Source organism: Carassius auratus, unplaced genomic scaffold (assembly GCF_003368295.1).
Source record: "Carassius auratus strain Wakin unplaced genomic scaffold, ASM336829v1 scaf_tig00019316, whole genome shotgun sequence".
In the NCBI taxonomy this organism is placed as follows: domain Eukaryota; kingdom Metazoa; phylum Chordata; class Actinopteri; order Cypriniformes; family Cyprinidae; genus Carassius; species Carassius auratus.
Genome location: NW_020524947.1, coordinates 1859 through 73947, shown reverse-complemented (window position 1 = coordinate 73947; position 72089 = coordinate 1859). Strand labels below are relative to the sequence as shown.

At 36.6% G+C, this 72089-nt stretch overlaps 2 protein-coding genes and 1 long non-coding RNA gene across 4 annotated transcripts in view; all 3 read left to right on the top strand.

The window, feature by feature from the left end:
* The window catches only part of LOC113076221 (uncharacterized), a 3338-nt gene extending 2710 nt beyond the window's left edge, over positions 1 to 628 (top strand). Inside the window, exon 3 of the long non-coding RNA XR_003281143.1 lies at positions 1 to 628. This exon is cut by the window's left edge and continues 1007 nt beyond it. This is a non-coding gene — a long non-coding RNA (uncharacterized LOC113076221).
* A 17394-nt stretch (positions 629 to 18022) lies between these two features.
* Positions 18023 to 38941, top strand: LOC113076210 (zinc finger protein 664-like). Its single transcript, XM_026248870.1, has 3 exons — positions 18023 to 18845; positions 22422 to 23898; positions 38344 to 38941. The coding sequence occupies exons 1-3, from the start codon at positions 18839 to 18841 to the stop codon at positions 38366 to 38368; spliced, it is 1509 nt and encodes a 502-aa protein (XP_026104655.1). The 5' UTR covers positions 18023 to 18838; the 3' UTR covers positions 38369 to 38941.
* A 23166-nt stretch (positions 38942 to 62107) lies between these two features.
* LOC113076207 (uncharacterized) lies at positions 62108 to 71231 on the top strand. 2 transcript variants are annotated; one of them, XM_026248868.1, is made up of 19 exons: positions 62108 to 62603; positions 63187 to 63554; positions 63905 to 64022; positions 64300 to 64392; positions 64532 to 64742; positions 65031 to 65200; positions 65296 to 65394; positions 65802 to 66034; positions 66129 to 66307; positions 66395 to 66488; positions 66646 to 66990; positions 67209 to 67326; positions 67404 to 67495; positions 67603 to 67720; positions 67992 to 68108; positions 68711 to 68902; positions 69125 to 69277; positions 69994 to 70190; positions 70357 to 71231. In XM_026248868.1, exons 2-18 carry the CDS (start codon positions 63453 to 63455, stop codon positions 70188 to 70190), a joined length of 2631 nt encoding a protein of 876 aa, XP_026104653.1. In that variant the 5' UTR covers positions 62108 to 62603; positions 63187 to 63452; the 3' UTR covers positions 70357 to 71231. The 2 variants fall into 2 exon arrangements, with proteins under 2 accessions (XP_026104653.1, XP_026104652.1); XM_026248867.1 differs by having other exon boundaries at positions 69988 to 70190.
* The last annotated feature ends 858 nt before the right edge of the window (positions 71232 to 72089 follow it).

Sequence of the window (72089 nt, the reverse complement as noted above, 5' to 3'; positions counted from 1 at the left end):
AAGAATTTTGTGCTAATTGCAGTTTAAATAAAAATGAAAAAGCTTAAAAAGTGAAGCTCCAACAGGTGAACATAATGTGTGGACCCAACTAAACTAAATTTTTGTTGTTATTTGTTATCCACTGTATAATGAGTGAAATGTATTTTATTTTTATGTGTTTTTTTGTTTTGTTTTTGTTTTTGTGTATGTGTGAACACACTGTTTCTTTAAGTTTATTTACAAGTAGAAAGATAAATTGCATGGAAATAAACATGAGATTTAATTGAATTCAGCCTAAGAGTGTTTATTTTGTCTAGAAATCTGAACTCAATTTTAACCTCCTAGAGACATCCTGTGTACATCGATATTGGACGTCCAAAAGACGTCGAAAAAAGACGTTATAAAAACTTTCATTTTGGCTCTTCGGGGGACGTCATTTCAACGTCCGTCAAAGACGTCGAAAAGACGTCGTTTCGACGTACTTTTGCTCAGTGGGAGCCTGACAGAGAAATCTCACAAGCACATATAAACACTCATTTTCATGTGTATAGTATATTCTTCTAATTGTTTTGTGCCGTTTCGCTGCAGTGTTTTCATGTGAAGGCTGTAAATGTGGACTTAAGAGATGTGGACTTAAGAGTGTTAAGAGAAATACATCGCGAACTCGCGAACAGTTGGCTGCCGCGAATATATCATGTTATTACTTTAAACAGTTCAGAAACATCTGAATTTAGCTCTTGGTGTGTTCTAACGGGTAGATTGCATGCAATTTTGTTTTTAAAAGGTCTTAAAGAAGAATACATTTGCTCGTTGTGAGCTCCGTGGACACAATGCCTGCTCTTCTCTCGTCTTTCTGACTGCTCTCTGTCCAGGAATAAATTATTAATGAGCCCTGACCCCTGTAATAATCAGATATGTTGGTTTAACTTGTCAGTTTGAAGGAAATTGTATTATTTACTTGTATTTTTAACCAATGTAAAAGTGAAAGTAAACAAAACTCCGGGTATTGCAACCAGTAGGGGCGCGATTTTTCTCAGACAATGGAAGTCTATGGGAATTGATATTTAAAAATTAATAAAACAAAAACTTTAAGTCTGATCAGTCTGAAAAGATATAGCATAAAGCAGCCCCATATGCTGCAGGTGTCTGCCGAGTTTGGGGCTTGTAGCTTTAAAGCCCTAGGAGGAGTAGCGTTTAGTCTCAGAAAAATAATAATAATAAAAAGAAGAAGTTTAAATAGCATAACAGTATGTTGGCTTGTTGCCAAGCCAACATAATAATCCTGAGAAAAACAAGAAAATCCCGCACACTATCAACTTGCAAAACAAAAAATACTTTAATGGCAACGTTTCGATTGTTTGATCTTCATCAGGACTATATCAGTCTTTTTGACTAAGCATCTATCTATGACCTACAGGTGTGTGATGCTGATTGATCAATTACAATAATCCTAAAATTGCTGTTATCGCTTATTAATGCATTTGGTATGATGCTCCATGCCATGCTTAGCTCCTCAATTTGCCGGTGGAGTGCTTGGCCGTGAAATTGCTGCTTGCAGCTATATTCCCTTGTCAAAAAATCCTATTGGAATTTCACTTTGTCCTATTGGATCCTACTGGATTCTTAGAATCCTATTGGACATTCTGATTAATTTTAATGGAATTTCACTTTGTCCTGTAAGATTTTACTGGATTCTTAGAATCCTATTGGACATTCTGATTGATTTTAATGGAATTTCACTTTGTCCTATTGGATCCTACTGGATTCTTAGAATCCTATTGGACATTCTGATTGATTTTAATGGAATTTCACTTTGTCCTGTAAGATTTTACTGGATTCTTAGAATCCTATTGGACATTCTGGTTGATTTTAATGGAATTTCACTTTGTCCTATTGGATCTTACTGGACTCTTGGAATCCTATTGGACATTCTGATTGATTTTAATGGAATTTCACTTTGTCCTGTAGGATTTTATTTGATGTTTAGAATCTTATTGGACATTGTGTTTAATTGAATGGGATTTAATTTTTTCATGTAATCTTTTATTGATTTGTATTGGACATTGTGATTTTTTTTATGGAAATTCACTTTGTCCTGTAGGATCTTATTTGATTCTGTTAATTACTTTTTTAAGAGTAACTTTACTTGTTTAGATTAGCACTGTGTGTGTGTGTGTGTGTGTGTGTGTGTGTGTGTACTTGTAACCCATAAAAATGCAGCCTACATATACACAAATATATATTTTTTTTAGTTCATAATACAGTAAGGCAAATATTTTAAATGATATAATATCCGAATAAGTTAAAATGTATTACATTTGACTAAGAATTCATAGAAACAGAAACATCTACAATGGTTGTGTCGTGACGCTTCCCCTTTAAGAAATCCGAATGTAGTGCGCGTGACACTGTAGGGTGCATAATTTGAACGGTAACGGTCAGACGAGGAAGCTGAGAAATCGAGTGATTAACGTTGTTTAACTTGTTAAAAGTTTATTGAAAGACGCGTAAAAGGAAGAAATAATGATACTTATATGAGCTGCATCCCAAACGAACCATTTTGGGTGAAGTAATTATATCTGTTGGTGAGTTGTTGATCTAACGTTAGTTACTGTATCTGCTGATTAGTACAGGAGTCTGCCATTAACGTTACATAGCAAAAGCTAATTTAACAACTGATATTAATGAAATATTAATGTATGCCATTTATAATAAAATGTAATTGTATAAAACACTGAAGTAGCGAGTACAGCTGTTCTGCCACCATTTTGAGCGTTTTGAATTGTGCTTTACAGTTTTGTGTAGCGCTTTATTTGTATTGATGGATTAATATGTTCTGTTGTGCAGGTCAGGTTTTATGTTCCAGTTAAAAAGTTTGACATGAGACCATTCTCCCGTGATATGAGTGTGAACATGAAGACACGCATGACAATAGATGGCGAGCCTTTGTCAGCTGAAGGACCTGTTACATTGCCTAGTAACCAGTTGACCATATGCATGGTAATTCCGCGTAAAGATAAGCCAATACTCGTAAACTTCCGGTAAAACTGATTTAATGTTGTGGTTTATACAGGTACAGAAACATCTCCTGCCTAATTCTTGTCAGAAAAAAAAACTTCCATCTTCATAATTAATGATAGCATAACAATAATGATAGATGATGGCATTCACATAAAGTTTTATGTTATTTAACAACACATAATTGTATATGCCAAGCCTAGTATTCCCAGGCAATTACCTAGACACGTAACTACATTGAAATGCTGAAAACTAAACACTATAGTAACTGTTTATAGGCCAGTGGTTCTCAAAATGTTATACCAATTATATGCATTAAAATTCAGTAGCGTAGTAGGCCTAACTATTATTATATTTACTGTTGTCAGCCACTTTAACATTGTTAATATACATTTTGAACATTAACATTTACACTACACTGTGCTTACAAAAAGGTAAATAAAAAAAAAACTGAAATAATGATTCAATTAAAATGTGTTGTACCTAAAAGTTAAATAAAAACTGTGTTGGACTTAATCTTCATTTGAGTTTAGTTATTTTTGCATTTAAGTTCAAAAGTATTGTGCTTTAACATTAATTTATAATTAAATTAGTGATTCAGCTAGAGGGTCTTGTAGCACACTTTGAGAACCACTGGTTTAGGTGTAGGCTAACATTAGTGATGCTATCTCCCAAATTACATCACAATGCTCTGATTACCTTCTTACTTAGTCATGAACATTTTTTAAACCCTAATAATATTTACCCGCTCAACTCTGTAGCTGTGCAGTAAAATTCACTTTAAAGATTTTGACTCCAAATTTGTGTACTTTTTTTTTGTACTGAAGTATAAATTATAGCAAGTGCAGGAATCAAAAAGTCTCATATCATTTAATAAAAATAAAAGAAATGTCCCAACGCTAACAGTGTATAAGGGAGAATTATTTAAATAATTAACTACAAATTAAATAAGTTAAATATTAATGGTATAACAATTAAATAATGCATTAAATATTTTTTTATATTTTCAGATTTAATTTAGTAAATACATTTTTTTTATTTTATCTTTAAATGTAAAAGCTGCTAAATATATTCAGTTAACAAAGACTTGTTACTGTTTTAGTTTTGTTAATCTGAATTTAGTTCAAATCACATAATGAATTTGAATTTGGCTTGTCTTCCGTTATTACTGTCAATCGAAGCAATGAGTCCAGAACAATTTAGCAGATTTACCTGCGTAATATTTAACACTAAAAACATATAATGGTAAATGTGGACATTTCATCCTCTTAGATAAACAAAGATTTTCTTCAAATTGTGAATAGATTTTATTAGAGAAGCTGAGAAAAGGGCTCCCCCTTAAAGCACAGTACAACTGACTGTAAATGACTGAGCTGGCTTATCTAAAACCAGGAAGTAATCGTGCATATGTTCAATTGACAGAGCATTAGTGATTGCTTTGGAATATATTTGATACAATATTTTTATTTTGGTTTTTTTTTTTCTCTGTTTTTACATTTCACAGAAATAGTACTTTATTACATTAAATGAACAGTTTAAATTCCCTTTGAGGTGTATTATAATGATTTACAATATCAAATTCTACATATTTTTTAATGTTTTATTGTTCTGTGTTGTGATGTGATTGTATTTGCTATTATTGTTATTGTTACAGTAAAGTGTTATTTTTATATTCAACTTCTGGTCTCTTGTATACACTTTATATGTTCTTCCTCACTCTAGATATGTTCCTCCCTTTGGGTCTAGAACTGGTTTAGTGTATATTTACATTGGAAGCACAAGTGCTACATATTGTGTGTGTGTGTGATCAATCCATTATCAGGGCCTTAGAATTTTTTCGTACTAATGCTGTATGCTGCACAAATCACCGCTCATGTTTTTTACAATGTTACTTAAGGTCATGCAACATACAATAAACAATGTCTACATCAGGGTGAGTTTAGGCAAACTGCAAGTACTATTTGTTCATAAAACAAATACAATGGAAAAGTGTACCTTTTTAGAATTAAAAAAAAAAATCCCATATAAACAGTCACCCAACTGGATCCCATTAAAATCCTATAGGACTGATCCAACAGGATATTTATGTCTTGTCCTACAAGACTATTCCTATCAGAATCCTATAGGAACGGTTCCAAAATATGATAGAAAATCCAATTAGAATCCTGTACAGTTTTCTTATTGGAATCCTTTAGGATTTTTTGACAAGGGTTTGTTATTACTATTTGTACTTACAATGCACAAACCAGAAGTAATGATATATATGCAGAGAGGGGTTTGCCTTTCTATAAAAATATAAATTTTATTCCAATTTTCGTTTAGACAAAGACAAAGTGTTAAGACATTTCTTCGTTCCAGACCATTCTTAAAGAGGAATTTATGCAAATGCGTATAAAATGCTTTTAAAAAAATTGAACAGAGATGTCTTGAGGGTATTTAATAGGTCAGGCCCCACAAAATTTTTTTCTAGTTACTAGTTGTTCATTTGTCATTATTCAACTAATCGCAGGTTTATATTAAATTTCCATCTACAATTCATAATGTGTTTCAATATATTCTGCGCTCAAGCACATGCATTAAGTTTGCCGCAAAGCACAGGCAGAAGTAGCTTAATAATTGTGAAAAAGGAGACCTTTCAATTATTTATTAATAAACAAATGTTTTCTTGTCGGCTTCAAGATGAAATTCTCAGTGCTGTCTCTCTCCACATGGACGCGTCTTTAGAGAGAAATGCAACCTTCACAGATTACATTATGCTTTCGTTTTGAATTGATTCGTTAATAAGACATTTCAAGCTTTCTGTAGATATATTTCTCATGTATGTGAGACACCCCAATTTTCACTGAATTATCAGGAAATATTTCAAGTGATCGAGAGGGCACCTCCCTGTCATGCATGTGCATTAATAATTTGAATATGAATAATTATTCACATTTTGCACATGCATTACAAAGTAAATAATATTTTATATGCAATTATCCAACATTAATAAATAATAATAATAAATAAGTAAACAAATAAGAATAATTGCTGTGCGTCGCACTCAGCATCGGGCACACAGCAAGGAATATGATACAAACCCGCATTTAAAAGCAGCTGAATTATTATTTTTTTTACTTGAATTATATGAAAGCAATTAAAGAAGGCTCCCTTTAAAATCACTGAAGTTGTCAATTAATGAAGCTTTTTTAAAATGTTGTGCATTTTGTTGATTATAATAAGAGAACTTGAGTTTAAATGTGAGGACGTTTTATTAATCAGTCCATTCTTTAGACTTTCAAGGATTTAGTTAAATCGTGCAGGTTTAATTTATTAGTTTCTTGTTTTAATTAGGCCAAAATAATGGGAGCGAAATTATACAGTGCCTCACGTTTTACTAAAATAAAGTAAATAATTTATAAAACACACAACAATTTCTTAATCAGTGCACAGACAAATATCTTTTTCCCAAAAAATTAAAATATAGGCAGCTAACTAAAATAGACTACCACTTTTAATGCTCTGATGCCACAATTTATTTAGAATAATATTCTTATTTTATAAATAATACTGCACACCTAGTAAATGTGTCAAATCTAAAATATGGTGTAATTCTGTGTACCTTAGAGAAAATATAAGCACATGCTCATTGGCTTAACATTTATCCTCCTTGAATTCGTTCTAAGAAACACACAGAAATTCATAAGTAATAAACTTTCATCTGTGAATATTACATATTTTTAACAACAGTTTTTTTAGTTAATTTTTCTCGACCACAACCGAACACATTTCTAACGTCTATCCTGCTCCTGCTCCACTCCATGCTCACTGATATCAGAAACACCGCTCCATGTCTGAAGTATTTCAGTATGTTTGAAATAGCACAGTTCTGCTCATAAAATATATTAAAAAATAAAATAAGAGGAGAGTTTCAAACTCTAGTGTGCAACCTTTTTTTCTACCACATGACAATCCAATAACGTGTTTGTCAGTATTGAAATGTATAATTGCTGCTTTTTGGGGTGCAAATTTTGTTTGAGATGAAAATAACTACGTTTTCATCAGTTATTTTACCTACAGATCAATGCATTTCTTACAGATTTCTGCTCATTCAAAATCAGATACAGATGAAGTAGCGCTGTATTACATTTGTTTGCATGCATTATTGAGAGAGTGATTGCATGTGAATAAGTGTTGTAGTACTTGTTTAAAGGTGACATAGAATGAAAAACTGTATTTACCTTCACATAGATGAATAATAACGGTTCTGTACATGGAAGTGACATTATATGAGGCTCAAACACCATTGTTTTCTCCTTGTGTGAATCTTGTGCATGCAAAAGAACACTGAAAAATAGTTGAATCAGAATATGACACCGACTGTGATGTTACAGTCTGGATCACTAATAGTTACACCCCCAACATTTGCTTTTGTCAGCCGCCAGCTGAACCTGCACAGCCGAATCATCAGAAGTTCTGCAGGTATTGTGAAGAAACAAGCGTGGATAATCATGGAAATAAATGTTATATTCCAGGCTGTGCAGGGGATGTGATGTTGCTTGGATGTGTTGGAGTCTATTCAGAAAGGAATAGAAAACAAATAATTCATTCAAATAAAATAACGAAAGCCACTAAAGGGACATGGTTAGCCGCTTGCTAGCAGTAGCCCCTTACAGTACAGTAAGATTTTACTTGTCATATAAACGGTAAGGAGAGATGACTGAGGATGCTGACGAATGATTAATAAGTCCTGAGCACCATCGATGCTGGTACCACATCGCACTAGATTTTATCTCCGTTTGAGTGTAGTGTAGGTTACCAGCCACCTATTTTTCCCAGTCTGGAATCCGAAGTCGCGGTCCCCTCCGTTCACGCATTCGTCCAGAGGTGTCACCGCACTTGGACTAGAGCCCGCGAGACTCTACTCCAAGTGGGGGCGCGCACCAAGGCTAAAGCCAATCACCACCGGTCTAGGCCTCCCGTATAAGTCGTGGGTTAAAAAGTGTGGCTTTCTACTAAGAACATTCCTCTCCGTTCCGTCTCTAATAAGTTGGCTCCCAAATTTATTGGCCCGTTCACTGTCACCAAGATCATTAGTCCGGTGGCAGTCCGCCTCAAACTTCCTCTAGTGTACAGGAGAATTCATCCCGCCTTTCATGTATCTAAAATAAAGCCTGTATTTCATTCTCCTATTAATCCGCCTAAATTTAATCCACTTTACAGTTTACTTGGTCTTACAATTCTGGTTCACTTAGATCTAGAATTTTTGGTTAATATCGGACTCTTTATCCAATTTTGTCAATAAAGTTGAAATCTTGCCTTCTCCTTTGTCTGACCATAAATCTATCATTCTATCTTTCGATAGCCCTTCTAATTACTCAAGAATGTATAATTCATATTAGAAACTTAACTCTACTTTATTAGAAGATGCGGAAATTTGTCGGTCTGTCATATCTAGGATTACTTTTTTCTTAACACAGCTCAAGCCGAAGAAAATTTTGGTTCTAATTGGGAGCTGCTAAAATATAATATTAGATTAATTTATCTATAAAAGAATCCACACATGATAAAATTTTGACATCCCAGTCAAATCTGAAGTTAAATATCTAGGTATAATTATATGTAAAGATCAGAAAAAGAGATCAAAGCTTAATTTTGAACCTCTTATTCTCTCTATCTGTCGCAAATTAAATTCACAGCGTGATCTGTCAATAACAGATACTTTCTAAGTGTTACTTTCTAAGGCAGATGGGTTATCTCGGGTTATCTATCCTGCAATGGTACTGGATGTTTCTGTGGAAATCTGTAGAATGCTGGACAAAATTATAGTCGACTTTGTTTGGAATTTTAAAACTCACTTAATTAAAAAAGTGTTATGTTAGCTGATCGGGCTATTGGGGGGTTTGAGTTAGTGGATTTTTCTACCCTTAATAATTCATTTAAATTTTAGTGGATAAAAACATTTTCAAACAACCCCCACATCCTGTTGGAATTTTATTCCAAATCATATATTTAATTCTGCTGGAGGTTTACATTTTCTATTGCGCTGCAACTTTGACATCTCTAAAATACCTTTATCTTGTTTTCATAAATAGGCTTTAATAAGTTGGTCACTTATATATAATTTTAATTTTTCTCCACATAGCTACTTTATTTGGAATAATAAAAATATTAGATATAAAAATAAATCTCTTTTTTTTCCACAATTGGTTTGATAAAAATATACTTTTAGTTAGCCAACTTTTAGATGATCGTGGTGTTCTGTTTACTTATGAACATTTATGCAAGAATTATCTTTTCCAGTCCCCCCAAGAGAATATGTCTTTGTGTTTGGTGCAATTCCTGATTGTATTATACCATGAATAAAATCTGGCCCTAAAGGCTCATTAGACTCTCCTCTTTTTGACAACACTAACTTATTTGTTGACCAAAGTCTTTTCAATACCATGTCAAACAAAGACATTCGTTCAATTATTAATAGATCTCAGATTTCTTTACCTGCTTGTGTGAGGTTTTTGGAATAATATATTTAGTGATATAAAATGGGAAGATTTTTGGCTTCTTTGACCAAAATTCCTCTTACCTAATAAAGTTGTTGAAGTCTCTATTAAAATTATCCATAATTGTTATCCAATAAATTATACACTTGCTAAATTTAACAATAGTATTTCACCCAATTGCTCCTTTTGTCTTCAGTATGAAGAAACGGTCAACCATTTGTTTTGGGACTGTACTTCCTGTAAAGTCTTCTGGTTTAATTTTCCAATTTTGTTAAAAAATATTTATATTCAAACTTTTGTTTAACCCCTAAAATTGTGTTTTTTGGTTATTCTTTGAATTTAGACCATTCTCACTGTAAATTTATTATTAATTTATTGTTTTATCTTGCTAAATTTTACGTTCATAAGTGTACATTTTCAAAGAAAAATCCCTACTTTTTTATTTTCAGGAAAGATTTTGATCTGTATGTAAACTCTATTTACATACAAAAATAATTCTTGCATGTAAGACTCTTCATGGTAGCCTATAAGTTTTGTAAGCTAACATAGCTTGCTTTTGGGATATTGTTTGTGACCCTCATTGTCTTTTTTTCTTACTTTATCTTTGTAATTGTATTTGTTGTTTTTCTATTGCATAATAATAATAATAATAATAATAATAAAAACTTCTTGGCAACTTTCTGGTCTTTCTTCCTCTCGTCGCTTCGCTCCAGTCCAGCGGGAGGCGCTAAACACATACGATTGTTTGACAAACACAATTAAACCTCAGAGGAAGAAGTTCAGTTTCACCACGCTCTCTGTTGTTGTTATGTCGGTGTGCTGCCTTAATACAAACGGTTAGACAAGTTTCTAAGAGAAAAATACAGTTTTTGAATCAGTTCAGTAAATATATTATCATCCTCATATTCGTGACTGAGTTTTGAAGCGAGCAAGGATATCTCGAGGAGTTCATCATCTGAACTGAGATCTGCTGCTGTGAAGATGGAGTTTGTGAAAGAGGAGAGAGAAGAGAACACGAGTGAACCAGAAACCAGCACAATAAAACACGAGGAAACAGAAATAAAACAAGAGGAACCAGAAACCTGGAGAATAAAACACGAGGAAACAGAAATAAAACACGAGGAACCAGAAACCTGGACAATAAAACACGAGGAACCAGAAATAAAACACGAGGAACCAGAAACTTTGAAAATAAAACAAGAGGAACAAGGAGGTTGGTGTTAATTCTTCATTCACCTTTAATGACTTTGTGGTAATATTAGGCTTAAAAAAAGCTTCTTCTTTTTTTTTTTTTTTTTGCCCTGGAGAATTTCTGTGTAGACGCGCCCACGTGTGTGTGTGTGTGTGTGTGTGTGTGTGTGTGTTTAAGCAACTTAAGTCTGATAACACTGTAATCGGCACAGTCTCTGCAACAATAATATGCTGTGCAGCATGGATGTTGCCTGTTACATGTTTGTGTTTTTGAAAAAAAAAAACCTTTATTTATGGTTAGTGAAATTTTTAAGTCACTGAAATAAGGCCATGATACACATACAGACAGGGCTGGACTGGGACAAAAAATCAGCCCTGGACTTCATCCAGACTGGCCCACTATGCATGTAAACATGCGCGCGCACTACATGTCTATACATACATTAATCTGCATGTAAAATTACTGATTAGAATGTATTAGTATCAAAACCAAGAAAAAAATATTAAAATAATAAACAAAGAAAATGCAAATGATTGTATCAGGCTTTATTTTAAATATCTAAAGGTCTTAATTGATGTGCTTCTTATTAATCTAATAGTGCAGCAACATAACACTTGTTTTTTTTTTTTATATTAATTTACACGTTACCTCTGACCTGTTGGCTGCTTATAGTAGGCTAGTGTTAAGACCATGATCTACAGTAAATGTGATTTATAAAGACCACTGATCTACAATAAAATAAGAGTAATTAAGACAAAGAACGTTGTGTAGTGATTTATTTTAAATTTTTCTTAACATAATCAAAGGCCTTTAAAAATCCTTGAAGTGGACTGGCTTATATATTCAAATGCAGAGCTCGATGCAAGGGTTCAAAACTGTACTTGCCCTGCCAAAAATAAATACATAAAAATATAATTGCTATTGCTTTCTTTGTAAATAAGCTGCAATCTCATTTCACAATTCAAATTTCAATACCACAATAAACACTAACTATTAAGTTCAAACATTAATGAAGACAAGTGAACAGTCAGTAATAAAATAAGAAAAAAAGATCATAAATAGCACAATTTTCAGGTACAGATATTGCATGATCATATGTAAAATACTTCACTTAACACACACACATATACATATACATATACATACATATATATCCTTGTTGAAGCTGTTATTCAAGAGCAGTGAGTTATTTCTCTTTGTCTTTTGTTCACATTAATGACACAGACCGACAGTAGGTATAAGGCTTCTGCCTGGCACTTTAAGAGATTTTTTTCTCAATTGATTACAAATTGAAAAAATATATCTCACATAAATGCTGTAAATATACAGAGACGTAGAGCATCAGCTGGTATTATTAAATGTTAAAAATAATTAAATGTAATGCAGTTTTCATTATAATAACAATTATTTAATGACAGGTGAAAATATAATAAATATAGTGCGCACATTTAGCAAAATACTCCTTTCTTATGGCTATTTTTCAATCTCAACTAACCTTGCTATGGTCTTTAAATGGCTTTCTTGAGGTAAATGTAACGTTCTGTGACATAATTGTTCTCCTGCTGTTTTGACTGATGACTGATTGATCGATATTATTTATGAGGCATAAATACATTTCGGTAAGTTATACTTTATCTTTAAACAGAAAGTAACAGATGATCGGTTTACTTGAACTGAGGCGCTAAAGCGATCTGTCACGTCACATTTTCTGATGCCAAAACGGTATTGTCTGAATTTTGTAATAAAATGGACAGAACCTGAGAGCTGAGAATTTTAAATGTAATTTATATAGATCAGTGAGTGGTGGCACATTACAGCTGGAACATCGTAACTTTTTGAAACAAAACAATGCAGTAGCCTACGTGTATCATTACATTTCTGTCTCACCTCAGCAGTCAAGTCCCGCCCTGCTGACGTCTTCACTTAAGTCTTTTGCCTTCCAGCAAATAATTTATATATCTTGACACATTTGGTGGCATCTGCTTCAAGTGCTTGTCGTTTTCTCTCTCTTAACGTAAGGCCGGAATTGTACCATACAACAATATAATTACGAATATATTTCCGATTATTAATGATGATTTAAAAACAAAATACATAACGCACCGGCCCAACCAGACCGCGGCCCACCGGGAATCTCCCGGTAGTCCCGATGGCCAGTACATGCCTGCATACAGAACATTTGTTCACAAAACATAATAATATTCTGATCTCATGATAAATGTTATTTTGAATAATGTGTATTACCAGACAGTTGAACAGTATTTTTTCTACTATCAAATGTGCACCAGCTACTGTTTGGTTACCCACATTCTTCAAAATATCTTTTTTCTTTTGTGTTCACCGCAAGAAAGATATTAAAGGTTTAGTTCACCCAAAATGAAAATGAGGCCATGTTTTACTCACTCTCAAGAACTCTTTAGGTGTATATGACTGATTTATTTCAGATTGATCCAATCTGACTTAAATAAATAATTATCCTGGCTCTTCCAAGCGTTAGAATTGGAGTAGTTTTTGTTCAATAGAGCTTGGGAAACTACGTCACTGCGCATTGCATTCTGGGTAGTCGCGGCCATTTTTGGGGACACGCTTATCAGTAAAAGTGAAAGTGAAAGTGACATGACATACAGATCAAGTGTAAGATTACATATAAAGAAAAACTCAACAAGGAAGCAAAGATGCGGTATTTAGAAAAAAATCAAGACAATCAACGAACTCAATCTGCACGAACACAAAGAGTGGTCAGATGATCTTAAAGAGCTGCCGCTCGTAACCTTCCCCAATGTCTTTTCTTACCTTGTTTGTAGTGTCAGAGCGTACACCTCTGATCAGTTTAAAAATGATAAATCTCTCGAGTCTCACCTGCAATTTACAAATGGATGGGTGCAGAACCTTCAAATTTTCCGCGTCAACGAGCGAGTTACACTGCCCCAGCGGGAAAGCTGAAAAATCGCACTCCATTCAAATTATTTTTCCATGCCAGTCATGAGTACGAGTATGGCAGTTAATTACACAACAAGCTTTTACCATTGTAACTTATTTTTTAGCTGTAGAGAGCAAACAAAACAGTCTATTATCAATCCAATACAATACATACAGCAGCGTCCGTGTCCCAAAGTCCCAGAATGCATTGCGTTGCGGACGTCATGTTCCCAGACTCTATAGTCCAAAAGAAGTCAAATAAAGTAGGGATGAACCGAAATGAAAATTCTTGGCCGAAACCGAAAAAGAGAAAACCAAGGCCGAAAACCGAAACACCGAAAGAAATTATGCCAATTATTAGTGCCATTGCATTTATTGCTATGACCGTGTACTAACTTTACTAAAATTAAGACATTGCAATTGCATAAATTAATATTAAAGTTTCAAATAGGGCTGGGCGATATATCTATATCGCAGATGAATCACCTTCGATAATGAACGCGATATGGCGTAGCTTGTCAGCGATCTACGGCTCTGACTATTAAATGCCACTCCAATTATAAGCAGGTGATGGCAATTTTAGCGGTGGTCACAGAAGCAGCTTTACTGATTAGATGCGCATGATCATATCGTTAGATATATCGCCCAGCCCTAGTCTTAAAGATAATTACAATTACATGAATTATAAAAAACATAAAAATACATAATTACAAACTATGCAAATATTTATTAAGCACATTGCAACAATGCACAGTATAAAATAAGATTCAAAATAAACATTTATCCCACTCATGTGAATATTAATATTAAATAAGAATGTACAGGCTTACTGGCCTACAGAAAGGTTTTAAATGAACCATCTAGCTGTTGAGCAGTTGAGCTTGTCATCTGCCTGACATTTGAGAGCTACAATCTGATATTATGCATGTATATATATATATATATATGTGTGTGTGTGTATGTATATATATATATATATATATATATATATATATATATATATATATATATATATATATTCAACGTATTATTATTATTTGAGGCACTTTCTTGCAGAATTCCACTGAACGTATCAGACAACGAGGGTGCATGCCTTTCATCTGGTGCAGAGACGAGTCTTTTTTTCTGCGCTCTGATCTGTCTCCTGCACTTGGCGCTTCTCCGTCTCCACCTTGTCTATGGTCTCCATGCGGGTTCTCCTCATCCAGCATGGCCTGGATCATTTCTCGTGCGCGCTGCCTTATTTCCGCATCCAAGTAATGGTCTTTATAACGTGGATCAAGCACATTCGCGATGAAGTGATCCGCGTTATAAAGAACATTACTTGGATGCGGAAATAAGGCAGCGCACGAGAAATGATCCAGGCCGCGCTGGATGCGGAGAACCCGCGTGGAGACGGAGAAGCGCCAAGCTCAGGAGACAGATGAGAGCGCAGAAAAAAAGACTGGTCTCTGCACTAGATGAGTGGCATGCACCAACCTTGTCTGATATGTTCAGTGGAATTATGCAAGAAAGTGCCTCAAATAATAATAATACGTTGGCTATTTTGTTCTTAGGCTAACGTTACTATATATATATATACACACACACACACACACATACATAATATCAGATTGTAGCCATTTTTATGCTAGATTTTCTGCTAGATTTCTGAAAAAATTATTTATGCCCTGGCCCTATTTAAATACACTCTCTCAAATATTTCTCAAATGTCAGGCAGATGACAAGCTCAACTGCTCAACAGCTAGATGGTTATTTTTATGTTTTTTTTTTTTAATAAGTTATGTAATTGTAATTATCTTTGAAACTTTAATATTAATTTATGCAATTGCAATGTCTTAATTTTAGTAAAGTTAGTACACGGTCATAGCAATAAATGCAATGGTTCTAATAATTGGCATAATTTCTTTCGGTGTTTCGGTTTTCGGCCTTGGTTTTCTCTTTTTCGGTTTCGGCCAAGAATTTTCATTTCGGTGCATCCCTAGTTTCAGCCGGTCTATTCAAAACAAACGAAGTACCGTAAAGCTACAACGGCTCGTGTGAAAATTACAGTTGTAACCATATTGTATCATTAATTTATTTAACATTGAATGCACAGTGACAAATGTAAAAAACAAGAAGGCCACAGCCTCATAAAAAAAAAAAAAAACTGAACACTGCGCCCCGTATTTGAGAATAAAAATTTGAATCAATACGGGACGGGGTTTGTCCCATATTTTCGGAGTTCCCGTATTTCAGAGTCTTCAATGCAGCATTTCATGCAGATCATCCCACCGGCATTGAAGACTCATCCTATTCTGCCCCTGATTGGGCAATACTCGCTGTCATCGGTGGATTGATTGGTTTGTTTCAGGTTCATGACCAATCAGAGTCAGAGGAGGGTGGGTCTCTTGTCAGAGAGTCGATTTAAAAGAATGGCGGAGGCTGCTCCAGATACCCCGCCGCGTCCAGCGCTGAAACAAAAGTGGATGCAAAAGTACAGACGAAAGTGGGAAGAATCAAATGCTTGGCTGGAAAGTGTCCGCGGAAATGAGTATCAAGCACAATTTGTTGGCGAGTGTTCTCTGTTGCGCACGGTGGCTTGTCAGATGTGCGACAGCATGCCTCGGGAGAACAACATTCATACATTTTACAATAAGGTTCATTTTTTAAACATTAATGTATTAACTAACAATGAGTAAGAAGTACATTTGTTAGAGTATTTATTCATCTATGTTAGTTAATAGAAATAAAGCTGTTCATTGTTCATGTTAGTTCAGTGCATTAACTAGGCTACTATTAACAAGATTATAATAAAGTATTATTAAATGTGGAAATTAACATGAACAAAGATGAACAATTGCTGTATAAGTGCAGATCATTATTAGTTAGTTAATGTATTTAACTAATGAACCTTATTTCGAAGTGTTAGCAATTTGTTTATTACGGTTAAGGTGTACAGTCAGACACATAAGCATTATATTAATAAGAGATAAGATAGATATATTTAATAATAAAAATATAGTGCCTAAGTGAAGCAAACAATTGCATTATTCAATAGGCTACTGTAGAATTAACAATAGACTATATAAAATGGATTAACTTACCAATAATAAAAAAAAAAGTGAAATGTGAAAATTTAGAAAATGTTTGTAGATCGGTTATTTATTATGTGGTTTCACTGTTTGGATGGTGTAACTGTCTGCAAACAATGACAAATATTTTATCCAAAAACTGTGTTCACGCTGCCTTAATTACTAAAGTTCATTAGCTTAATATTTTTATGAAAACATAATTTAAGTTGTGATTTACCACCACTCGCACGTCATCGGACCTGTGGGCATCGTGGCCCTCAGGGGTGTCCCCCCGCTCACCCCCCCCCCCCCCCCCCCCCCCCCCCAAGGTGTCCCTTATTTTTCTGTATTGAAGGTGGCAACCCTACACGAAATGCAAGAATGATCAATTAAAGCAATTTTAGGATGATTGTAATTGAAATGGCTGAAAAATCTTAAATGCAACCACTAATAATGATTAAATGGCTTATCACTTTTGAACAGGTGGTGCTGTAATCAAATCATTTTGGTGTGTTCTGTTTGAGATGACAATATGCTACAGCATTGCAGATATACAACCTGAAGTCTCATTTTGGCATCATGCCTCAAATTCCTCGCTGTGGTATGCGAAAACGTTTTTGCCTATCGACACAAAATCCATAACATTTTGTCAGGACAGCCTGAAGATCATCCTATTTAAATTTGGTGAAAATTGGACAAATGGTTGATGAGGAGTAATAGGCTTATGCAATAAAAAGTTACTAGCATTTTTATAAATGTAATTAATTATTAATGGTTAATGATTAATGGTTTATTACTCTTGACCAATAGGAGGCTCTGTTACCGAATTAATGTGGCATGGTCAGTGTAAGGTGATAATGGCACATATTGGCAAATATTTTCAAATGGATGCAGAGATACAGCCTCAGATGCAATTTTGGCATCTTTCCATCAAATTTATTGTTGCGCTAAACAAAAACTCTTTATTATATTGACACTATTATAGAGGACAGGAAGTATGGCCAAGTTTGTCTAAATTATCCAAAAAAATTAGCATTTTTTAGATATTTGATTATAACTTTTGACAACAAGGTGGCGCTGCCACCAAACTTTTTAAGTACTATATCAGGGCAGGGAGACAAATATTTTTGTAATTATGTTTGTAACAATACGATAATGCGTAAAAAAAAAAGAGAAAAAACATAATTTAAAATGGCTGATGGCTAAAACGGTTGACATGGGAAAATTGGATATCGTTCGACTCGACATGATGCACTGACCAGTTTTGTGATTATTGGCCAAACCATTCAGAAGTTAAATGCAAAGATATACATTTTTAATATTTCCGGACCACTAGGTGGCGCTGCATCGAAGCACTGCAGGTAGTCTCAGGTCACATGTCACACATCAAGTTTGGTCTCAATACGCCAAAACGTTGTCGAGATATAGCCTCACATGCATTTTTTGTGCTTTTCATCAAATTTGTTCATGTGTCATTTGAGAACGGTTGGACGAATCAACTTGAATTCCTAACTTTTTGCCAGAATGGTCTGAAGTTGATCTGAGACAATTTTCGTGAAAATCAACTTACCGTCTAGGACGTGTTTGAAAAAGTATGTTTTTCGTACTGTGGGATTACAAATGTATAAAATTTTAAATCTAGGTCCCAATATAATAGTAGACTTTTTGGGGTAATAAAGCTGACATCCAAGAAGCTCAAATCAGGAAAATAAAGTGTCTGAGACATTAACCTTTTGTCTTTGTGTTCTTTCTTGAAGCTCAAGGCTGTGCCTTTTGTCTCTATGATAATGTGAAGGTATCAGTGATACTGTCAGGCACCTCTGTATTTAAATGACACTGTTATGCTGATAAGATCAAGGCTGGGAAGATGCCAGTGTCTGGTACTTTCCTTATTGCATTTGCATGCTTTGTTAAAATGGTCTCCACCTCTACTGTATGGATCCCTCCCACTTGAATGTATATAAAAACTATGATGTCTTAAGGACAAGTTAGACTGTTGATGACTGCAGCGCCAAGCAGAGCATTCTCAATAAAGAATCCTGCTGAAGATTACCCAAGAGTCTCCTGGTCTTCGTTTCTGAGTTCCCAACAGTTTTGGTGCCGTGACCCGGATAGAGCTTCTCACCTGAATCCAGATTAAAACTGCAATCTCAACAAAGATCTGACTTCATTCCAGACTGAATCTTTCTTTACAACCAATGGTTGGTGAGTGTACCTCTATCCAAAAGAACATTTAAGACCAGAACAAATTTGTTAGCCTCTGCGCCGTCAGAGAAGAGTTAACAGACAGCTGTAAGGTTTGGTTAACTAAGTTACCCTCTGAAAAGGATATTTTAGAGATGAAAATAATCCTCTGTTAGGCAGGGAAGATTACCATCACATGCTAATATTTTGCTACCCTCTGTGTCTGGCAGGGAAGTTTAGCGAAAAGTGCTAAAAGTTTGTGTTGTGAGATCTGCTGTTCATATGTTCATTTATTAGTGTGTTATATGATTAGAATGTTGTCCCTGTTTTGAAATAAAGCACACCAATGATATTTGAGTGTATTTTCCCTTTTCAGGAAAAGTGTCGAAAAAGTATCGAAATCACAATTCTTGACTAGGTATCGGTATCGAAACAATAATTTTGGAATCGTAACAACACTAATGCAGACGAGCTGAAGGCCACTGTCAAAGAAACCTGGGCTTCCATACCATCTCAGCAGTGCCACAAACTTATCACTTTCATGCCATGCCGAATTGAGGCAGTAATTAAAGCAAAAGGAGCCCCTACCAAGTATTGAGTACATGTACATGAATGAACGTACTTTCCAGAAGGCAAACAAGTCACTAAAATGGTTTTCAAATTTGTTGATGAATGAATGTTGAATTGGTGCGTTTTTGTTTAAATGTGAGCCAAAATCATCACAATTAAAAGTACCAAAGACAGTGTGAATCTACAATTTAATTTTCATGGTCATGAAATATATAATTATGTAATATATACACAGTACAGACCAAAAGTTTGGACACACCTCATTCAAAGAGTTTTCTTTATTTTCATAACATATATATATATATATATATATATATATATATATATATATATATATATATATATATATAAATTAGTTGTGGGCCGTTATCGGCATGACTATGAAAATTATAGATTCACACTGAAGGCATCAAATCTATGAATTAACACATGTGGAATTAAATATGGAATTATATACATAACAAAAAAGTGTGAAAAAACTGAAAATGTCATATTCTAGGTTCTTCAAAGTAGCCACCTTTTGCTTTGATTACTGCTGTGCACACTCTTGGCATTGTCTTGATAAGCTTCAAGAGGTAGTCACCTGAAATGGTCTTCCAACAGTCTTGAAGGAGTTCCCGATAGATGCTTAGCACTCGTTGGCCCTTTTGCCTTCTGTCCTGGTCCAGCTCACCACTAAACCATCTCGATTGGGTTCAAGTCTGGTGACTGTGGAGGCCAGGTCATCTGGCGCAGCACCCAATCACGCTCCTTCTTGGTCAAATAAGGCATTGATGTCTTCAGTGTGACTACAGTTTTCATAGTCATGAAAATAAAGAAAATTCTTTGAATGAGAAGGCGTGTCCAAACTTTTGGTCTGTACTATCTATCTATCTATCTATCTATATATATATATATATATATATATATACTGTTTAATAACAATATCATTCATATGATCCTTTGTGTAAAGGTCTTCTTTTAATTTTTGATGTTTAATATTATTGTTGTTTTACTTCCTCCTCTTATCTCATTTTACAATTACATCCATTTAGAAATCCATCCCATTGCACCACCTGGCGGTAGTTTCGCGAATTATTTTAACAGGCGACTGACTTGGGGTTAACGCCACGGCCCTGTTGTCCCATTTAGGTTGTCCACCTACTGTATTCACTGCCCCAGTTTTTCTTGAGCTGATCTCAAAGATCTAATACTTTTTCCATGTACACAAAAGGCCTATTTCTCTCAAATATTGTTCCCAAAGCCCATCTCCTCTGCCGAGATAATCCATCCACCTCACAGGTGTGGCATATCAATATGCTGATTAGACAGCATGATTATTGCACAGAGCTTAGGCTGGCCACAATAAAAGGCCACTCTAAAATGTGCAGTTTTATCAAACAGCACAATGCCACAGATGTTGCAAGTTTTAAGGGAGCATGCAATTGGCATGCTGACTGCAGGAATGTCCACCAGAGCTGTTGCCCATGAATTGAATGTTAATTTCTCTACCATAAGCCGTCTCCAAAGGTGTTTCAGAGAATTTGGCAGTACATCCAGCCGGCCTCACAACCGCAGATCACATGTAACCACACCAGCCCAGGACCTCCATATCCAGAATCTTCACCTCCAAGATCGTCTGAGGCCAGCCACCCAGACAGCTGCTTGCAACAGTCGCGTTGCACAACCAAAGAACTTCTGCACAAACTGTCAGAAACCGTCTCAGGGAAGCTCATCTGCATGCTCGTCGTCCTTGTCAGGGTCTCAACCTGACTGCAGTTCATCATCGTAACAGACTTGAGTGGAAAAATGCTCATATTCGATGGCATCTGGCACTTTGGAGAGGTGTTTTCTTTACACATAAATCCAGGTTTTCACTGTACAGGGCAGAGATGACAGATAGTATGTATGGCATTGTGTGGTTGAGCAGTTTGCTGATGTAAGTGTTGGTGGCGGTAGGGTTATGGTATGTGCAGGCCAATGTTAAGGACAATGAACACAGGTGCATTTTATTAATAGAATATTGAATGCAAAAAGATACCTTGACGATATTCTGGGGCCCATTTTTGTGCCATTCATCCACGACCATCACCTCATGTTGCAGCATGATAATGCATGGCCCCATGTTACAAGGATCTGAACTAAATTCCTGGAAGCTGAAAACATACTGGCCAGCATACTGACTGGAGATGTCCCCTATTGAGCATGTTTGGGATGCTCTGGATTGGATGGATCTTTTGGATGGAACTTGTTCCTGACAATATCCAGTAACTTCGCACAGCCATTGAAGAGGAGTGCACCAACATTACACAGACCACAATCAACAATCTGGTCAGCACTATGTGAAGGAGATGTGTTGCACTGGGTGAGGCAAATGTTGGTCACAGATTCTGACTGGTTTTCAGACTGCACCCCATCCCCCCCCCCCAATACAGTAAATCTGCACATTTTAGAGTGGCCTTTTATTGTGGCCAGCCTAAGGCACACCAGTGCAAAACTCATGCTGTCTGATCAGCATCTTGGTATTCCACACCTGTGAGGTGGATGGATTATCTCGGCAGAGGAGAAGTGCTCACTAACACAGATTTAGACAATGTTTAAGAGAAATAGGCCTTTTGTGTACACAGGTAAAGTCTTATATCCATTGAGTTCAGCTCAAGAAAAATGGGGGCAAAAACAAAAGTGTTGCATTTATAATTTTGTTCTATATATATATATATATATATATATATATATATATATATATATATATATATATATATATGGTGGTAAAGTGGTAAAAATCTGCCACCATCACAACCCTAGTAAAATTTATATATTTCTTGTTTTATACAGCTTAAAGACCCTGGGGTCAAACTGACCGAAAAGAAAAATGATGCTTAAAAATGTTTTACGGGTCTCCCTATTAAATTAGTAAAACACATTACAGTAACATTACAGCAGACAAGACAGTAAATCTAATGCAAGAAAAGTAAATTGTGTATTTACAGATGTTCTCTCAGCTTTTAACAATATACCAAAAATAAATAATTTTTACTTTTATTTCAGAATTCATTGAAGAAAAAGAGGAAAATGAAGAATCAAGTGAAGTTGAGGAGAAAAATCATGTCAAAATTGGCAGAAAACTTTCCAAGTACGGTAAGAGTTTCACACAATCATCAAACCTCAAGGATCACATGAATATCCACGCTGGAGAGAAGCAACACGCATGTGATCAATGCGGTAAAATGTTTTTATGGGCTTCACTTCTGAAGAAACACTTGAAAGTTCATGCAAAGAAGAAGCCACAGTCATGTAATTTGTGTGGTAAGAGTTTTTTGCATCTACAAAGTTTGAAAGAACATCAGAAAATACATACTGGTGAAAGAGAGTACATGTGCGTTGAGTGTGAAAAGACTTTTAGTTCAGCAAGCAGATTAAAACTGCACGAGAGGATTCACACTGGAGAGAAACCTTACAAGTGTTCACACTGTGACAAGAGATTCAATCAATCAGCATATCTGAAAACACATGAGAGGATTCACACTGGAGAGAAACCTTACAAGTGTTCACACTGTGACAAGAGATTGAATAATTTATCACATCTGAAAACACATGAGAGGATTCACACTGGAGATAAACCTTACAAGTGTTCACACTGTGACAAGAGATTCAATCATTTATCACATCTGAAAACACATGAGAGGATCCACACTGGAGAGAAACCTTACAAGTGTTCACATTGTGACAAGAGATTCAATCATTTATCAAGTCTGAAAACACATGAGAGGATACACACTGGAGATAAACCTTACAAGTGTTCACACTGTGACAAGAGATTCAGTGATTTATCAGGTCTGAAAACACATGAGAGGATTCACACTGGAGATAAACCTTACAAGTGTTCACATTGTGACAAGAGATTCAATCATTTATTAAGTCTGAAAACACATAAGAGGTTCCACACTGAAGAGAAAATTTATAAGTGTTCACACTGTGACAAGAGATTCAATAATTTATCACATCTGAAAACACATGAGAGGATCCACACTGGAGATAAACCTTACAAGTGTTCACACTGTGACAAGAGATTCTGTCAGACAAGAGATCTGAAAAAACATGAGAGGATTCACACTGGAGAGAAACCTTGTAAGTGTTCACACTGTGACAAGAGATTCAATAATTTATCACATCTGAAAACGCATGAGAGGATTCACACTGGAGAGAAACCTTATAAGTGTTCACACTGTGACAAGAAATTCAGTGATTCATCAACTCTGAAAAGACATGAGAGGATTCACACTGGAGAGAAACCTTACAAGTGTTCACACTGTGTCAAGAGATTCAGTAATTCATCAAATCTGAAAACACATGAGAGGATCCACACTGGAGAGAAACCTTACAAATGTTCACACTGTGACAAGAGATTCAGTCAGACAAGAGATCTGAAACAACATGAGAGGATTCACACTGGAGAGAAAATAAATCACCGCAACGTACCTGGGAAGCGTTTCATTAAGTCATCTGTTATACAAAAAAAAACAAAGTAAGGCCCTGTACATGCGGAGACACATTTAGTTGTATATGTAAATATTTTGTATGGTATATGCGTTTTGTCCAGACGGATCCGGCATTCGGGGCAGTGAAAAGGCAATTTTTTTTTAAACCAGGTCCCAGAGTGGATAAATCTGAAAATGACACCTTTGGGTTTGTGTTCTGCCAATCCATATATTTTGTGAAACAATGATGTCATCACCCCACATCTCTACTATATTCAGACACCAAAAATTATCCAGACTCCAGGTATAATACCCAAAGAATCTTCATACAGTGAACTACTAGTGAAATAGATAGATAAAATCTAACTATATATAAAATTGGGAACAAAAATTATTTAGCACCTTATAAAGCACAATGTATTGCTTATGTGTGTGTTTTTTTCTGAATTGCTAATGCAACCTTTTCACACCACAGTCTGAACAAAATGAAGCATTGCTTGGTAACTAATTCATCAACAAAGTATTGATAGTTGTGTAAATATCGTCATAATAACAGTTGTCTGTAGTTTTGGTTGATTGTAATCCATTACGTGAATTTCTATCAAAGTTATGACATTATCCAGATGAATTTGTTCTGACAGAGTTTAACTCTAAATTCTTGACATATTTTATAACCATTTTAGAAGCAATAGCAAATAAACTGTAATAATGTGAAGGTGTCTGAATAAATTTTGGTTTGATTGTATATTTAATTTTTACATTGAAGACTATCCAGTGCTATTTTACATTTAATTATTCAGTTTCTGTACCTTGACCCCTACAAACTTAAAAAAAAAAACGTAAACATTGTGTAAATAGCAAAAATAAAAAAATTTACGAACAAACAAATTAAACAATTTCAAACAGGGCCCACTGTACAACTTTCAGCGGGGCCCCGCAAACCCCAGCTACGGCCCTGCCTGTGGGTGTTGAATACTGTGACCAAACAGAAAGTAATGCCATAAAATAATTGTTAATTTACAATGTTACTTTACAATGTTACGATTGTTAAGTGTTTCTGTGTTCTTGATCCCCAAGAAAAAGAAGGCGAAGGCTTCAGTTTCTTAATCTTAAGAAATAATAGAATAACGCTTTAAATAATAAAACTTGTTACTTTCAATGAAAGTCAATAATAAAAAAAAGACTTTTGAAAGGAATTTTAATGACTGAAGTTATTTATCGTAATTCGTGTAGGTCATAAATTAAAATGCTAATGGTCATAAAAAGGTCTTAAAAAGTTTTAAATTTTACTGATTAAACCCTGCAGAAACTCTGAATACTGAGGTGCTAAACCATTCAGGGCTTTATAAGTAATAAGCAATATTTTAAAGAAGAATAACCACTCAATAAAGAATTACAATAATTGAACTTTGAGGTGATAAATGCATGCATTAACATGTCTGCATTTGACATTGAGAGCATAGGCCATAATTTAGATATATTTTGATATATCTAGATATATAACGTGGCTTTCTAAGGAAAGATTTCTATCAAATAGCACACCTAGGTGATAGAGCAGCCATCAAGTCTTAGTGTTCTATGTTAATACATGCAAGAGTTTTTAGGTCCTATAATTAACCTGTTTTTTTTCTGAATTTAGCAGTAAGAAATTACTCGTCATCCAGTTTTTTATATCGACTATGCATTCCATTAGTTTTTCAAATTGGTGTGTTTCACCGGGCCGCGAAGAAATATAGAGCTGAGTATCATCAGCATAACAGTGAAAGCTAACACCATGTTTCCTGATGATATCTCCCAAGGGTAACATATAAACCGTGAAGAGTAGCGGCCCTAGTACTGAGCCTTGAGGTACTCCATACTGCACTTGTGATCGAATTATGTTTTAATTAATAGTCTAATAATGAACCACAAATTACTATAGTTTTAAAGAAAGGGGAAATCCAAAGTCTTTTAAATTTTTCTGTTACAATACAGATAAAACATTTTCCTTATTCATACTGTTAATAAAAGTTCAAAGTTTAATATAAGAGAATGTCATCCCACTGTTTTAGCCTGTTTCGTTATTAATAATAATAGGATAATAATGAACCACAAACTATGCATTCGTTTGAAGTAAGGGGAAAATGTAGATTCATTACGCATATTTTTGTTGATGATAACTGATATATGAGAGATTGCGATTAACTGAGATGTCTTTTAGAGATGAATTAATGCAGCGCACTTTGGTGGGATTTCATCAATTTAATGGAGAAAAAAGTAAAGTAGGTAGACAACCAAAATGGTTAATACCACCACAAGTTCCGCCGCCACAGGGCCGCAGCGTTAACCGCAAATCAGTCGCATTAAAATCATTAGCAAAACTACCGCCAGGTGGCGCAAAAAGGAATGCATTGGGAACGGAATGTAATTTTAAAATGTTGGTTTGTAAATGGAGATGAAATGATGAAGTGAAACAACAATGACATTATAATATAGCATTGTATTATACTGAAACCAAATTTTTTCCCTTTTTTGAGCAAGATGCCACTGTCTGGGGAGTCAAAAGATAATAACATCATCATTAGTTGCCAATTAACATCAGAAATGGAAAATAATGGCTAATTGAGATTATTGCTCTTATTCTCTATTTATGTTTATTATTCTAGAAAATAAGTGTTTATTCTTTAAGAAGGTACAGAATAAGGAACGGTCCAAATATTTGTAATGATAATATATTTTGAATAATATAGGCCTATATCTGCCTGCCAACTCTCTATTTAACAGCATTAACTTACAATGAAATACTCTTTCTTCAGGCAGACTAAATGTTTTCCTGCCTTGCTAAATGTTGGGTCAGTTAGCACGAGTCGCTGTGAAGCAGGAGCAGCTGATGAAGGATTCCACTTGGTCTTAAAGCCTTCCACAAACACCTATGTTATTTGATAATTTATTAATATTTTGGTCTAGTGATAATAATTATATGGCCTGCGAGTAATAATGAGTAAAAAGAGAAAGGCTGCTGTGAGTGCAGGCATGTCTTAACCCAGTAACAAACACACCGTTCCTCACAGCCAAAAAACAGTCCGAGTTCAGTTCAGCTGGAGGGGGCTGGGGCTTTTGGGGTAGTTTTGTGTACCTTGTGGAGCTTCATATAAAGGTGTGAATTTCTTGCTCTTTCATATGGACAGTGTCTTATAAAGGGTTTCAAACTTGCAAAGCAAGTTCAATGTTCCAAAGTAGAACAATTGCCTCGTCATAATGTTGAAGAAAGGTTTTGATCCACTTCAAATGTTTACTACTGTATAGCGCAATACAGTTTATAAGTCATATGTTTATATAAGTTTTTTTAAGAGCTTCTTAAAATACAATATTACTCTGAATGCACACAATCCACCCATTAGAACACAACAAGAGCAAAATCCAGGGGTTTTTGAGTCGTGTATGTGTGCAAAATGCAATATTTGACATTGCGAAGGAAAAAAAGTCACATGACAGCCGCGTTTCGCGGCGAGATCGGACAAATAAATAGTCTACACATTTCATTCACACTGACAAGCTAAACCAACATATGTTATTATTACCGGGTCAGATCTCATTAATAAATTATGTCTCTGGCCAAAGAACAGAGAGAAAGATGAGAGAGAAATTAGCGCTTCATCAGGATTTTTTAAGAGCTTCCAAAAATAATATCACAGTGAATGCACTAATCCAACCATTAGAACACAACAAGAGCGGAATTCAGGTGTTTTTGAGATGTTTATGTGTGCAAAATGAAATACAATTTGACAGCGTGATACAGCTTTTTGAATACTGGAAGGAAAAAAAGTCACGACAGCCTTTTAACTGTGGAGTCGATTAACGCATATACGCGTTTTGAGTCATTTTCTCCTGATAACCCCAAAAATTACTTAAATTACACTTTCAGTTTTAATGGTACAGATGAGAGCAATACATCAATCGAATCTGTAAAGGGTCTACTTTTTTTTGGATACAAACATAAAAACAACAAAACTTTGTGCACTTATAAAATAAAGATAACAAACAAGGTGTGCTGTCTGCAGCCTTTGTCTGTGCTGATCTTCATTTACAAAAACGTCATTAAAATGAACTGTAACTCCATGAATATTCAACGAAGAGACATGAGAGATATATCTATAGAAAGCTTGACATGTCTACTTTTAAACTAAACAAGTGCTGCCGAACAAATATTCTGTGATAAAGTAATCCATATCAAAACAACGCAATGTCCTTTTTTCACGTCTCCCTTCATTATATCTAATGTGTATGGAAGGCCAAGAGGGTCAAATACACGTAAATTTTTACGCATCAACACGTTAAATACATGTATTTCACGCGTAGACAACACGTATTTAACGCGTTAAATACGTGTTTTTTACACGTGAAAAATCGGTGCGTATTTAACGTGTATTTCACACATGAAGTACGCGTTAAAAATCAGTTTGAACAAGTCAATGTCATTGGCTGCTGAGGACTTGGGTCAAACCACTTCTGTGAGCTTAGAGGGGTGTACCATTCATAGACAAGCAACCACCATTTAACATGCTATAGATCAGCTTATTCAGCCTTATTATTTAGTCTTTTTTCTTTTCTGTTTTGTATAGCCTATAGAAATAATATATTTAAGTTTCAGTTTTATGAAATATTTATTTTTTAATAAATATTAATTAAAATGTTGTGGTGATAGTATAAAGTTTATAAAAGTTACAGTATTTTGTAATGAAACAGGACTCTTTGTTTAGCTCTTGACTCGCCGAAGTATACTATATATAGTGTCCCTTCTTTAAATTTTCAGTAATGTGTGATAACTTAAAACATGTTGTCAGTACTATTAAAATAAGATCAAATTGAATGGTATTTAGGAGAGGTTTTTGCATGACTTATTTCGCATTCAGCTAGACAACCCTGTCGTAACTGTTATGATAGCCTAGGCTTTTTATTAAAAAAGAAAACAGCAAGGGACCATGGAAAAAGACTGTTGCAGGTGTATTTTTTTATGTTATTATTTATTTATTGTTTTTTGCAGTGGGGCAACTCAAGAATGTTGGGCACACAAGTACTGTGGCTCTTTTGCCCCATGGCCACGATGGCCAAGCCAACATCAAAGTTAGTTCACTAACTTTTAATTGTAGTTATTATTATTATTATTATTATTGTTTGTATTTACAATGCACAAACCAGAAGCAATGGTATCTGCAGAGAAGGGTTGGCCATTCTCAAAAGATAAAATAGAAATGTTATTTACATTTTCATTTTTGTGTTTCAGAGGAAAAATCAGTGTTAAGGTATCTCTCCGTTCCAGACCATTCTGAAAGAAGAGTTTATGCAAACGCATATAAAATAATTTAAAATCCTGGACAGAGATCTCTTGAGGGTATTTAATTGATTGATTTTTCTAGTTACTAGTTGTTCATTTGTCATTATTCAACTAATCGCAGATTTATATTAAATTTACATCTACAATCCATAATGAGTCTTAATATATTCTGCGCTCAAGCACATGCATTAAGTTTGTCACAAAGCACAGGCAGAAGTAGCTTAATAATTGTGAAAAAGGAGACCTTTTAATTATTTATTAATAAAAAAAAATTTTCTTGTCGACTGCAAGATGAAATTCCCAGTGCTGACTCTCTCCACAGAGAGAAATGCAACCTTCACAGATTACATAATGCTTTAGTTTTGAATTGATTCGTTTGAAAGACATTTCAAGCTTTCTGTAGATATATTTTTTATGTATGTGAGACACCCCAATTTTTATTTATTTAATTATCAGGAAAAAAATTCAAGTGATTGAGAGGGTTCCTCCCTGTCATGCATGTGCATTAATAATTGTAATACATTTTTTACTTAAATTATATGAAAGCAAGTAAAGAAAGCTCCCTTTAAAATCACAGAAGTTGTCAATTATTGAAGCTCTTTTTTTAAATTGTGTGCATTTTGCTGATTATAATGAGAGAACTTGAGTTTAAATGTGAGGAGGTTTTATTAATCAGTCCATTCTTTAGAGTTTCAAGGATTTAGCTAAATCGTGCAGGTTTAATTTAATCGTTTCTGGTTTTAGGCTATTTTTTAGGCTATTTTTCCCATTGTCTTCTAACCTAAAACAACAAAATGAACACATTCAATTGTGTTATGATTTTATGTGTCTAGGACTATCATTAATCCATTGACAAAAGATTTGTTAAGACTGTTGACAGTTTGGAATTAGACCAAGCGGTCCAAAATTTAGTATTATATACGTTTAATCATTTCAGCTTTTCAAGCTAATGTTAGCTTAGAAAATGTTCACATAGCCTAACTTCAGCAGCCGCGCGGGACAACTTCAGCAAAGGTTTAAAAAGGTAAACTTCATCAAATGTAAGCATTATGAGATAAATAGTTACGGTAGCTATAATGTCTAATAATATAAAAGAATAAATACCTTTTTGACCAAACAAAAGGGAAAACTCAAGTCAGTGTCTGAGGAAATCACTGGATGACCGTTAACTGCTTGTAGTATAGCAGTCTTAAATGCAATATCTAAAATATATGTCCTAAATAACTTTTCTTGTCGGCTTACCAACAGTTTATACAAAACAAGTTTATTTGTATAGCACAAATAAACAGTTTAATACATAAATGAAAATAATTACTTTATTTGTCTTACCTGTGTTGTTTTCCACTTTCTTTTCTTTATGTTTTCCTTGGCTCCATTCACTCTATAAAATTCTTGTAGAGCTCCTGGGATGTAACCTTATTTTCTTCATTCATGCATAAACCTAATTGTAGCTATGTTCAATTATATTATTGAAGGGCATCATGATTTTGATGTTTAAATGCTGAAAACAGACTCCTGATTTAATGACATTTTTCATTACAGAAGTTACGCCTATTTTCTTTTTCCGGAAATGAAAATTATTAATTTAACATTAAATTTATTTTATAATGTTCAGAAATTATATTAAAAGAAAAATGCATGCATAATACTAGAAGAATGCAACCGGTTCTTGACTCGAGAACGAGTCAATCTTTTTTTCGTTATCTGGCTCGGCTCGATGTTCATCTTCAGTTCTCTCTTCACAGCAGTTCAGTCAGTGTACTGTTTGAGTAAATGAATTGCTTCAAATTATTTGTATTTGCTAAATTTTTAATACCCAAAAAAGGCACGTCTTAAAGCAGGTGGTAATTTGCACTGCTCTTGGTCGATTCCACTGGTTATTGTGGGAATGATCTGGCTTCGTCTGTTCTTTAAAGTTTGCATTGTCAGTAAATCACACACATAATTTTCCCTCCCATCGGTACATTTATGGAATTGCTCTCTAATGCTAATTTGGCCTGTTTAGTAAATCTGGCTCAAGGGCTCTTAAAGGGGTCATATGATGTGATTTCTATTTTTCCTTTTCTTCAGTGTGTTATGTAGGTATTTGTACATGTATAAGATCTGCAGTTACAAAGCTTAAAGTCTCCCACTAAAGGATTTATTCTAGGCAGAATCAGACCATGCTAAACGGCTCATTCAAACACGCCCCCACACATTTACGTCAAGATGTGGAAATATTTGCGTAATGCCGCCCAAATGTCCATGCAAAGAAAGAAGGTGTGGTTTCAGGAAGTGTTGAAGCAGCCATGTCAGGGAGACGCTTTGTGTTTCTAGGACTTTATGTGGCCTTCCGAAAGTAGATGCAATCATTAAGATTTATTTACAAAAGAACAGTACAACCCAGATGTTCAAATCTGTACAACACATTTAATGGATGACAGTTTGTGAACCTAGGAGAGTAGCCTATAAGGCTGGCTGTGCACAAAGGCTATTTATTAAAAAAGGTAAATTTTGACTTTGCAATGACAATCTTTGCAACAATTGTATTGTAAAATGCGCTACACAAATTGAATCTGGGGCTTATTCTGAATCAGCTACTGTAAGTGTTTTCTTAATAGTTTAAGTGTTTGCTATTGACTGTTAAAAATTTAGAGTTTTGTGCAGCGTAGAGTAACGCGTTGTATGTTTGCGTTTGTGTGTGAGGGTAACATCACAGCAGAGTAAACAGACTGTCAGAAATCATAGGACGTAAGCTGTCTTAACCGTGGCTTGTGTACTGCATCATCACTGTGTCTGTCACTCGACTCTGTTCCCCTTTCAGGCTTGAACTGATGGTAAAACGAAGGACCTTATTAACAGTCTTGATATTTATTTTGAAAGATGAATCTCGCGATTATGGAAAGGGGTGTTGCATTTCCGACGAGTGCTTGTGGTGTTCGCCCAATAACAATACATTGGGTCATTGGCCAATCAGATTAGCCTGTGCTTGTCAGAAGGAGGGACTTTGTTGAAAACAACGTGTTTGAGAGAGGCGGGACATAGAGGAACAGTATATGATGTACGGTGTAAAATAATGTTTTTTGAATCTTAAAGCATGTCAACATATTCTGTTACACCAAATACACAAAATAATGGTCTTTAAAATAGCATCATATGACCTGTTTAGGGATACCCCAGTAATGACTGAAAATGACCTTTTTTTTTTTTTTTTTGTTACTTTGCATTCTTCCTTGTTGTGTGGTTATTGGTCTTTGGTCTAGAGAGAGTCTTAAGGCAGAGAATTTGTTCTGTAATTAGAAAAATGGAAAAAAAAATGTTTTTTTTAGGACATATTACCTTTCGATTTTGCAAATTGGATCAATGTTGAAATTTCGACGTGGATTCACCGTTGAAATCGTGACACTGGTTCACCGTCTAACCTTCATCACGGGTGAATTACGGTCGTTCTGGAGACCTTGGATTAACGTTGAATGAGGTGTTGATTTTAAAAAGTGAATCGATGTTCATAACACGACATTGTTTCACCGTCGTACCGTGCACCATGTACAAATACACAGTTGTATGTACCATTAGATTCTAGTTTACATTTAGATCCACAGCACAGGATAAAGGCAAAAAATCTAATGACGGGCAGCAATGGCTTTACTATCAACTTAACTACAAATCAAAATAACTACCAAATGCTCAAAATTGTAAAACAGCAGTTTTATTTTGGAAACACTGTACAAAACAGATACAAGTAATCCCAAACTTTATTTGGCAGAGTATGCATGGACATATTGTTAAAACATGTAGAATAACAATTCAAATTCAATAATATTTAAAAGTTTTTATCAAATAATTTGGAATATTTTTGCATATAAATGCATATTTTTTTGCAGCACTTGCAAGAGAAGCCCTTGTACCTTTATGACTGAAACCAGCTGATCTTTTATTTTGGTAATGTGTCTCATTACAAGAGATGTGTTACATTGGTGCAGTGAAAATTTGCTGAACATTTTGAAAAGGGAACCTTCAACCAGGGACGCTGTAACGGGAGGGAAGATTTTGACGATTTCATTTATAGCATTTCTTTAAACCAGTGGTTCTCAAACTTTTTATACCAAGTACCACTTCAAAAATTATTTGTCTCTCTAAGTGCCACCATCATGAACAACATTACATTTCAGCATTGTAGTAGGCCTAACTATTCAGCTAACTTACAGCTGTACAGTTAAAAAATGAGGCAGTTTTATTCCTAATAAGAATATTTATTGTTGTCAGCCACTTTAACATTGTTAATACACAGTTTGAACATTAACACTGCACTGTGCCTACATACAGGTAACGTACATGAAAGACTTAGTTTAAATTAAAATGTGTTATAACAAAAGCAACATAACTGTACTGTACTTAATTGTAAAAAAAAAATACCTCCCTCAAAGATGAAATTAAAATGTATTAACATTAATATTTAATTGAGTGATTCCCCTGTGTAACCACTAGAGCGGGCCTAACACTGAGAACCACTGATTTAAACAACCCTAATTCATTTTTACATTAATTCATTTAAATTGTACCGGAATTTGAAATTATATTTTTCAGAAAACACTTTGATACTATTATAAGAAAAAATAAACATATATAACACACCTAATGCATGGGATTCATATCAGGAAAATGTGGAAAAATATCTAAAAGACAGAAATTAACACAATTAACCAGCAACACAACATCAGAAGAGCATCTGACTTGATCATCTGTGATAAAGCAATACAAAAATACACACACAGGTATTTATTTATCTTCTGCAGGTTAAAGGTCCTTTTGTCACGGCACGTGATGCAAAGAAGCACGGAGATAGAACCAATTGCCGGTAGTCGTTTATTTAGGGATAATCCAAAGGGGTAAACAGTCCAGGCAGGGTCAAAACCAGAAGATCAAAACATAAACACAGACAAGACACGAACGCAAGGCAAGGCAGGATAAGAATGACGGGCATGAATAACTGTAACATATAAACAAGGACTCCGTAACACAGACTAAGACAGACTGGGTATTTATACACAGAAGGATAATGGGGAAACAGGAGACAGCTGGGGAAACAATCAATTACACAACAAGGAGGAAGGTGACCATATAAGGGAACAGGAAGTGATCTGGTGACAGACACCGTGAGAAGGAGGACATCTAGTGGAACCCCGGGGAACAACAACCCAGACACTGTGACAGTACCCCCCCTCTACGGAGCGGCTCCCAGACGCTCCAAGACAAAACACAAAGACCAGGAGGGAGGCGGACAGGTGGAGGCTCAGGGGGAGGGACGGAGGGTCGGAAAAGGAACGCATGGGGGACAAACACCAGAAATTAAAACATAAAACAGGGAGACCAGGAGGGAGGAGGACCGGAGGAGGTACAGGGGGAGGGACGGAGGGCCAGACAAACTGAGGGGAACAGACAGAAACATAACAGAAACCAAAACAACACACCGAAATCCCTGAAGGACCTGTTGAGGCGCCCACCAGGGCGGAGCGGAAGACCACCACAGCCTTGTGGTCAAAGTCAAAGGCCTCCAGGGCGGAGCGGAAGACCACCACAGCCTTGTGGTCAAAGTCAAAGGCCTCCAGGGCAGAGTGGACGGCCACCACGTCCCCGTGGTTGAGACCGGAGTCCCCCAGAATGGAGCAGCAGACCACCCAGTGACTTGACTTGGCTCTGGAGGGTAATTGGTGACTGGCCCTGGCTCTGGAGGGTCCTCGGTGACTGGCCCTGGCTCTGGAACAGCCTCGGGCACCACCTTGGCATCAGGCACCGCCTCAGCCTCCAGAACTGGATCGGGCGCCGCCTCGGCCTCTGGAACAGCCTCGGGCACCGCCTCGACCTCCGGAACAGCCTCGGGCACCGCCTCGGCGTCGGGTGCCACCTCGGCCTCTGGAACAGCGTCGGGCACCGCCTCGACCTCCGGAACAGCCTCGGGCACCGCCTCGGCAACTGCCTCAGGAACGGCCTCGGGCACCGCCTCGGCCTCCGGAACAGCAATGGGTGCTGCCTCGACCTCGGGCACTACCTCGCCCTCTGGAACAGCGTCGGGCACCGACTCGGCATCAGGCGCTGCCTCGGCATCAGGCACCGCCTCGGCCTCCGGAACGGCCTCGGGCACCGCCTCGGCCTCCGGAACGGCCTCGAGCACTGCCTCAGTAAATGCATTGGGAACAGCCTCGGGCCCCGCCCTGGCCTCCAGAACTGGATTGGGCGCCGGCCTCGGCATCAGGCACCGTCTCGGGCTCTACCTCGGCCTCCTGAACAGCATCGAGCACCGACTTGGCATCGGGCGCTGCCTCGGCATCGGGTGCCACCTCGGCCTTTGGAACAGCATCGGGCTCCGCCTCGGGCACCGCCTCGGCCTCCGGAACAGCAACGGGCACCGCCTCGGCCTCCGGAACAGCATTGAGCACCGCCTCTGCCTCTGGGACAGCATCGTGCACCGCCTCTGCCTCCGGGACAGCATCGTGCACTGCCTCTGCCTCCGGGACAGCATCGTGCACCTTATCTGGAGACTCAGGCTTTGAGTCGGCCATCTTGTGCTGTGGCGCCGGGCTGGCGGCCCTCTTGTGCTGTGGCGCTGGACCGGTGGCCAATTTGGGCATTGACGCTGAGTCGGCCATCTTGTGCTGTGGCGCTGGGCTGGCGGCCATCTTGTGCTGTGGCGCCGGGCTGGCAGCCCTTTTGTGCTGTGGCGCTGGACCGGTGGCCAATTTGGGTATTGACGCTGAGTCGGCCATCTTGTGCTGTGGCGCTGGGCTGGCGGCCATCTTGTGCTGTGGCGCTGGGCTGGCGGCCATCTTGTGCTGTGGCGCTGGGCTGGCGGCCCTCTTGTGCTGTGGCGCTGGACCGGTGGCCAATTTGGGCATTGACGCTGGGTTAGCGGCCATCTTGTACTGTGGCGCTGGGCTGGCGGCCATCTTGTGCTGTGGCGCTGGGCTGGCGGCCCTCTTGTGCTGTGGCGCTGGACTGGTGGCCAATTTGGGCATTGACACTGGGTTAGCGGCAATCTTGTACTGTGGCACTGGGCTGACGGCCATCTTGTGCTGTGGCGCTGGGCTGGCGGCCATTTTGTGCTGTGGCGCTGGGTTGGCGGACATCTTTTGCTGAGGCGCTGGGCTGGCGGCCAACCTATGCTGTGGCGCTGAGCTGGCAGCCATCTTGTGCTGAGGCGCTGGCTCAGCAACCATGACGTGAACCGTCTTGGGAACCTCTTGGATCCTTGATAGCATAGCGAAATAATCCAAGAATGAGTCAGCGGCCATCTTGTGCTGTGGCGCGGAGCTGGTGGCCATCTTGTGTTGTGGTACTGGGCTAGCGACCACTTGGTGCTGTGGCGCTGGGCTGGCGGCCATCTTGGGTTGTGGCGTTACCATGGCGGCGTGCGCTTCTTCTCACCTCTCCGTCCGCCATGGTGAGAGGGTGGCTCTGATCCATCCCACACGAGCCCTGGGTCGAAGGGAGGCCATGGTTGAGATTGGTGCTGAATCTCCTCTCGACCACTCCCTCCTCGGCGACCTCCCCTGGTCCCCCAGAAAACCACCAGGCGAGTTCCATCAAAACCGCCTCTGTCCCGCTCTGTGGCTGAGGATGAGGCATGAGCAGACATACCGCTGGTTCTCTGTTTGACGGAGTCCTTCTGTCACGGCACGTGATGCAAAGAAGCACGGAGATAGAACCAATTGCAGGTAGTCGTTTATTTAGGGATAATCCAAAGGGGTAAACAGTCCAGGCAGGGTCAAAACCAGAAGATCAAAACATAAACACAGACAAGACACGAAGGCAAGGCAAGGCAAGGCAAGACTGTAACATATAAACAAGGACTCCGTAACACAGACTAAGGCAGACTTTGTATTTATACACAGAAGGATAATGGGGAAACAGGAGACAGCTGGGGAAACAATCAATTACACAACAAGGAGGAAGGTGACCATATAAGGGAACAGGAAGTGATCTGGTGACAGACACCGTGAGAAGGAGGACATTTACATTTACATTTATTCATTTAGCTGACGCTTTTATCCAAAGCGACTTACAATTGCTATATATGTCAGAGGTCGCACGCCTCTGGAGCAACTAGGGGTTAAGTGCTGGCTCAGGGACACATTGGTGTCTCACAGTGGATTCGAACCCAGGTCGAACCCGGGTCTCTCACACCAAGTGCATTTGTCTTATCCACTGCGCCATCACCACCCATCTAGGACATCTAGTGGAACCCCGGGGAACAACAACCCAGACACTGTGACACCTTTAAGTTACCCATTTGTAAACTCTGGTAACGTTATACTTTACTATTTTCAAAAGATAATAAAGATAGCTATTTTCTTATCTCATTTTGCCAGTAGGTTTGCAGGACCTCGCAGAACACATCTGACCCTTCTTGTGTTCACATTACAGTTTTTGTTCTCCATTGACATGTCACGACTCAAATAAATATAAATAAATAACAGGCAAATCTAAAATAATTCCTGAAGGACCGAACAGTTACAACAAGCAGAAGCTCACAGTCAGCCGCCTCAGCCTCACTCACAGAAAGACGATAATCACGGTCATGTTTTTAAATGTAGAAAGGCGCGAAACGATTCATTGTCCAGTTTCCTGAATGACAGCCAGATTAACCAATCATTATCAAAGTAATAAAATCAATTCAATTCAAGTTTATATGTATAGCGCTTTTTACAATACAAATTGTTACAAAGCAACTTTACAGAAAATTATGTTTCTACAATATTTAGTAGTAGCTTATGGTGGTGACTGTCAGTTTGTGCGCATTTGACAGGATTTTTAGAAGAAATTAATACAAGACGTAGTCAGCTAGACGATGAACATTATTAATATTATTAATTAATAATTATTATATGATGCAGTCACATTTGTAGCAATATTTGTTAGTTCTGTTTGTTGATTCAGGGTCAGCATCATCTCTTCTCTGGTGTTCTGGATCCAGACTGGAGCTTGTGTAAATCCTAGTTACCACGGGATGTAAATCCCAGCAAAAACAGAAACAAATAGAGACATCATTAGCATAGCTGCTGATGTTCCAACAAAGTAAAATTAATTAGTTTAACCCAAGCTAAAGAATAATAATGTGTTTTAAATGACATCATGCTCTTTTTGTGAACATTGTTACATAAAATGCTCTTACTCTGTTTCTTTTCTTCACCCAATACCTTAGGACAGACCAGCCTGTGATCTCCTAAGACACTCAGATTCACCCCTGGTCACGATCTGTCCCACACCTGTGTCTCATCACAGTCCATCCCCAGTGTCTGCACCCTGCATACTGCCAATATTATGGATTTCTGTTCTGGAGAGAGATGCCATTCACAACATAATCTCTACACAATATCAAACTCAAATAATTTAGTCTTGCCAAACAGTTTCCCTGATTTGTTACTTTTGACTTGACTTGAAGCAGTGCTGTGCAGACCGATCGAAGTATGACATCACGGTACCATGAGAGCAATAAGACAGCTTCATATACTTTTGAATCGCTCTCACCATACTTTGTCATAGTTTAAGCCGTGCTGCGCAGACCAATTGAAGTTGAACATATCTGAAGTGTAAACTCTCACGGTCAGTTCTGGGTCTTGTGCAGTAATATGATGAGCAGGTGTTTAGTGTCATCACCTTACATTATTGAAATGCTACATTGACCTTGGGCCCGTTCTTCGTACGTCGCTAACTCAGTTAGCTGGATTTGATTGTTGACGATTTAGCTTAGCTGTTTCCTTATAAAAGTCCAGAAATTTGTCGAGTTTTTCGTCGGGTGTCATTTTAAATTATATGACATCATTACATTGCCGTCTTGCCACCAGCCAATCGCTGCACTGCTGATCATGGTTTCGAGTATCGATACATATCCCCTTTTAAGACAACACATGAACGTGAAATTATCTCAGATAACTCAATCCAGCGATGCTAATAATACACAACAGGTGTGTTCGAAGAACCCAATTAGCCGGATCATGATTAGTACGATGATCATCTTGGATGTGTCATTTGATCTCAGATGTAATAAGCGACGTACGAAGAACGGGCCCCTGGATTGAGGTTTAAAACAAAAAAAAAAAAGAGTTAAATATCTAAAAATGAGTGTCTTTGTAACCATTCTCAATAGATACTGAAAACATTTTAATGGTGCTTTTAAATAAAATATTAAATGTAATATGTGAGGTAAACCATGGCTGGGTGTACATTCCACATTTTTTATATATGCTGTGGAGGTAAAGAACTACATGAACTGAAGCCATGAATCAGCCCTTAATTATAATAATCGGGGTGATCAATTAGGTCAAATTCAACACTGATCCAACAGCCCTGTCTGTAGTTAACCACAAATAGCAGGTTCAGCGGTGTTTGAGAAGGCTTAAAGCTGAACTTTCCAGGAAGTTATATAGTTATGTAGACAGGTAAGTGTTGGTGTGACTAATTATTGAGTTGTCTATTGCTCATAATTATGCTGTAGTTAATTTATAGGCAGGATGTACAGTAATTGCATTAAATACTGTATAGACTATTGAATATTTGTCTAAAACAATAGTGAATTTAACAAACATCTCAAGTTTAACATTTACAAGTGTGTAAATAGTGCAGTAATGTTATTACATTTGAAGTACAAAATAATCATACTGTAGTTACTTTATTTGGAGTAACTTGCTCAACATCATATACATACATATATATATATATATATATGTTTATATATATATATGTTTACATTTAATCGTTAAGTACAATCCCTAATCTTGTAATGTTGAACACTTAAAACCTACAAGTAGTCAATGATCTCACACGCGTTTATCTCCATTAACAGGGACAGTTGGACAGACCGATTTAAAAGTGTATGATGGATTACGTGGTTAAAACAATTTTTTGTGCTTTTGTTCTCGTTTGTTTCCAGTAAAGTATGTCACCTTTTGTCTGATCATTTAGAGCAATATTAATGTTAACGTAACGCGCACAGTGTCATTCTGTGCACATAAGTAAAGAAAAAGTGTTTGTGTCTCCTTGAAAACATCAATGGAATATAATACATTTAATAAATAAATGTATGTCTACAAAATAATGTGATGTTTGCTTTTAAACATGCTATATACGTTCCTGTACAAAGAAAAAAATCACAGAATATGGATTTTAAATGATCGTTATTTCTTCAAGTATTTCCCTTCCCAGATAGCAAGCAGACGTTGATTCAACGTCGATTTTTGGTTGTAAAGGTCAGTATCGGTCGTCGATCAAATTTCGATGTTGAATCAACGTTCACTATTTGGTCGGAACATCAGAACATTATTTAGTGGAAAATAAAGCATCGATTCAACGTCGAAATCACGTTGACTCATCAACCGACACAGCCGACGCATCTGATCGAAATCATAACGTCGGATCAATGTTGAAACTTGATCAGAGGCATCGGAGATCTGCGCGCGCACTCTCACAGAAAGAAAAAGAGTAACTAAATGTATTTGTATTCATTATTTTATATAGCCTCGTGGGTTGTCCGTCTGCCACTGAATATTATATGCTAAGTTACTTAAAGTCTGAAGTGGAATTTTTTTCTTCTTTTTTTTAAGGAAACAAGCGGTGAGAAAACAAATAGAGTGCCAGCGTTAGAGGTTCAAGTCAACTATTTGGTCTCACAGTATACACACACACAAGCCGATTTTGTAATGAGCTAATCGGGGGTTGAGTGTTTCTGTAAATTCGGCGTTTTTTAACGAGCGCGCGCTGAACGTTCATTCAGATTCAAACACCGGAGCGGAGGGAGTTGCCATGGAAACGGGCGATTGACAACACTTGCAAGCTGCACGCTCCGTGTCTCGCTGCTGTTTTCACTGATTTCGGTAAGTTTAGTGAATTAAAATTGCATAAATATCATATGCCACTGTTCCTGACATCTCTTTTGCTTGTATTTGACCAGCATCTGTTGAATTTACTTCATAGAAATGGTTTTCGAACAAGTCCGTGAGCATCTTAACCGTTATCAGAGGAGGTAACGTATGTTAACTCCATAGACTGAGCTTTTATGTAGAGTTTGGGATTTTAATAACACATTTATGTGTAGATGAGAGGCATTGACAGTTCTGTAAAAGATTTGCTGGTCATTTTTCAATGGATGATTGAAAATAGGCTTTTTTGTTTAACCTAAATATACACTAACGTTACCGTTAATCAGTGACGTCATTACATCAGCGTCACAGTTCAAACGCATTTTGATCTCTCTACTGATAAACAAATATTGATAAAAACTGTTCAGGATATTTATTAAATACATATTCTTTCTCTTTTCTACATTTCTAGTAGCTTTTTTTCTTGTGATAAAACTGTCATTGTATACTGAATATTGTTGGCTCTGTGACAGATTGCTTGTTATATTTCTAGATTCTTCTAGTGTTTGATGATCTTCTGCATCCCATGATGAGCAAACCTGTCCAACAACATCTCCAAGGCACACAGATCCATATGACTAGCAGGTTTACCCCAAACATACACTAATGCTATACTTCCCAATTTCTGAAATAATATTACAATTTAAAATAGCAGTTTTTGGTGAAATGTAATTTATTTCTGTGATGTGCAGCTGTATTTTCAGCATCATTACTCCAGTCTTCAGTGACACATGATCTTCAGAAATCATTCTAATATGATGATTTACTGCTTAAGAAACATTTCTGATTATTAACAATGTTGAAAACAGTTGTGCTGCTCAATATATGAATATATATATGTAGAGAGAGAGAGAGAGAGAATTCTTTGCTAAATAGAAATATCTTCTTGACACTAACTTTTGATTAATTTAATGTGGCCTTGCTGAATAAAAATATGAATTTACATTACCATTTAGAAGTGTGGGGTCTATATAACAATCAAGCTTTAAAATAAATAAATAAACTCTATGCTGTTATAAACAGTTTACACTAGGGATGCACCGAAATGAAAATTCTTGGCCGAAACCGAAAACCGAAAAAGAGAAAACCAAGGCCGAAAACCGAAACCGAAACACCGAAATAAATTATGCCAATTATTAGTACCATTGCATTTATTGCTATGACAGTGTACTAACTACTAAAATTAAGACATTGCAATTGCATAAATTAATATTAAAGTTTCAAAGATAATTACAATTACATAACTTATTTAAAAAAAAAAACATGAAAAAACTTAATTACAAATGATGCAAATATTTATTAAGTACATTGCAACAATGCACAGTATAAAATAAAATTCAAACAAAAAATTTATCCCACTCATGTGTATATTTAATAATAATGCACAGGCCTACTGGCCTGCAGAAAGGTTTTAAAATGAACAGTTCTCTCATAAAAACAAAGTGCATTTAGGTGAAGTGCATTTGAAATTTTTCTATGTAGGACTAGAAAGTGCATTACTTCTCCAGTTGGCAAGACTGTTATCACTTCTGGGGATGGGGACTTCAGACAGATAACCATCTAGCTGTTGAGCAGTTGAGCTTGTCATCTGCCTGACATTTGAGAAATATTTGAGAGAGTGTATTTAAATAGGGCCAGGGCATAAATAAACATTTTTATCAAATTAAAGCAGAAATCTAGCAGAAAATCTAGCATAAATATGGCTACAATCTGATATTATGTATGTATATATGTTTGTGTGTGTGTGTGTAGTAGCCTAAGAACAAAATAGCCAACGTATTATTATTATTTGAGGCACTTTCTTGCAGAATTCCACTGAACATATCAGACAACGATGGTGCATGCCACTCATCTGGTGCAAAGACCAGTCTTTTTTCTGCGCTCTGATCTGTCTCCTACGCTTGGCGCTTCTCCGTCTCCACGCGGGTTCTCCGCATCCAGCGCGGCCTGGATCTTTTCTCGTGCGCGCTGCCTTATTTCCGCATACAAGTAATGGTCTTTATAACGCGGATCAAGCACATTCGCGATGAAGTGCAGAGGATCTGAAAAGATCTCAGTGAGACGTGTGCTAACAGACTCTATAAGACTGTACTTTTCTTTGTTTTCACTTCGTGGTCCATCTTAATCTCTTTGTTAGGAGACGTTTTAGTGCTGCGAATAAAGGAATACGAAGAGAGAGAATGTTCTCACTGGTGTTAAGTGAATGTCGCGTGGAGCTCGTGGTCTGCGCTTTGCAGGTGCACGTGCAGGTCGCGGTTTCTGTTTGCGTCATCACAACATTTCGGCCGTGTTGTTTCGGTGATAAAAGTCTATCGGCCGAAAACCGAAAAGGCCATTTTCGGCCGAAAATTTTCGGTTGCCGAAATTTCGGTGCATCCCTAGTTTACACAAAAATATAAAACAGCGCTGTTTTTTTTTACATTCATATTTATCAGAAGTGTTTCTTTGGCAAAGAGCAGCATATTATAATGATTTCTGGAGGTTCATATGACGCTAAAGACTGAAGTAATGATGCTGAAAAATCAGCTTTGATCGTAGCAATCAACTGACCCTTCGCAGAAAACCGTCCCTCCTTAAATACTGTTGCTATGTCTGACACGCCATGCTGCTCACACAGTACACACCTTGTTCTCACACAGCAAAAAATACATTGTGGACCAAAGAGGAAACTGACAACACACAGACAGAAGAAGACAGAGAAGGTCACTTCTGGTATGAAACAAGTTTTCAGCTTTCAAATTTGGCCCACTTTTTTTTTTTTAGAAATTCAAACAATAAATAGTGTTTTGTGCTGTTTTAATGTGTTACAGATCGCTGTAGTGGCTCAGTTCAAGCAGCACACATGAATTGATTGATTCATATTTAATTGAAGCACAAAATAAAAGATGTCACACGTCTTTATACAACATTTTTCAAGTTTAAGTCCACCGAAGTTAATCTACTCTCCTGTCTACTGTATTTTCTGCACCATATGGCGCACCGGATTATAAGGCACAGTCTCAAAACAGTGAGTTTAGTTGAACTTTATTCTATTATTTAACAATACACTCACATTATTTTTTAATCAATCTTCTCCCACAGATCCATCAAAGTCCTCATCTTCTGTGTCTGAATTGAACAGCTTTCTTCTTCTAACATGCCGGGTTCCCTCTCATCATGGTTGATCGCTGCCAGCGTACGTAGTGTACGTATTACGTCCCTGTGTCATCACATTACGTTCCCTGTTTCATCGGGAAATGGTCCAACAGTCAGGTAAACGGAGTGCTTACCAAAGTCACACAACAACATTTTTACAGATTTTGGAACTCAGTGCACACATAAGGCAAACCGGATTATCAGATGCATGCCCGATTTTTGAGAAAAAGAAAGGCTCTTAGATTCGCATTATATATATTGTCAGGCAAGATAGCAGTATTGGCGTTATGATAGGTCAGATCACCTGTCAATCAAGCTCACTGTGAACGTTCAATGACATTTTAACATGTATTTACAAAGAAAACATCTCATGTTTCACTTCTGTTAAATGTGATGAAATAAATATTTAGTTTGAAATATGAACATCTATGCTAATCTTTCTCCTTTTGTTTTCCTGTTTCTCCAGCCTTGCGTGTGAAGACTTCAGAAGATGCCAGACCTCACAAAGATTTCAGATGATGGAAACTATAGATGAACATGCAAAGCTGCTAAATAATCCTTATATTGTAATCATTGCCCTAAAAGGTAAGTTTTCAGGGTGATTTAAGGTGTGCTTCTACATTTTCTGCTTGTACTCCTATGTATTTATGATACAAATGTAAATGACTGTAAATGAACATAAAAAGCTGTTGCATGCCTTTCTCATAAGCACTCGCCTGTTAGCAATGCTAATTTTATTTAACAATGTTATTACTGAGATCATTAAAAAAGTAATTGTGATGAATGGGGTGGGGCCGAGAGCCTTGGGAATGGAGCGAGGCCGGTGGAGTGATTGGGAAATGAGTAGGGATGGGTATCGAAAACCGGCTCCATTTTAGAACCGGTTCCAAATTTCCAAGAACCGAGTATTCGATAAGACGCGTGCATTTCGATTCTGCTTAACGATTCCAGCGTTCGAATTCCAATTTGATTAAAAATGATTAAGTGCAGGAATGGAAATAATTTGCGCCCTGTTTGTGTATAGCGTGCATGAAGCGCAAGCGTGTGCACAGAGAGCAGCGGTTTCACTACTGGTTCCCGGTTTGTGTCCGTTCTTGGACTGTTCCGTGTATTTCAACTGTAGAAAAGGTTGTTCAGAGTCGAAATTGACTTCTTTCATATTTGTCGACCAATATACAGAAAACTACATCAGTATATCACCATAAACACAACCGTTTTTGTCTTACGTGAACGTAAACCGATGAACAGATGAGAAAGAAAACACACATGTACAGTGTTTTTGCTTAAAGAGACAACAGCCTAATAATGGTGTTGCCTGTCATTAATGTTAATCAAAGAACAAAAGAAAAACATTCACTGATCTTGACTGAATATATTTAATAACTTTAATTGATTAATCTTTATTTTATTTATAAAAATAAGACAATGAGGTGTTTTTTAATTTTTAATTACAGTGTCTGTACCCGAAATTTTGTTTAGTTGTATTTATTTATGATATTGCTTATTGATTTGTTTGTTCATATCTTATTACTGACTGTTTACTTGACTTTAACACTTTAATATTTGAAATGTATATTAATCTAGTTGTTCTTGCTATGGTATTTTTTTAAAGCACAGGCAAAATTCCTCTTGCAGTTTTTTGTAGGCTGCTGATTTTTGCTCATGTTATTCAGCTGCAACAGAATACATTGTAAAAAATAGAATACATGTTTGACATATAAATGTTTGACTTGATTTTTTTTTTTTTTATATTGGATTTTTTATCTTATTGGAATCTAAACTAGGAATCGATAAGAATCGGAATCAATAAGCAGAATCGGAATCAATAAAATTCAAATGATACCCAACCCTAGAAATGAGGGACACCTGCTCCACTCACCAGTCTCGAGTCCCACGGAGGAGATGTGAGGGATACAAAAGAGGAGTGACGGCAGTGAAGGACGAGAGAGGACCAGGCCTGGACTTTATTTTGTGTTTGTGCATGACTGTCGTCTGCAAGGGGCTGGCACGATGTTTTGTCTTTATTTTATTATTAAAGCTATGTTTGATTGTCCGCCGGTTCCCGCTTCCCCCTTTCTGATGCCGTTACAGTAATATTGTCATTTTATTAAAAGATCCTCTACGAAAATACAATGTACTTTCAGGGAGGAACTTGTCAGCAAATCTACTTCACAGCACATCAGTGAAAGCAGTTAACAGTTACAGACGTGTGTGTTGGATCAGGGTCAGATCTGAATTCTGCAGGTAGGTAGATCTCCAGGAACAGGATTGTACAGCCCTGTTATATTGGTAATGTATTATGCATTTTGTTTTTATTGCAGGTTTCCTGGGATGACTGTTGAAGAGATCAGCACATCAGATGTTGGCCTGGACAGCTGTACCTACAGTACACCACACTGACTTCTTTGCATGGATAGCTGACTACTACTATTATGTTCTGTGAAGGTATTATTATAGGAAACCTGAACACCTGTGACAGTGGAAATGTTGTAATTAATAGTCACACATTCATATTTGTAAATTGAAAATTTTTTAGTACTAACAATGTTTCTTTTTAACTAATTCTCTCCAGCAAACACAACACAACAGTTACACCATTTCATATTCTGCGGTGCACAAACCCTATTCTACAAATAAGAGAACAACAGTATAGACCCTTTGCACGTGACGTCACCCTCTACTCACGCGAATTGTGAATGCCACGACGGACGGCAGAAGAGCTTTGCTGTAGGACGGACCGCAAGCCAAACGAGTACGAGTTCGTGTTCGTTCGTGTAATAAAATGTTTTTGTTTTTTTTTCGCTGCAGTGTTTTAATGTGAAAGGCTGTGAATTCTCTGTGGACTTCAAGTGTTCAGAGAAATACATCGCGACCCAGATCGCAAACTGACATAAAATCAACGTAGAATCGACGTTTCTCGCGGCGTCGAAACGACGTTGATCTCCGACGTCGATCCAACATAGTTTTGCTCATCGGGTTAACGTTGATCCGACGTCAGGCGCGCCATTCAAAACTAACGGAAAATCGATGCAATTGGTTGTCTTACCTAACGTTGAATCGACGTCGATTTCCAGTCAGTTGAAACGACGTCAGAGAATCAATACGTTTTCAACATAAAATCTATCTAATTGGTTTGCTTACCTAACATTGAAACGACGTTGATTTCATTGGGGTAAAACTACTTTACTATTCACATTTTAAAAATCTCACATACTTACTACTAAATAAATTAGCCTGTATAATTAAAACTTTATTAAACACATCACATTCAGTCACAATTTCTTTATTATTTATACAATACAGTTTATACACAGTTACAAATACATGTGTAGAGCACAAACCTTCTCAAGTCAAGAAAATGCTTTTACACACAAATAGGTATAAAGTATATTATAGGCTAATATAAATTGTGTCAAGTAACAAATTAAAAGCTATATTCACTGAATAAAAAAAAAAAAATATGACCAAATGTGTTTGACTTATTTTCAGTGGGTCACAAAAGAAGATGCAAGGCAGAACCTTACAAACTGACAGCCTCAGTCACAGTTCACTATCATTACTTTTCTAAAAAAAATATATATACACATATAAAAAAATAATGGTGACGGAGGCTGTCACTCTTTGCTTTTGTGTTCCACAAAATAAAAGACATATGAATGAGATGATGATTTATAAAGAAGACAGAGGTACATAGTAGATCAATCAGTTTTCATTTGCAATCAATACTTGAGTTGTTTGTAATATCAGGGATGTGACCTAATCAGGTCAGGTTTGATCATGTAGGCCACAATAAAGTTAATTTTTATTTGATTTTTTTGTATATATATGTCCTATGACTCCATGATTAAAGCTGTAATATGTAGGAATTTTGTAATAAAATGACCGAAAATAACTTGCACAGTGTGATATATTTCCTCCAGTTGTGTACTTACAATATCTCAAAAGTCTCCAAAGATTTTTTATTTTAGAGAAATTCCGATTTTAAATAACTGCCCGTCCCGGAAAAGAAATGTCGCCTCTCAGTGACGCAATGTCCGCTCTATACTTTGTTTCCGGTGTAGACCATGTGATGTTCCACCACACCGGAATATCACATGGTCAAATGCGGAAGTGGTGGTTATGTTATAGCCGCGCGTACGGTTTGGTTGTCGTTGTTATGGATCACGATTACTCTTTGGCGAGTATTGAAGTGCCAGTAAAATGTAAGCGTCCATATTCGGATACACGCAGACTGTGTGACAAACGGAGGAATAAAACCAGGATAAATATTGGCCAGGCGTTTACGAGATGGAGAGAGCTGCGCGAAAATCTTGGACTTGACAGAGACTCTGCTCTCGCGAGTGTATTGATAGACAGGTAAGCAAATCAATTATTTATTTTGTTATTGTACAAGTAACGTAATAGTTACAGTAAAGATGGTCCAGGTCTCATCTGGATTTGATAATTCCAGTGAGGATGTATCTGTGTTTCCCTGCAACACATGCAACTGTCAATAATAGCACTTATAAACAAAGTTATATTGCTCTTTGTACTAAGGTAAGGATTTTTATCACTTGTGGTGACCGAGATTATGGCAGTACAATTAAATACAATCTGATATGTGTTGTTAAAAATATATTTAGTCATTACTTGCAAATGTTCGTTCAAATTTACTTTTAGAACGATTGGTTTGAGCACATTAAACAACACGGCATTAACCATAAAGACGTAACACTGCACAACATTAACCCAACAAATCATTTAACAAATAGCTGTAAGTTGTAACGGGATAATATAATATAACATTTCACGTTCCTTGCAGTTCATTAATTATGATGACATAAAATAATACGATCAGATATACAGGTAATACAAAAACGAATAAATTACCTCATCCGTGATCATGATTCGTTTATCCAATTTAGATACATTGCTATGGTGAAAACGCATTAAAAACGTCATCTCCCATCGTCACCTGCTTCATAGCGTCATCAAGCTTCGCCTTTGTTATTGTTTGAAATGTACCCTCTTGTGGTCAATTACAAAAATCGCATACTGGAGCTTTAAATTCTCTAAAGTTTGGGGGTAATTTTTTTATCATGTGCCTTAAAAATATTATCTTTTGTATATTTTCATATAAAATGGCAACATTTGATGTAAAACATGTATTTCTTTTCAAATGTAAACAAAAAATGGCTAGTGTTATTTAGCATGTGCTATTTAACTAATTCGCTTTTAAAAACTCTTTGAATCTAAACAAAACATGCAAATTATTTTTGGATTCAGAATGTAAATTTTTACTTAAAAGTGATAAGTTTGCATTCCCTGAATATTCAGTTATTAATGTCCTTGTTATATTTGCATACAGTACATCTACTGTACAATCAATACACTTTGTACATTAATATAACAAAATTTAGCACTTGTGACATTGGAATTTGTATTTGTAGAGAATATTTCAATAAATCATCAAGAAAATGTTTTTGGGGTTGCAAGCTTGTATTTTGTTTCTTTCTCTCTCACAAACACAACAAAACTTTCTCAAAATCTTCACTACAAGGTGCATAAATCCTATTCTACAAATTAACAAATTCACAGCCTCAGTTATACCAGATTTATGCAGGGCTGCATTTCATTTTGCTCATATTATTGAATATTTTTTTCCTGAAATGTGTTTATTAGAACTGGACATATTTACAGACTTTATGAGAATAGTAGTATTTGTAGACAAGATCCTGGTAGAATGAGTCTTCAGCCATTTTCCAAAAGCACTTACCTTTTCTATTCAATTAATTTCCATTCAATTTGCTCTAATTTGTAAAAAAAATTAAATAATAGTAAATAAATAACTTATGTGTAGTGTGCTAGTCTAAAGCCCCTTTCACAATGCATGGTGGTCCCAAAAAAAAGGCAGATCAATGTTTGTGATGAAAAAATATGTGCAAACTGTAATGAAGCAGAGATCAGTTAGTTCTTCAATATCCGTTCTGAAGCTGACATCGTTCACCAGCTTAAGTGTCTTTACGGGATCTTTATGGTTTGTGTGTGAACACGCAAACAGATTCTGGAAAATCACTGGCAGTGTGAATGAACCAAGATCTAACGATCCGGGAACAACTGCCAGGACACATTACCCGTGTATTATCTAGAACCTCAGTGTGAAAGGGGCTAAACTGAGCACTTGTATAGACTCTTTGCAAACACGTGACGACGCCATGATGGACGGCAAAATCAACGGAAGCACAAGCTAAATAGTAGTGGACGAGCGGGAAGTTTAAATCAGTTTAAAATAAATAACAGAACTTTATGGCTTCTTCTACTGAACAAGCTGTCATGCCATTATCGGTCGAGTTGGGCATCTGGTAAGTGCTCACAAAAGAACGGTATTTGGAGAATTAGGAGATCGTTGTTTAATTGTGCATTAAATTACTAATAAAAAAAATACAAATCAACTTACGTCTGATATTGTGACCTTAAATTGCAGGATAGGCTATATTTTATTTGAACATGCATTTGATATACGTGGTTTGCTGCTTATACACGCACAGTTTGCAGCTTTAATCGCCTTTTCTGTGATTTCATGACTTAGCTGTAGACATCTTCAAGACAAAATGACTTTAAACAGCCCTTTAATCACAGAGCAAATAAATAAGTCAAAGCTTGTTCTTGTGTTATAGTTACTTAAATCTGGCTGTCACACTATATTTCACACACTGGTTGGCCAAAAATATAACATTAGCTCTACTGAACACACACATCTGCAAAAAAACACCCTCAGTCTTCAGTCCAGAAAATAGCTTTTCATATTTCATGGCGCAATGGCGCTGGTGTAGCAGTTGATTCAGTTCCCCTCTGGAATTCTTGTTTCCCCTCGGATTGCAAGGTCTGTGTAATAAACCCAACCAAATAGTTTATCAAACATTGCCCCAAAGTAGCCTAAATTCTGCCGCCTGCAAATACACCAAACACAACTGGATGTAAGGAAAGCAAAAAGGGACAAATCTCTTGCTACACTGCAGCATAGTAAAATGATTCTCACACTCCAGTCAATGTTCTATTATTATTTTTTTTCATCTTGCAGTTGTTCCTTTGTTTTTGTCTTATGTCCGAGTTTTTGGAGTTTAATTTTTCCATTGCAAATTAGTGTAATCTGTCCATGCTGACGTTTCCATATAGAGCAACAATAAATTTTAACTAATATTCTATTTGATTAATCTGTTTACCTTCTTACTGATAACAGTGGAATATAGTTAATATAGATCAAAGCTATTTGAGGAAATTCTAAATTACATAACTCAAGGTATTTATCCATGTCTTAATATAAAAGAGCAGAAATATTTCATTTCCATATGTTCCTCCAATTTCTAAGTTGATGGTAAGCAACTTTTCTACACCGACACATTTTTTCATAGTAAAGTGAGTATAATGATACACCAACACTTTATAATAACAAAAAGTCAGTGCTTGTCAAGAAACTATACTTAACTGACTTAAAGCAACTGGCACATGGACAATGACCTGTTTTCTAATTTAAGTTTAGGCATATTCCTTCAATTAGGCCTTTAGAACCTCATTGCAGGTTATTTGTTTAGATTTTAACAATAAAACTATTTCAATAGATGGCAACTTAATCACATCTCCTCAGAAAACAATGTAAAGTTTGGAAGAAAAGTGGCTGCTGGACAAAAAGAGGCCAGACAATTTTTATTTTAGAATTAGAAAAAAGCAAGCTTGCCATTTCAGCGAGATTCTACTGTCCTGTAATGGGGGTGGACTTTGATAAATGGTTAAAAAGGCTACTAAATATTTTCCTTTTCAACACTGCTTTGAGACATATAAACTGATTATGTTATGTTAACAGCTAGGATTAATTTAGTGGGGAAAGTCACAAATGCATGTTCAGGACCAAAAATTTAAATGAGTACATTTATTGACCATTACACAAAATAGCCTATTCTGACTAAATATGAAGCAGTTGTGTACTGCATTAATTTATTTCACAGGTTTGGGGCAACAAAGATCATTCTTTCTGACCAAGGCACAGAGTCTGTTTACCAGGTTTATAGTTTATTGAATAAGGGGGGTCACTATGAATTAAAATTGTCATGTGTGCAAATGGTTCTGATTTATACACAACTTTTATGGTTCATTGTATACTTATTCTAGTGTATTTTTTGCATACACACCACACACAAATATTTTTTTTAAGCTTTCAGTGCATACATAAATACAACAACAGCAAGGCATATAATACAAAAATACAAATAAATGAGCATAAATGAATAAGTATAAGACAGTATAAAACAAAATAGCCAAAGCCTCAAGCATCACACTGAAATCGGTAATAAATCAGATTTAAAAAAAGGAAATAAGCTCTCAGTCTCCGTACAACCGTTACGGTGTTAGTTAAAAATGAAAAACTGTCCCTTAATCAGTGGATCAGCTGTCATCCTTAATTGACAGCATTTCTCCTTTCTTGTGTTGACGAACTTGACCAACTAGCTATCAGATCTGGGGGGGCCACAGGGGTGGCCAATGAGCTTTCAGGGGTGGCCCCGGGGTCCGTGGTGTCCCGGCGTCACAGTGAAGGACATCTGGGAAGATCGCGCCCTGGGTGCACCGGGCCTGTGCAGAGAAACACATGGAGTAGACGTGGTGGGACTGTTAACAGCACGCTGTATACTTACCCCGGACTTGTGAGCGTCAGCCTGGGATGATTCCAGCGCGGCTCTCCGCTCTCTCAGCTGGGCCTGCCTCACCTCCAGGTCACGAATCTGCTTCCCCACGGCCTCGAGCTCAGCGTGTCCCCACCTGCAATCAAAGGTAGACATTCATCTGCCATAAAAGCAAGTAACAGTGAGTACAGCAGTGGTAATGTGTGTGAATAGTGTATTAGCAATGTAAGCGCAGTTAGCAGCAACCACGCTTGCTGATGCTAATGGGCTAAAAGCTAATAGCGGACCTGGGAGATCAAAATAAAACTAATGATAGCGAGGCGCTCAATTGTTTTTGTTGTAGAATACAATAGAGGATATATTAACACGTTATATAAACGGAAACGATGATGTATAAAATTGATTTTTAAGTTAAAATAGTCAATGAAAAGAATATAGTGACGGAGCTCAAACGCAATTCAGCCGCCAATTGAAGTTGAACATATCTGAAGTGTAAACTCTCACGGTCAGTTCTGGGTCTTGTGCAGAACTACATGAACTGAGGCCATGAATCAGCCCTTAATTATAATAATCGGGGTGATCAATTCTGTCAAATTCAACACTGATCCAACAGCCCTGTCTGTAGTTAACCAAAAATAGCAGGTTCAGTGGTGTTTGAGAAGGCTTGATGCTGAACTTTCCAGGAAGATATATAGTTATGTAGACAGGTAAGTGTTGGTGTGACTAATTATTGAGTTGTCTATTGCTCATAATTATGCTGTAGTTAACTTATAGGCAGGATGTACAGTAATTGCATTAAATACTGTATAGACTATTGAACATTTGTCTAAAACAATAGTGAATTTAACAAACATCTCAAGTTTAACATTTACAAGTGTGTAAATAGTACAGTAATGTTATTACATTAGAAGTACAAAATAATCATACTGTAGTTACTTTATTTGGAGTAACTTGCTCATCATATATATATATATATATATATATATATATATATATATAAATATATATATATATATATATATATATATATATATATATATATATATATATATATATATATATTAGTGGAGGGCATAGATTCATTTTTTAATCTAAATTAATCTCACTGTGATCTTGAAATTAATCTAGATTAATCTAGATTAAAATGGCTCATTCGAATTCTGCCGAAAGCATTCAGAATATGTCTGTTACCCAAATAAAATTGACAAACAGTAAGTCTTTGAGAAGGGGTTTATCAAGATAGGTGGTGCATTAGAAAAGGGGCTCATCTCCTGTTTCCAAAATGCATCACAAAGTGCTTGAAAAAGCTGTAAACTAATTCCACATTGCACAAGGTGCAAACCTTACGCCTGTTTCACACCAATGTTTACATTTTTTTTTCAAGTTTGAAGTGTCAAGGTACAGAAACCAAATAATTAAATGTAAAATAGCACTGGATAGTCTTTAATGTAAAAATGAAATATACAATCAAACCATTTATTCAGACACCTTCAACATTTCTCACATTATTACAGTTTTGCTATATATATATATCAAAAATTATATCTGGTGTCTGAATAATTTTTGGTTTGACTGTTAAAACTACAAAGATATTCAGTCAAGAGCAGTGAGTGAATTTCTTTCTTTCATTTTCTTGGATTAACATTACAGCAGCCAGTAGCTAAATTAGGCGCGGTCACTTTAAGAGACGATGAACGCATTCAATTTTTTTCCTCAACTGTTTACTTTCACTTGAGAAATAACTGACAGTTTTTTCGAGCATAATTTCCAAGGTGGATATTTTGACATATTTTGTATTTGTCGGCACAAGAGCAAAAATAAGCAAATTCGATGTTCAAGTGTTTTGAGACGCCTTTCTCTGCGTGAGCCCTGAACACCAGAACACCGTGAGTACTGAATTGGGCTCTTTCACATTTTTTTGTTTGTTCAAACTTCGATTTGTATTTGTTCGTTCAGGTGCAGGAGGGACTTCGAGGAGAACTTCGCAGAAGAGAGCTCGGTTCAGTGTCGCTGTCCGTGATACTCGGCTCCCTCTCTCTCTCCGCACCGAAAAAAGCGCGCGAGTAACCAGCTAATGTTACTCTGTTCAGCTTTTCCGCGTCTTGTTTTTGGATGCTGTAATGTTTAAATCGACAAGCTGTAAGGCTTAAAAACATGTGAAAAAGATAAGCTTTCATGACAATGCGCAGCAGTGGCCCGTCAACTGTCCTGAGCATCTTTTTAGGCTGGCCTCAGTCAGTAGGTTATATAAAATATCAATGTGAAAGTCATTATAGCTTGCTTAGTATAGACCCAGCTCCCAACCCAACTTTGAGAACAGATTAACGGCGATATTTTTTTTATCGCCCGATAAGAGTCTCGCGTTAACGCAGCACGTTAACACCGATAACGGCCCAGCACTTATATATATATATATATATATATATATATATATATATATGTTTACATTTAATCGTTAAGTACAATCACTAATCTTGTAATGTTGAACACTTAAAACCTACAAGTAGTCAATGATCTAACACGCATTTATCTCCATTAAATAGGGATAGTTGGACAAACCAATTTAAAAGTGCATGATGGATTACGTGGTTAAAACCCTTTTTTGTGCTTTTGTTCTCGTTTGTTTCCAGTAAAGTATGTCACCTTTTGTCTGATCATTTAGAGCAATATTAATGTTAACGTAACGCGCACAGTGTCATTCTGTGCACATAAGTAAAGAAAAAGTGTTTGTGTCTCCTTGAAAACATCAATGGAATATAATACATTTAATAAATAAATGTATGTCTACAAAATAATGTGATGTTTGCTTTTAAACATGCTATATACGTTCTTGTACAAAGAACAAATCACAGAATATGGATTTTAAATGATCGTTATTTCGTTATTTCGAAATTAAGTATCAACGAAATTTTATTAAGTATTTCCCTTTAAATTAATCAAGTATAGCAGCTTCCCGTTCTCGACGGGCATCCCGGCATATTTCGGGTGATAAAGATACGTCGTATAGATGTCATTTAGAGGTAGGGAAGACGTTTCATTTAACAGCTCAAAGAGACGATCTACAGACGATCAATACGACTATAAAAAAGGAATCCGATGTTTATCAGATGATGCGCTCTTCAGCTATCTGGGGTTAAAAATAAATAAAATAGAAATAAGTGTATTTCTGTGTGATTAATTTTGAGTCCTGATAAATTAAATCATTATGATCAATGTATCACTTATTCTATAGTTAAAACATCGATGCTTTTGAGTTTGAATATTTATTTGTACATTTATGTCTGGTCGCTATAAAATTACATTTGGAGGACATACTGATGAGTTGTGTCCCCTTCAGATCATTTAAAAATAAAATTAATTTACCTTCATAAAACCTGCAGAAACCCTGAAAAACTGCTGCCAGTGGCAGTGAGCAGTAGCTATGCACCTCCACCTCTCTCTAGATACTGCTACTGCACTTTTTTCGCATCACAACAACCTGTGGGCTGAAGACCCAGCCAGCTGGGAAAAACCTGCCCCTACTTCCTCCAGGTCGTCCAGGGACGGGAATACAAAATACTGACCACTTCCCTGCTGATTCTGTGCACAATGTCATGCACTGTGGCCTTTGGGATGTCGAAGGCCAGAGATACAACCCGATATGATGCTGCATGAGCCAGCCAGTACAGGAACACCAGCACCTCAATATCCTTTTCCCAGCCATGGCCAGAGTCTGTCTTCAAAGCAGCGATGATGGACATGATGGACTGTCATGAAAGCCGGAGGCTGAGGCGATGGTCAGATCTATCTTCGAAGTATAGTCGAAGCATTGGCACAGTAGCATTCAGGTGGCAGTAGGTTGTAGGGCTCACAGTCTGTAAATGTGTATATACATTATTTTTTTGAATATTATGTATATATTATTTATTTTGTATATATTATGTATATATTGTATCTATTTGTAATATTTATTTAATGTATTGTATCACTCTCTTTTTCTCTTTCTTGCTTTCTCTCTCTCTCTCTCTCTCAATATATATTAACTACTTAATTTCGTTGATCTAAATCAACCTCTGTCACGGTGTTCATAGACATCTCTTCTTATTCTGAGGTAAAATTTGCAAGCTAAATAGGTGATTATACTTACGCTATTTTATAAACATTGTATAAGCTGTCGACGAAGGCGTGATCTACAAGCAGCTGACCTATTCCTCCTCTGAGCTGTTGATCCTATCAACGTTAAAACGCAGATGAAAGCAGTAACAACTACAATAATTAATATTAATTAATTAAACAATTGCTGATGTTCGCGCAGTCGAGTGGGCTCTTTACATTTTCGCGCTGTTGTGAAGATGCACGTCACAAGACGACACCAACATGGAGGATGTAGTACGTCTGAGTTTCATTCATACCAGAGCCGTTGAAAAACAGAGTTGCGACACTCCCATAGACTGCCATAGGAACTTTGGAATGCGGAAGTAACGCGTGTCGTGGAGCAGCCAATAGTTCCAAACACTGATAGTTCCAGCGCTGAACTCCACACATTTTCAATGTTTTTGAAGTACGCTCGCTGGTAAATTGATGAAATTACTGTATTTTCGACATTTGAACGCATTAGCCGATCTCTCATGAATCTATATAATAGTTGTATTTTATGTAGCCAGCTTTATTAATGTTTATTGGAGCCTGAGGACTCTTAATCGCTGCTTAAGTAACAAACACTTAACTAATATTAGCTACCATAATCTGATGACGGGGTACATTTAAGTTACCTCAAATTTTCTTCAAGTTCGTTGGCATACAACGTTTATCGTCGGTTATTAGATTTGTTGTTAAAGTGGTTAACACTTGTTTGTGACCGTATTAGTACACCTGATTACAATTAACTTTAGCTAGTTTAACTAGAATTTTTGTTTTTTATTTATTTTTACTAGCTCAACTAGATAAAATAGCTAACTTGTATCTTGCAAGGTTGTTCTTTGGTTAATTTAGTCATTAAAGTTACACAAATCGTTTGTTAGACAGTGCATTGTGCTGATAGGATATGAAGCATATGTGGATGATCCCAGCAAATAAAAAATATAATTGCAAAAAGAAAGATTATTAATCTATTTTTAAATTGAAGAGGCTGACATGTGAAACCATTTGAAACTGACTTTTGACCAAAAAACTGTCATGATTTTAATAGTTGTTATTTAGAAAACAGTGAAGAATTTCAGCTGCATAACTCATGTTCATGGCTCTTAAAAATTTTTGTGAAAGAAGCACATGTACACTGTTGCTCTGGTAACACATTGAACTTTAATCTAACAGTCCCGTTTGTGTAATGGAATGTTTACACATGAAAGCAGAATACATCTTTGTAAATATAAATTCAAGTAACTATTGCATTACTTACAGCTTCCTTGTTGGAAGTCAAGCGAGACTCTTTGAAGACCGAACATTCAAGGAAAATGTATCTACCCTCTCACAGGATGTAATGTTTAATTACATGTTTTGTTGAATGCAATTGGTTGCCTTGTATATTTTTCACTGTTGACATTTTTTCTTGACTTAAACTGAGTAGCTTCAGGCATTCATTGATATTCCCTTGTTGTGCATGTGTATATATTTATGTGAATGTGTCTTAACATAACTTTAGGATGTTAGTAATTATGACCATAGAAGCACAAGAAAAATATATACGGCATATACTGTAAATTATTATACCTTATCGGAGCAGTCCCCTTTTCCCTCCAAAATTAAACACACAAAAATTTATTCAATTCAAGGGGTTTTACTGGCATAAATGTTATAAGAACATTTCCAAAGCATCAAAATAACATTTTAAATACACACAATATATACAGTAATATTAACATTAACAGAACTGGGTGAGGAACAGCCAAACTCAGCTAAAAAAAAAACATACCATGGCAAGAAGCAGCAACAAGATACAAGATGGATGCACTGCTTCAGATGTGCTGCCCAAGCTCTGTTGAAGAAGCACAAAGAAATTGAGGACTGGTCAGCAATGTCACCCAAAGAAACTTACTGCTGCAGATGAAAGGCACATCATGCTTACTTGCCCTGCAATTAGAAGATGTCCAGCAGTACCATCAGCTCCGGGCTATCTATCTATCTATATATATATATATATATATATATATATATATATATATGTGTGTGTGTGTGTGTGTGTATAATAAACACATTACATATAGTGTTTATCTGTGTACATGTATGTGTGTGTAAAAAAAACCTTCTTATTAGGACAAATTAGTTCTTAGGAGAACTTTTTTTTTGTATGTGTGTATATATACTATTAATATACAGACATACTGTAGGTTAATATTAACAGTACACTTATGTTTATGGAAGGTTTAGCCTATGTTTAGGGAAGGATGAAGGGGTTAACCATACTGAAATTAATCATGTTAACGGAAATGTTATGGATCGTATTTAGGAAAAGAGAACACACTTTAAGTGTAGTAAACATAGTAATCAGTTAATTTAATTCATACGCGTTAATTTACGCCCTAATTATTTCAGAGCTCAGTTCTTGGACCACTTCTCTTCTCTGTCTACATGGCATCATTAGGTTCTGTCATTCAGAAACATGGCTTTTCATACCACTGCTATGCTGATGACACTCAACTCCATCCTGATGATCCGACGGTAGCTATTCGCATCTCAGCTTGTCTAACTGACATTTCTTCCTGGATGATGGACCATCACCTTCAACTCAACCTTGCCAAGACAGAACTGCTTGTGATTCCAGCAAACCCACCGTTTCATCACAATTTCACCATCAAGTTAGGCACATCAACCATAACTCCTTTAAAAACAGCTAGAAGCCTTGGAGTTATGATTGATGATCAGCTGACTTTCTCAGACCACATTGCTAAAACTGTCTGATCCTGCAGATTTGCTTTATTCAACATCAAGAAGATCAAGCCCTTTCTTTCGGAACATGCTGCACAACTCCTTGTTCGAGCTCTTGTTCTGTCCAGGCTGGACTATTGCAACGCTCTCTTGGCAGGTCTTCCAGCCAATTCTATCAAACCTTTACAATTAATTCAGAACGCGGCAGCAAGATACATTTTTAATGAGCCAAAAAGAACCTCTGTTTTTAATGCTCTTTTTGTTGTTTTTGATTGCTTCCACTGTCTTCATCTGTAAGTCGCTTTGGATAAAAGCGTCTGCTAAATGAATAAATGTAAATGTTAATATCTGCCAGGAAAATGCTGTAATATAGTCATTGCTGTAAATGTATTTTACGCTATAGGAGCCGCCCGATCTTCCCTCCAAAATTAAACACAAAAATTGATTAATGCCGTGTTTCCGCCACTCCACAGAATTTTTTTTTATTATATGTATGTAATGCAAGTGTCAACGTAATAATCAATACATATTATGCGTCAATATTTACCTATAATTGCTGCAAATATAGTTGAAGCTTGTCTGTCCCGCTTAAAACCATTCAAACTGGTTTGACAGCACAAAGTTGTTTGGAACTAATAGCCGTGTTTCCACTATCGAGCTAAGACCGGGCGTGCTAGTGCGTGCCAGGGCCAGTCGCGTTTCCACTGTCACTTCCGGGGCTTGATCGTGCCTCGCCGGGGCTTCCTCGGGGCCAACGGCCAGGTTTTTTCGGCCCGACGAAATCCTTGGGCCAAAGCGGGCCAGCTGGGGCTAGAGGAGGGGTTATGAACATAGGCGGAGTTTCTCAGCGTATGGAGAGCGTCAGCGCGGATCATTTCAAAAAGATAACAGCTTTAACACCAGCATTAAAGACTTTTTAAAATCAGTTGAGCTCAAAACTAACTCTTAGTTAGCAGCAAATGTTTGAAATAACTTGATCCGATGTGGATTATAATCACTAAACAAGGCAGAAATATTTATAAGCGATGCAAGAGACTATGCACGCTAAACATTAACGTTACCATAGTAAACATGGTAAAAATGACCGCTTGGATAAATCAGACGTCAGCTTCTTATTCTCTATCACAATTGTGTATTTATTAAGTAACATTTTATCTGTCGTCTCGTTTCGTGAGTTTAGCTCCATGTTGCATATCATCAAAATATAATAATGATTTTTGTTTGGGAGCTTTTATAAAAATAGAGAGTCTGCGCTGAGGATCATTTCAGAAAGATAACAGCTTTAACATCAGCATTAAACACTTTTTTAAATAAGTCGAGCTCAAAACTCACTTTCAGTCAGCAGCGAGTGTTTGAAATAACTTGATCTGATGTGGATTATAATCACTAAACAAGGCAGAAATATTTATAAGCTATGAAAAAGATATGCACGCTAAACATGTTACCATAGTAAACATGGTAAAATATGACCACTTGAAGAAATTAGACGTCAGCTTCTTATTCTCTATCACAATCGTGTAGCCTATTTATTAAGTAACTTATATTATCTGTCACAAGCCTCGTCTCGAGAGTTTATCTCACGTTGCCTATCATAAAAGAATATAGCCTAATAATGTTTTTTGTTCGGGAGCTTACAAAAATAGAGATATTATCATTCATTCTAAATGTGACGGCTACTGTGGCTAATAAACAGAAACAGACTCGACTTAATAAGCAGGCTATTTTCATGAGCATTAAAAATAATTAAATAAAATAGAAATAAGTGTATTTATGTGTGATTAATTTTGAGTCCTGATAAATTAAAACAATATGATCAATGTATCACTTATTCTATAGTTAAAACATCGATCACTCTAAAAACGGCTGGGTTATTTTTTAACCCAAAATGTTGGGTTGAGTCTGTTGGGTCATTTTGTTGGGTTATTTTATTTCTTTTTAAACACTTTTGGGTAGTTTTAATTTACCAGGAGTTGGGTTAAACCAACCCAGTCTCACGGCAGTTCGTCATTGAGGACACAAAATTTAATCTATTGAATCGTCTTTATGGACACGAATTTCCCTTTTTTTTCGTGTCATACAGAACGACCTTCAATCTAATGTATTTCAATGGGATGGTTTTTTTCGCGGCTGCACCTCGTTTTTCTTTCGAGAGCACAGTTTTGTTTTTTTCTCAATTGTTATTCATTTTGCAAACTTTAAGGGCTACACTACCCAACATTTAATCAGGAGATTTTAAGCCTTTTTGTATTGCTTTATATTCGATAGGCCCATCAAAATGAATATATTTATTCGTGTCCACGGGGACGTCTTTCAATCTAATCTATTTGATGCACCTCGTTTTTCTTTTGAGAGTACGTTATTTATTTATTTTTTTCTCATTTGATATTCATTTTGCAAACTTTAAGGGCTACGTTAATCTACATTTATTAAAGAGATTTTAATCCTTGTTTTATTGCTTTATAATCTGTAGGCTACTCAACATTGTAAACCATCGTCAGTGCTCCTAACAGTCAAAATATAATAAATATATTTTTCCTGGATGCGACTGCAGAGCTGAGTTACGGCTATCGCTGGTTTCTTTATAGAAATACCGGGTTTCCATCGGTTTAATGTGTCAAATCTTAGAGTAGCCTAACTACATTTCCCATGAGCCTTATCGACCGTTACAATGCTGAAGACGACAGATAAAACTGCGGACGCGCCGCCGATCCTCTTTTAATGATATCCTCATCTTTTTTCAACACAAACGCAAAATTGTGCTTGATAATTCAACAATATGTTATGGCCATCAGTTTTATTTGTTTCCAGCATTACCCATGATCATCAGCTTCCGTTGCTATGGAGACGGAGCCAGCCCGCTTTGCAATTGGGTGATTTCTTCGGTGATTTCTCATTGCGCTCAAACCACTTTCCAGGTAAGTTAAGTTATGAGGCTCCTAGATTCATATGACGTAACGATCACGTTTTGCTTAAATGCTATACAAATTGTTGTCTTTCTTTGCCATTATAGATTCACATTGTTTACATGTTAGGGCAACGAATTAAAGCCCGTCCATGGTTTCCTCATTATCAGAAAAGAAACCTGTGAAATTAGGCTTGCTAAATGGCTAGCCAACTTTAACATAAGATAACAATTCCAGTTATCTAGATGATGTCATTTTATTTCGATCATCGTGGTTCACACACAACGTCACTGTAATGTGTCAGTAATAAAAATATTATAACTTGATCTAACGTTATACAGCACATAACCCTGCCTTTAAATCTGGGATGACGAACCCCAGAACACATGTTAGGGGCTTTACAAATTACGCGCCTTTTTTTTTTATTACGCGCCTTTTCTCCGTCGCAAAGGAAATAGGAACAACGTGAATATGTATCCATTTATCTTAAGTATTTATTATAAAATGAGAATCACTCACTATTAGGGTACACTTTTTAAATGATTATATCAACATAATAGTACATAATTAACATTTTCTGTTGTTCTCCCTGCAGATCCTGTCAAACTCATCACCTGTCCTATAGCTACACATGATTTTTAAAACCCAACGGCACTTTTAAGAGCCAACCTCTATCTCTTTATTTTCTATATCTTACATCCTCTCTGTTCTTAATATCTATATTTCTGTCCATCTCTTCAAACTTTATCTATCTCACATCTATTGCTCTTTCTTTTCTCCCTGTCTGTCTTTGTCTACCTGTCTTACCCATCTTTGTCAGTCTGTCTGTCTGTCTGTCTGTCTGTATCTGACTGCATTGCAATGGCCACCAAGCATAAACTTGATTCAAAGGATCCCCACTACAAAGAGGGGAGACGCATGGCTCTGGAGCTGAAACATGAACACATTTTAGCTGAAGCCAAGGTTAGAGTTTTTGTACACCTCAACCATTTTATACTTGAACATAACAAATTAAAGTAAAACATGATGAGGATTGTGTAAGAATGATGAGTGCAGGAGATTTAATACAGGTATATTTCATGATGCATCCTTCCATGCTCTGTTAATAAGGGAATATAATAATAATAATAGTATATGCAGTTCCATCCCCCTGAGTTACAGAGACTTGGAGAATCTATTCCAAGGCTCATTTAAGCTGTTGAACACCTTACTAACACACTATGTTGTGTTTTCCTTTCACGAGTTACCTGCCTTTTGGTTACAGTCCTTTTAAAAACATCAGTCTTACAAGAAATATTCACTCCAATACACAGAGAGCAGCTGATGAGAGAAAACGTGTACGAGACCCTCCACACACCTCTAAAAGGGACTCTGTAGGACGTGGTAAGCCGAGGGGAAGGCGAGGAGGGCGACGCCATGCCTCCGCTACAGGTTATATTTGAATTATTTGACATTTGTAGGAATTTACTATGACCAACTCAAATTAGAACAATGTAATTGTTTATTGAGAGTTAAAAAATTCAAATATCTAAAAAGACATGAAAATGTAGATAAACCTTTCAGTGACACTATTGTAGAAGACACTGCCAAGTACTTAACAAACATATGTCTGATTTCATAAATTGTTTAGTATATAGGTTGAAAAGAAGAACAAGAATGGAGTGTGATAGCCTAACTTGTTCTTATTCTTCTATGTCTTGTTTTACAGCCACATATCCCACGTTTGAGTGCTCCCTTTCATCCAGTGTTGAGGTTCCTTTTACTGCAACCTCAACTAAACTAAATCCTCAAGAGGAATTTGGTAATTCACAGTGATTAATTTATGCAAGTACAGTAAATAAAAAAAAATGTTAATTCTAATACTGATCACTTGACTTTTAATTGTTTCTTATCTACAGTAAATTATCCCTTACCGCTTTATTTTTGTATTTTCTTTACAGAAAAAAATATGGAGAGGCTCTCTGACATTTTGGCATCATGTCCTTCTGCTGGTCAGCCTCAAAGTAGCTCTGCATCATCATGGTCTTTTCGGCAACAGAAAGCCTCAGAGCGCTGGAAAGAAGCAAGACCATACCACCTAAAATGCCTTATTTCAAAAGAGGCTGTTGGTCATCCCCTGTGTGGCCTTTGCAACAAGCCTGCTGTTATTAGGTTGGTTTTCATTAATACCAAACTTTAATTACCCAGGGTAGGTGACATGTATTTTGGGATGGGAGAAAACTTAGATCCCAGATGAAAAACACATTAATGAGAAAAGTAAATCTAGGACCTTCTTGCTGTGAGGTGACAGTGCTAAACATTGAGGCACTATTCAAACCTATACAATAAAATCAAACCTAGTAAAATTGAAGTAGCTTAAATAGACTGTACAGTACTTTATATGAGTTATTCACCTGAAATAATGTATTATATTATAATATTGTTTTCTTTTCTCCCTAGGTGCAGAGAGTGTCTTCCTGAGGAGTGGTTCTGTGGGGACTGTGATGTATTGCATCACAAAAAACAGCCACTCCACAACAGGGAATGCGTGATTCGTGGTTTTTTTGAAGCCATTCCTCCAACCACATGCATCATCAAAGGGGAAGCTGGATATTGCACCCATGAGCAAGGTACGTTCTCACGAAAGCTTTAATTTTGCTGTTCAATGTGTGTCTGCAGACAGTTACAGATAATCTAAATTATTGGTTTTCCTTCTTTTTGCCAGCTTGCACTTTGCCAACTGTGAAGATGCCAGACTGCTCCTGTGGAGGCACAAACTTCACTGTGTTACCAGGCAAACCAGTGATTTTAATTACCATCAATGGTAAAAATATATATATATATATTACAATTTTTATTGTAGATTTGATGTTTTTCACACTAGTGTGCTGTGGCATTGTGCTTACAACTGCAGAAGTGTCAAAACATATGGAATAGCACATGATATTGTTATTAACTGAAACAAAGACAGATTTTTATTTTTATTTTTGTCCTTCACAAAGAAAAAACATATAACCATCTTTCCAGCATGATGTCCAATCACCACAGCAGTGTGGAATTTAGTGAATTAGAAAATATGTATATATTATAAAATATTATAATATAATGTGGGATTATAGGAACTTGTGCAATATCTCTCAACCATTCACAATGTGCAGAATTAACTAAGTGTTGTAAAATTAAGTATGTGGTAAATGTGTATTATATTTTTAATCAATTTTTTGTTCCAAGGGCGTTTTGACTTGCATCAGCCACTGTATGAATGTCAAACATGCCAGCAGCAATGGACCCCTGACTTTAAAGACCTCCTAAGAAGTGGATATTGGCCAGCCTCCATCACCAATTCCACACTTTATACCCTGGACCTCTTGAGCTCCCTTCAGGAACTCAAGATCATATCTCCGGGATTCTCCAGACAAGCCTTCGCAAAGCTGCTGGAGCATCGGACTAAGTGTGGAGGAAGAGTAAGTGTAAATGTTATTACCATTTTATTAAAAAAAAAAATAATAATCTATAAGACCACATCACAAATAATATTTCATTCTATATATTTTCCAGTCTGGACCTATCAACGGCGATGCACTGCAGCGCAGCTTTTTAGAGCTTTCGTATGCATCATTTGAGGAAGACCAGCTCTGCTGTGGTGCTCCTTTCACCTGCCCAGCCTGCACACCAGAAATGTTGGCTGTTTCAGCAGATGGAAATAGAAAGCTATATCGCTTTCGCCGAAACGGAAGGTGATCTTTCTTCCAGTCTTTTTATTGATTTATTTTCTTACTTCATATATTTCTTGAATGGATTTTTTATTTTTCTTTCTTCCTTAGCTCTGATGATCCTGGCTTTTTTGAGGGGCTCTTTGTGGCTGAAGACAGTGTGGTGTCTAGATTTGTTGACACCATACAGAAAGCAGTGAAAAATGCAAGTTGACAAAATAGTTGTTACAATAATAACCGTAACCCCCACTTCAATTACTTCTGCCTACCAATTCCAAAATCAAATTGAGAGAATAAATGCCATATATTGAATGACATCATTACTTTTATTTGATTTGTCATGTTTGTTTTGTGTGTCATAGACACAGGGAAGAGGCACATGTGGGGACTCCCAATGGACAGCAGCGAGGGAAACTTCAAGGAGGGCTTCAAAATTGGACGAAGAGGGGATGGAGGTTGCTGTGTGTCGCCATGGGTTCCTTTTGAAAGCCCTTAATATGTACAGGGGAGAGATATTTGCCTACCCTCTGTACCTTCAAAAGGAGCTCATGCCAGCCAAGGCACAATTCTTCGCAATGGATGTGGCATGCAAATACTGGCCATACCTGGAGAAAGTTGCTAGTGTCCTTCCTGCTCTTCAGGAGCTGACCACTATGAAACCCTTTCTCAGTGTAATGCATGCTCGAGCCCATGCTACTAAGTGTGAGGTGTGTATAATATTTTAGCATCATATGTACATTTGTAATATTAACAAGCACATTAATAATTTGAAATTTAAGTTAAGCTACACTATATTATCTTGTCTTTTTGCATAACCATTTCTTGCATGGATTGTAATGCCCTTTGATGCAGATTGTGTTTTGTGATATTGTCCTATATAAATTTAATTTAATTTAATTTAGTTTCTTTCACCCTTTACTAACAGATTAATTGGAGTGGCAGGAACCAGGAAGGAGCAGGGACAACCGCCGAAGAGGAGGTGGAACAAGTGAACAGTTACCTTTCACGTTGTGCCCTGACGACCAAATACATGTCAAAAGCAGGTGATCGGAGTTTGCAAAATTCCTGTATACTTTTTTTTTAGATTGATCATCATAACCTCATTATTTGCTTTAAACAGCACGGGTGGACATGCTTACATTGCATGCAATGGGGTGGAATGAGAAAAAAAATCTCTCTTTACATCAGGCGCTTTCCACAAGATATGTGAAGGTAAGTCTCTTATTAATTGTTTTGTGTGTCCTTTTGTTGTGTTTACTTGGCCTGTTGGTAATCATACAAAGTTGTAATCCTGATTATTGTATAACACTGTTCATCAGACTTGTCAGAGACTCCATGATGAGACTGCAAGGCTAGCTGACCTAAAAACAGAGCTAGATTGCACAGATGAATTGGTGTCACAGTGGCTATCTGATGTAAAGGAATGGGCAGCTGGTGGTAAGCATGACCAGATAAAAGAAACAACAAACATCCCTTTCTACCATCTACATTTTATGTTTGATATTAAAGAGCAGAAAAAATAGTAGGCGGATCATCATCTAATGTGATGCCACATTTATGTCAGGTTTATTAGAATATTCCAGTTCCTTGCAGGAAGTGCACATACTAACTTTAAATAAGTTTGATTAAAAGGTTTAACAAAATTCAAACATAGAAACGGTTCTGTGTTGTTTTAAAAGTGAATTTGCTCTCACTATTTCTTCTACAGAGACACCTGGTACATCTCGTGTCAGTCAAGGCACAACACACAAAGAAATTCAGCAGTCAATTGAGGGGCTCTACCTTAGTGTGAGGCACCGGAAGCGAACCCTCTACTGTCAGAATGGTATAACTCTACAATATAATAGGTTGATAAATTCAAGCTACTGTATGCATCCTACTGCACCAACATGGAATTAGCAAATAATGTAGTAGCACAGTTCAGCTCAATCATTGAATTCTGTTCTTTAAATGACAAGTCTGTAGGATTTAGTGGTATCGATCATTGAGATTTGACGATTGCAACCAGCTTCCCTCACCTCTTATCTTTCCAAGCTACAGTAGCCGACGAGAAAATGTGTGAGGTACTATCTAAACCCAGTGTTTGTTTGTCCGTTGTGGGCTACTGTAGGAACATGGAGGTGCAACATAGTGGCCTCCATGGAAGGGGAATGTATTTAGATTTTTTTTAAAAACTGCCCATTCTAAAGTAATTAATGCACAATTATTATTTTCAGGCAATCATGAAAAGTGTGTGTGTGTGTTATTCCTGCAAATAGATTCCCCCCAAATTTTACACACTGGACCTTTGTTTCCCATGTCAGTCTACATTATAATTTTCACTTACTTCAACAACAACTTTTTTTTTTAAGTTTTTGGTGCTATAATTTATTTCTTGCTTAAGGGTGCTGTAAAAAACCTCTGCCTCTGTACTTCATGTCTTTCTAGACAGCAGCAAATTTCGCCATCGCCTTCGAAGAAAGCTGGCAGAAGACAAAAAACTCCTTCTTCAGGAGATACAGAAATACAATGATCTTGTACTAGAATCGGCAACAACCATTGACGTAGCTGTGGTGGAGCATTCCCTAACTGGAGAGAATACTGTGTCTCAAATATGGCCGTGGGAGGTTCATGGCAGTGGTATGTCTGTTTTTAGATGCTTCACAGGAATTTATTTTCAGTTCTGCTTTATAGAGTATACTGAACTAAGGCATGCATGTTACACATTGAGTGTTGTAATATTAATTTAGTTTATTGGTGTATTTTCAGTTTTCTTATGTATCAATTTGATAAAAAAGTAAATGTTTGTAGTGATTATGCAAGATTGTCTCATGTATACATATAACTGTTATTGATTCTTAGCAAACATTTCAATCAAGAAACGAGTGCACGACCAAGTGATGTTAACAAGGCGACTGCATGAGGAAACAAGAGTTTTGGTTTTGGAGATGGCACAACACTGCACATGGTTGCAGAGCTTGGCAATGGTTCTCAATAACAAATTGGCTGAAGAGGGTAAGTTTAATTAAAACCCTGTCCATCTAATGTGTTAAAAAAACACACACAAAAAAAAACCACATCAGTCACAGAACTTGATGGAGTAGATCGGTTATTGCTCTCTTTGCCGAGGTCCTTTAACACGTACATAAAATGGGGATTAAAGTTGTTACTGTAGCTATGTTAACAAGTCAGTAAGGCTATAAAGATTCACATTTGCTTGAAAGATGTGCAGATTTGTTGTAGTATTGCTGTTACTTGAAAGCATATATGAACAAAATAATTTGAACATTGAAATTTGTGTCCTGATGTGTTACACGTGGTTAGAATAACATCAAGATTAATCTTATTATTATCATCTCCTCCACTCAACATAGAAAACCTTGCTGGTCAGCAAGTAACAAAATGTGTTATTTCAGCACAACTGTAGTGAAGAAGAAAACTGTTAACTTAAAACAGCTATCAGATATCATATATATATATATATATATATATATATGCTGCTTTTGGCCTCCCTCCATAAAGTCACCTCAGTGAGCCATGTTGCCTTAAGTTGTTTTATGCAGAAGCTAGCCTGGTCCCATGTCAGCGATATACATAAAAAATGCCAATCATCCTGCTATGTAGATTTGAATAGGTGATATCTTTTTACTCCATTTAAGTTCTTTGGCCTTATGAAACAATCTTAATATAGTTTGTCTTTAATGTAATCTCGTTTGTATTTTGAGACGTAGACCAGGGAAATGAGGGACTTTGCTGTCTCTTAAGAAGAAGACTGTCAGAGGTGTCAGAAAGGTTCCAAATGGTCCTCCAACAGTACAAGACTGCCTTAGGTCCTGAGGCCTCTGTCCTTCTACATGTTGAAGAGGAAGATCAAAGTGACCTCAGTAGTCCAGACACCAGTGAGGATGAAGAGGAAAACACAATTTAGATCATTTATTTATTATTATGTATGTTTGTTTGTTTGTTTTTGGAATAACCCCCTGTTGCTGTTATTCTTAATAATTTATTTGTGTATTTTATTAATGCTTTACACACCTTACTTATTCTAAAACAGTTTAAATTCACCCTCTTATCCTAATTCTTTATTTCCCCAGATGGAAGCTGCACGAAGGACTATGTGGAAGGAAATGGACTTGCCCTATATCTGTGTATTTTTCGAATGCTGATTAATTAACCACATCAAAATCTTGTTGAAAATTCAAACTGTGTCTTTAGATTTTCCAAGCAATTTAGTAAGCACATTGCACAGTTCATTGAAATTGCACAAACATCTCATTATAGGTGCACCAATCTTAGCCAAAAATGTCAACTTTGCATGTATGATATTACCAGATGTAATTACTGTGCTCATGATATTTGGGTAGTGTACACTCTTCTAAAAGAGAGACTCCCCTTGATTGTGGTGACCCTGTAACCTTTCCTTTTGCACCAACGTTAGGCCAAACTTTTGACCTGCACACAACAAATGTTATGAACCGATTTCTGTAATTTTCTGAGCAATTAATCGTTTCATGTTGACCTTATGACATTCCCTGTAGCACAATCATTAGACCAGAATGTAAAATTGAGTATTGTCTAATTGGGCAGATTGCCATGAAATCTTGTAAGCACATGATGACTTTGGTGACCTCATGACAATTCCTCTATCATCACATTTAGGCCTTAATGCAAAAACTCATTCTTGATTGCATTTCTCAATAATCACTTATTCTGTGGTGCAGTGTCAGTCTATGACATTTTGTTTTTCCCCAGAGGAGGCTGCCTATGGATCACTACTTGATTGAGTGTATTATATAACTGTTGTTTTACTTTATATTACTGCAAAGATAGTATGTAACAGAAAAATACAGTTTTTTATTTTACGATTATACTTTATATTGTATATTATTACAGTTGACAGATGACTTAATTCTTTTTTCTGCTGGAGCTTTTCAAGTGAACTTAACCTCACATTCCAATGTTTTTAAATACAGCCTTATGGCTTGTTTGACAAATATGTATTTGGTGTATTTTCACTGGTATTGTTGTGAAAGACAAGAAATAAAGTATTTCCAAAGATTAATATTTTATTTTTTAACTTTTTCATACTTTGTTACTGAAAAACAATATTTTATATTTTTATAGTTGATGAAGACTATCTCTGTTTAACATCAAAATGCATTCTTAATTAATTACTTTAATGCATATCTTTTTACTTATTTTCAAACAATCAACCTTGCCTGTAATTAAACAAGATCTATCATAATAAGTAATGTGTATCTAAGGTGTATATGTTACAGTTTTTCGTGATTGCTGAAATACTATAACTATGGATTGAACTAAATTTCAAAACCACAACACCGTTTATCAAAAAGCACACCCTTTTCCCCGAACAATAACACTACTCCCCAGTTTTTGACACGAGTCAGATTTGTTAAACTTACACTGCAAATCTTTACACACATATCCATTTATCATTGTCTACACAATGTTGTAATTTAGAAAGCACTACACAAACTGATCACACAGCAATCAGAACCTTCAACAGATCGATGAAAGGGATAAGATGAGGGGGAGGAGAAAGGGGAAGGGCAAAGAGACAGCCTCAGATGAGATTTGTGCCAGCATCATCCCTCTGTTCCCACGGCTCTATGTTCCCTCTGCCCTATGTTGCCTCTTTCTTTTTACTGAAAATTTTGAAAAATAGGTTCTATGTTAATTAATATTTTCAAAATTGAGTATTGTGTTCATACATTTCCTATAATTTCAACAAGCTATTCTACACTACTACAGCTTAGTTAGGGTTAGGGGTCAGGGGTAACCCTAACCCTCTGTGGGAACAAAGAGC

Bases quoted from the DNA above. Each gene is read 5' to 3' on its own strand.
- LOC113076210 (XM_026248870.1), top strand. The intron at 23,899-38,343 runs GTAAGGCCCTGT...CCAATACCTTAG, and splicing joins GTTATACAAAAAAAAACAAA to GACAGACCAGCCTGTGATCT.
- LOC113076207 (XM_026248867.1), top strand. From the start codon at position 63,453: ATGGCCACCAAGCATAAACTTGATTCAAAGGATCCCCACTACAAAGAG. The intron at 65,395-65,801 runs GTAAAAATATAT...TTTTGTTCCAAG, and splicing joins GATTTTAATTACCATCAATG to GGCGTTTTGACTTGCATCAG. The intron at 66,991-67,208 runs GTGTGTATAATA...CTTTACTAACAG, and splicing joins CCCATGCTACTAAGTGTGAG to ATTAATTGGAGTGGCAGGAA.